Source organism: Diceros bicornis, assembly GCF_020826845.1.
Source record: "Diceros bicornis minor isolate mBicDic1 chromosome 16 unlocalized genomic scaffold, mDicBic1.mat.cur SUPER_16_unloc_1, whole genome shotgun sequence".
Classification (NCBI taxonomy): Eukaryota; Metazoa; Chordata; class Mammalia; order Perissodactyla; family Rhinocerotidae; genus Diceros; species Diceros bicornis.
The window spans coordinates 1,133,256-1,205,344 of NW_026690870.1; the positions used below are offsets into that span (position 1 = coordinate 1,133,256).

The window sequence follows — 72,089 nt, forward strand, 5'->3', positions numbered from 1 at the left end:
ACGCTTCAGTGCTGCTGATGGGGAGACCTTCTGGGGGGAGGTGTCAGACCGTGGACGTGTTAAAGGTCAGGGGTGTGAAATTACTGCACACGGATAAACCCTGGACACAGTTGCCGAGAAGGCTTTTTATGTTGGCAAACGTGCTTTGAGGTCATGAGTCAGGGTTTTATAGGCCATTTCTTAGCTGGGCCCCAGGAGGGCTGACGGCTTTGCAGAAAGGCGGCGTCATGTTTAATGAACGACAGATGCTATCATCACCCTCCGCACTGTCGTTCTGGTGACAGGACTGTGGCAGCCCCTGTGGACGTGGCCCCGGGTGGTACCTCCAGGCAGAGCCTGGGTTCTGGCCTGGAGTGAGGATCCCTGGACAGTGCTCATGAAGTTTGTACCTCCCTCTGATGTTCCTGCTGTCAAGTCACCGCAGCGAGAGCATCCCTGGGGCCCCTGGTGTCCGGTGTGGCCCTGACGCAGGCCGGCCTTGCAGGATTGGCGGTTCTCCAACGGGACCTGGAAGGGCATCTGTCCCAGGCCCTGGTCCTCCCTCCTCCCTCCTGTCTCCACAGGCATCTGCAGGAACATCCTTGTCCAAATCCCATTCTCCTCGTCCATTCTAATCTTTTGTTTTTTCTCAGCCCCATAATCTGGGCCTGACATTTAGGGGCGAAGGCTGTACGTTCTGCTCTCTGCGGCTCACGCTGATCACGGCTCAGATCTGCCCCAGTCCTGCTTCGTTGCAACAGGATTATTTTTAATAAACAGATTTATTTCTCAATCTGGGAGAAATCACTGCATTTGGCCAAAACAGACATGATTTATGTTTTTAAGATCAGCTCTGCTCTGCTCAAAAAATGTTTAAAGGAAAGATGGGCAGAGACATCTGGGCTCTTAGGGTGAGACTCCAGGGAGAAGGCGGGGATGAGAGGCAACCCAGGACCAGAAGGTGGTTTCCGAGCGGGTCACAGGGCGATGAGTCAAGGAGCAGAGATGCGATGAGTCAAAGCCACAGCTTGAAACTCTAGCCAGGCATCAGCTGCTGTGGTGCTGCTGGAGCCCGGCCCAAGGGGAGCAGGGGTCGGGGGTCAGGGGTGCAGAGGGATCAGGGGTGAGGGGGTGAGGGGGCAGGGGGCAGAGGGGCAGGGGGTGGGGCTGCGTCTGTCTGTCAGGTGTGAGTCAGTGTCCTGTACGGAACCCAGTGCCCAGGGCACCAGCAGGCCTGGCTTCTTCCCTGAGTCCTGGCCAGCAGGTGTGGGCAGGTGAATGAAGCTATGGGGACACTCCTGTCCTCTTCCTCTGGGTGGGAGAAGCACAGAGGAGTCTGTTCAGGCCAGGAGAGAGCTGCTTCAGCATTCTGGTTAGTTCCGTTTTTTTCCAGCACCCCGTGAGTCACACAGTCAGCACGGCATGGACCGCCTCTGACATCCTGCTCTGAGCCTCCCAGACCACCCCCCTAACAGCCTGGTGACATCTCCCGGCCCCTCTGAACAGGGCCTGCTCCAGGCCGCTGCCCCGCAGACAGGTCTCACCGTGGCCCTCGTGGGTGCTGTCCAGAGTGGTCTGTATTTTCTCAGTAGAGCCAGGGAAGGGGCCCTGGACAGGCTGTGGGGACTCCAAGTCCTCTGTAGAAAGTGACTTGGCCAAGCCCTCAGGGGACCCGAGAAGGCCCCAGCTTCTGCCTCAGAGATGGGGCGCTGTTCTCCTTGACACCTCCTGGAACAGGCAGTTTCTCCTCTCCTGGTGTCCTCTTCTCTCTCCTTGTCTCAGCTCACGCCTTCCAGCTGCAGGGGTGTGACAGAGACCTGGACACAGGCCAGGGCTGGGCTGGCTTTCCCTCGGGAACACTTCCGGTGAAAGGGAGCTGTGAGTGTGCGTGCGTGTGTGTGTGTGTGTGCATGTGCGCACATGTATGTCACTTATAAGCATGCCTAAGCCAGCAGTGGCACACAACACACACACGTGCTCATTCTGAGGGTGGGCCCAGTCCCCCTCACGATGCCCAGCGTTTCCCACCGCCTTGACTGTGTCCGCCAGCTTCAGACAAGTGCAGTCAACCGTCAAGAAGAAGAGAGCGCTTGGGTCCCATAGCTCTCCTGAGGGGACCAGGATGCAGACAGTTGGAGCAGAGGCTCCGCACGCATGTTCCAGGAGCGCCCGAGTGTGGCCAGCCTGGCTGCTCCCCACTCAGGAGCCACACGGCCGGACCAAGTTCTTGAGCAGCTCCAGTCACAGCGTCGCATCTGTATGGGGGGCAAGCACCCCCACGAAGCTCGTGTCCTGGCCCTGAGTCCCGGCTGTGGCGTGGCCAGCAGAGCCAGCAGCATCCCCCTCATTTCCTCCCACCGCGTCACCCTGTCAGCTCACCAGGACCATCCGACACCCCCATGGGGTCTACAGGTCACTTCTGGGAGGTGGTCAGAAGGGGAGGTGGTGCAGGTGAAGCACGGCAGGAGCGTGTGCTCGATGCACGGTGGCTGCTGTTACAAGATTTACTGTCTTAACAACAGTGTGTCCGGGTTCTGGGGCCCTGCCGCCCCATCCACAGGAAATGAGTGTGCAGGGGAGAGCTCCAGCCCTTAGACCATCACCTGAACACTGAGCCCCCCAGGACCGACCTGCACCCGCTTTCCTGTCCTGGCAATGTCCCTGGCTGGGCTCCCCATCAATTCCCTGCTTACCCCCGCCCTCCCGTGCTGGAGCTCTCCACCTCCTCTCAGCTCCAAACCCAGGACCACAGCCCTTCCCCCTGCACTAGGTGGGGAAATACTGCCGCCGGGATCCTTCTGGCTCGCGTCTGCCCCTCTCTGGAGACGCACTGGGCGTGCCAGGGGCGGAGGCTGGGTGGGAGCTTGCTAATGCTGAGTGAAACGCAGTCGGATCACAACGCTCCTAGCACAACACTCCTGGGTGCCCCAGCTCCTGCTGCCTGCAGAGTGAGGACCACCCTCCTTCCGTGGCACAAGGGGGCCCCCCAACTTCCCTCAGGTGTAACCTCCTCTGTCCTGACCCTCACCCATCTCCCTCTCACCTGGCGTCTGTTAGCATGACTATCTCTGCTGAGCTGTGAGGCAGAGACCAGACTGCTCAGTGGTGTGTCCTTGGATCCTGGGCCCACTCTGACCAGTGGGCATGTGTCAGGCTGACACTGAATGACTGGTGGGCATGGTGTCAGGCTGACACTGAACGACTGGCGGGTTGGTGGGGATGAGGGGGGAGAAAAGGAGGTTGGCTTTATTTTCCCCTAAGGACATAGAAAGAAGGAGGGGAGGTGGCTTCTGGGCAGGAGCAGACAGCTGTGCTGAGACAGGGACTCTGAAAACAGAATAGGCTCCAGCTGTCCTCTCCTCCTCCCTCCTGTGGTAGCCGGCCCCAACCCTCGTCTAGTGCACCCGTGGCTATTCAGGGGTTCCGTTCACTACGCTGCACTCGTGTCCTCTGGAAGATGGTAATCTATTCAAGTCCCCTGCAGTGAAGCTATCTCGACCTTTGAAACAGATGAAAAGTACACTTTTTCCAAATGTGACTCAAACGATGTGAGGTTCGTGCACAAGGCAGTTCTAAAAGTGGACGGGTAATTACTGGTTCTGCTTCCTGTAATGATTTTGTAAGATCACGCCACACTGCCTCCCCCACAGAGAACAACTAGAAAATCTGTACATAATGCAACCAGCAGCCACTTGACGGCACTGGGGAGTGAACAGCAGCACAGATTCCGGGGGAGTAGTTTGAAGTGAATTCCTGTGGCTTCCAGTCTGGGGCCATGTGCAGTCAGAGCAGGGCATGGGAGGCAGTGGCTCTGGGAAAACCACAGTATTCACAGCCCAAGAACAAGAAAAATGAAACTGGGGGGCTGTGGTTGTTACCGAACCAAGTGGGCCTGCCTCCTGGTGAGTTAAATAAGACTATACCAGTGGAAGTTGTCTCACAAAGTAAACTGTATTTGCAGCAAATAGGAGGCCGTGAGGAATCATTTCCAAAGTCATGGCGTCCCAGAACTAAGGGAAGCAGGAACTTTTATTTCAGTTGGGGAATAATATTCAAAAGGGAGAGGTGAGGGTATTCACTTGCACAGGCTCAGTTGGAGAACATGCTTCCACGTAATGAGGCCTAAGCTCCTCCTGGAGAGATCTTTGCATTAAAAATAAAGCAAAGGTCATGGGCACAGCTCTTGTGGTGAGGCTTGGTCAGTTTCAGGATGGCTGGTGGTTACATCTCCCTTGAGTGCCTCATTTGGTCAGTTTCAGGATGGCTGGTGCTTACATCTCCCTTGAGTGCCTCATTTGGTCAGTTTCAGGATGGCTGGTGGTTACATCTCCTTAACCTACAAAAGGAAAAGAAACAGCTTGGAATAACAGTTAATTGCTTCCAAACCCACCTTTGAGTTTCTCCAGGCACCTAGTCCCGGACATGGTCACTGAAGAGGGAGGGGGATTGCAGGAGGGGAAGAAATGTGCAGGGGAAACTTCAGACTCTGCCCTCACCTTTCTGATGGACTGAGCCACGCATGCGCAAGCCACTCGCTAACAACAGAAGATCTGAACTGAGGCTGGAGCTGCAGCCAGGAGCCAGTTTGCGGTTCAAGACCAGCTGAGATCACTACCTGCTGAACCAAGAGACACAGTCATTGGTGGAAAATAACAGAATCCAGAATTTCCACCACACCACATTCATAATGTCCAGGACACAGTGCAAAATCACCCAACATCCAAAAATCAAGTAAATGGGATACATTATTAAGAGAAAAGAGGATCAACTGAGATAGATCCCAAGATGACCCAGGTGTTGGAACTGGCAGATAAGGATTTTTCTTCATGTGCCATAAAGCTCGGTTATTAGGTGCATAAACAGTCTGTATTATGTCTTCTTGATAATGGACCCTTTTGTATTTCACAACGACCTCCTTTATTCCCGGTCATATTCACTGTGCCTGAAATCTGCTTTATCTAGTATTAGTACAGCGTCTCCAGCTTTCTTTCAACTAGTGTTAGCATGGCATGTTTTTCCAATCTCTTTATTTTTAATTTATTTGTGTTTTTATATTTAAAGTGGGTTTGGGGTAGGCAGCATGTAGTTGAGTTTGCTTTCCTATTCAATCTGACAAATTATGCCTTTTAAATGGGGTTTTTAGACCACTGTCATCTAATGTTACTGCTGATAATAGTTAGATTTGAATCTATCCTGCGATTTGTTTCTTAGTTGACCAATCTGTTTTTTGTTTGCTTTTTCCTCTTAGACTGCTTTTTGTTGGATAATTTAAGTATTTTTTATGATTCCATTTAATCATCTTTTTTGGCTTATTCTGGATGAGTCTTTGCTGTGTGTGTGCATGCCTTAGGGTTTACAGTACACATCTTTAACTTTTCACAGTTTATCTTCAAATAATATCAGACCACTTCATGACGCCTGAACAACCTCACAACAGTACTCTCCCACCCCCACTGCAGTCCATGTTGTCACACGTTTTATTCGACATGTTACATACCCCACAAAAAGTGCTCTCTATCCCTTTCTTCACATAAGGTTTCCATATTGTGTCATTTTCCTTCAGCATCTCTCAGCGCTGATCCGCTGGTGACCGTGAATTATCTCAGCTCTTGTGTGTCTGAGAAAGTTGATATTTTATCTTATTTGTACCCTTTGCTGCCAGGCATACAATCATAAATTAGCAGCTTTTTTTCTCAATACTCTGAAGACCTTGCTTCACTCTGCTCTGGCCCCAGTTCCAGTAAGAGATCTGCCTTCATTCTAACCTTTGTTCCTCTGCACTCAGCAGGTCTTTTTATCTCCTGTCTGATTTCATGATTATCTTGTTATCACCCTATTTAAGCAATTTAATTATGATGTGCCTTCTTCATACTTCTTAGACTTGGGGTTCATTAAGTATCTTGGATATGTGGGTTTATAGGTTTTTTTTTGTTTTTTTTTTTTTTTGTGAGGAGATCAGGCCTGTGCTAACATCCGCCAATCCTCTTTTTTTTTTTTTTTTTTTTTGCTGAGGAAGACGGCCCTGGGCTAACATCTGTGCCCATCTTCCTCCACTTTATATGGGACGCCGCCACAGCATGGCTTGCCAAGCAGTGCGTCGGTGCACACCCGGGATCCGAACCAGCGAACCCCGGGCCGCCGCAGCAGAGCGCACGCACTTAACCGCTTGCGCCACTGGGCCGGCCCCTATAGTTTTTTATTTCTTTAATAAAATATGGAAAATTTTCAGTCATTATTTCCTCAAATTGTTTTTTCTGTTTTCTTCTCTTTCTCTTTCTGGGACTCTGATTACATATATTTGAGGCCATTTGAAGTTGTCCTGCAGTTAACTTTCTGTTCATTTTCTTTGGTCTATTTTCTCTCTGTATTTTATTTTGAATGGTTTCTATGGTATGTCTTCAAGTTCATTAATCTTTTGACGGATTTGCTCTTAATCTCATCTAGTAAGTTTACATTACAGATGTTTAATTACAGACATTTCATCTCTAAAAGTTTTTGGGTCTTTTTCATATCTTCCATATTTCTACTTAACATCATCAGCCTTTTCTTTTTTTTACTGAAGTACTGACATACAATATTATGATAGTTTCAGGTGCACCGCATAGTGATTTGACATTTATATACATTATAAAGTGATCACCATGATAAATCTAGTTCCATCTGTCACCATACAAAGTTATGACAATATTGTTGACTTTGTTCCCCATGATGTAATCCCATCCCCATGACTTATTCATTTTATGACTGGAAGTTTGTACCTCTTATCCCCTCACCTATTTCACCCACCCCCGACCCCCTACATTGTCAGTCTTGTCTCTAACTTCTTGAACATGTGGAATATGATGACAGTAATAACATCCCATCTTTGTCTATGAATTATGTCCTCTGTGCTATTTGTGGTCAGTATCAACTGAGTGATTTGTCTCCTCATTACACGATGTGTTTTTCTGCTTTTTTGCATACCAGGTAATTTCTGGTTGGCTGGTAGACATTGTGTATTTTTCCTTGTTGGAACCTGGATAGTTTGTACTCCTAAAAATATTCTTGAGCTGTTTCCTGGGACAGAGTTGTGTTACTTTGAAACAACTGGAAACATTCAGGCTGATTCTAAGCTTTGTCAGGTGGGATCTGAGTCACCTTTAGTCCAGGGCTGACTGTGTTCCACCACTGAGGCCACTCTGAATACTGGACACAATCTCCTGCCAGTTATGGGGCTTTCCTAAGCCATGTGTGGACTGGTTGAACCCAAACCATTCCTGTCTGTGTGAGCTCCAAGAATTATTTCCTCTAATTTTTTGGTGTTTGATTCTGTAGTGTTGGGTAGTTTCCTCACATGGGTGCACTGGTCATTACTCAGTGGAAGATGCAGTGGGCCCACGGAGAATCTGTGAAGTTCTCTCTTGCTGCAGTTCTCACTTCTTGGGTGGTCTTCCGTATGTGCTCTAGTCACCTCAGCCTCCCAGGACACCCAGTGCCATCTCTTCAACTCAGGGAGAGCTCAGGGGTCCACCTGGGTTCTCCTTCCCTGTGCTGGAGCCTGGAATTCTCTCTCCAGGCAGCAGGGCCATCACAGGGCCCACCTTGTCAGTTCCAGGTCTCTCAGGGGTCACTGAACTCTGCTGCCTGAGACCCACTGTGTGAAAACTACTGTTTCATATATGTTCCCCAAAATTTTCAGTTGTTGTGGGAAGAAGGGTAAATTAGTTCCCTGTTATTTCATCTTGGCTGAAAGCATAAGTATTAAACAAAGATTTTAAAGTGATTGTCATAACTATCCTCCATGAAGGTAAACAAACATGCTTGTAGCAAATGAAAGAGTAGGAAATCTCAGCAGAAAAATTTAAAAAAGAAAATTTTAGAATTGAAAAATACAATATTAGAAATAACAAATTCTTTACATGGAATTTAAGTAGAGCAATAGAAATTAACATGGAAAATAGAAAAAAGAGTGGAAAAATAACAGAGCCTCAGTCACTTTTAGGTAAGATCAAACTTTAATATACATGTGGTCGGCATCAAAGAAGGAATGGAGAGAGAGAATGTGCAGACAAAAATACTTGAAGAAATAGTGCCTGGAATTATCCAAGTGATGGAAGATAGACATTTGCAAATATGATGCTCAACTAACACCAAGCAGAATGAAGACAGTCCCACATAGAGACACATCAGATCAAGCAGCTGGATACCAAGGCCGAAAAGCAAATGTTGGAAGCAACAGAGAAAAATGACACTTCACACAGAGGAGAATAATGATTTGATTAATAGCTGACTTCTCATCAGAAACTATGGGGACCAGAAGAGAATGAGAAAAGAGATTTAAAGTGTTGAGAGAGAGAGAAAAAAAGACCTGTCAATGCAGAATCGTATATCCAACAAAAATATCCTTCGAAAATCACTGTTGAAAGACAGCATTTTCAGATTTAGAGAAACTAAGAGAAATTATTACCAGCAAATCTCTACAATAGAAGATGCTAAAGGAAATTCTTTAGGAGAAGGGAAATTATACCAGAAAAGGAATCTGAGATCCTCAGAATGGAATAAGTAGCTTCAGAAATGGTAAATATCTAGGTAAATGTCAAAGGCTACTCATTTTTTCTGCTTTCTCCTTCTAACTTTTGTATAATACACACAACTTACAGTAAAAACTGTAATATTATGGGGAGGGTAGAAGGATGAATAGGTGAGCATAGAGGGATTTTAGGGCAGTGAAACTATTCTGCATGACACAGTAATGGTGGATACATGTCATCAGACATCTGTCCAAACCCACAGAATGCACAACAGCGAGAATGAACCTGGTGTAAACTGTGGACTTTGGGTGATGATGACATGTCAGTGCAGGTTCGTCATCTGTAACAAATACACCATCCGATGGGCAAAGCTGATAGTGGGGGGGCTGTGCATATGGGAGCAGGGCATATATGTACCAAACACTCAATTTTGTTGGGAAACAAAAACTGCTCTAAAAAAATAAAGTCTTTAAAAAATGATAATATTTTCTTCTGAGGTTCATAAGATATGTAGATGCAGTACATACAGTTACTACAGCATAAAGGATGGGCGGGGTGGCCCAATATGGCTGCACTATTTCCATATTTTACCTGAAGTACTAAAATGTTCATTGTAAGTGGAACAGGAAAAGTTAGAGATGGAGATTGTGAACCCTGGAGAAATGACTGAAAAAAAAAATAGCCAAGAGGACAAAAAATAAAACAATGTAATCCACCACATCACCAGAGTAAAGAAGAAAATCATGTGACATGCAGAAAATGCATCTGAAGAAATTCTACATCCATTTATAAAAGTCCAGGAAAGTAGAAGTAGAGGGAACTTCTCTAACTTGATACAAGGCGTCCCTGAGAACCTGCAGTCATCACAGACAGTGAGACTAAAGGCTTCCCCTGTAAGTCAGGATCAAGGCAGAGACATCCGCTCTCATTGTCCCCAGTCAACACCACACTGGATTCTTAGTTGGTGTGAAATAGCAAGAAAATCAAACAAAAGGCATACAGATTGGAAAGAAAGGAGTAAAACTATCTTTTTTCACAGATGACATGACTGTCTACATAAAAAATCCTTAAGAATATAACAAAAAAAAAAGGCTACTGGAATTCATAAATGAATGTAACAAGGTCATAGGATACAAAGTCAACATACAAAAATCATTTGTATTTCTATACAGTGGCAATAAATGATTGGAAATTGACATGTTTTTTCTTTTGCTTGAGGAAGATGGTCCCTGAGCTCACACCTGTGCCAATCTTCTTCTACTTTGTATGGGATGCTGCCACAGCATGGCTTGATGAGCAGTGTGTAGATCCATGCCCAGGATCTGAACCCGAGAACCCAGGGCCGTGGAAGTGAAGTATGAGAACTTAACAACTGCGCCACCAGGCTGGCCCCCAGAAATTGACATTTTTAAAGTGCAACTTACAATAGCAACAAAAATCATAACATATTTAGGAATAAATCCTATAATATGCCTGTAGAATCTTTATGCTGAAAACTACAAAACACTGATGGAAGAAGTAAAAGAAAACTTCAATAAGCAGGGAAATGGTCTTAGTCTATTCGGGCTGCTGTAAAAAAACCCACAGACTGGATAGCTTATAAACAACAGACATTTATTTCCCACAGTTCTCGAGGCTGAGAGTCCAAGATCAAGGCGCCAGCACGGTCACATTCTGGTGACAGCCCGCTTCCTGGTTCATAGCTGGTGCTTTCTTGCTGTGTCCTCACACGGTGGAGGGGACAAGGGCTCTCTCTGGAGCCTCTTTTGTTATAAAGGCACTAATCTTGTTCATGAGGGCTTGACCCACATGACACAAGCACCTCCCAGAGGCCCCACCTTCTAACACTCTCAACCTTGGGGGTTAGGATTTCAACATGTGAATTTTGGGAGGACATAAGCATTCAGACCCCAGCAGAAATATACAGTGTTCGTGGATTGGAAGACTCAGTATTTTAAATATTAATTTTCCTTAAGTTGATCTATACCAATTACAATTCCAGCATATTTTTGGTAGAAACTATGAAGTTGATTCTACAATTTATTTGAGTAGGCAAAGTAATTAGAATAGCCAAAACAATTTTGAAAAAGAAGAACAAAGTTGGAGGCCTTAAACTACCTGCTTTCCAGACATATTATAACATTACGATAAACAATAGTGTGCTGGTGAACGAATAAACACACAGATCAGTGGAACAGAAGAGAGAATCCAGAAACAGAACCACACATGTATGAGCAATTGATATTTGACAAAGTTGCTAAAATAACTTAATGGAGAAAGAATGGTATTTTAAAAAAGAGGCACTGGAAAAATTGAATATTCATATGCAAAAATATACACCATAATATATAACTCAAAACAAAACAAAACCCCAAAATCCTTGGACCCATGTCTCACACCACATACAAAAATTAACTCAAAGTGAATCAAAGCAGTAAGTGTAAAATCTAAAACTATAAATCTTCTAGGAGAAAATATTCATGACCTTGGATTAGCCAAAGATTTCTCAGGTATGAAACCAAAAGCACACCCATAACAAATTTTGTTTAGTTAAACTTTATCAAAACTAAGAACTTCTTCTCTTCAAAAGACACTGTTGAGAGAAGGAAAACAAATCAAAAACTGGGAGAAACCATTTCTGCAACACACATCTGTGAAGGCTTTTTATTCGGTGTATATGAAGAACTCTTCAATCTGAATAACACAACACACAACCTCGTAAAAAATTGGCAAAAGATTTGAAGAGGCACTTCAGCAAAAATGATACACAAATGGAATGAAAGTACAGGAAAAAATGCTCAACATCATCAGTCATCAGAGAAATTCAAATTAAAACCACAAAGAGATACATGTGTGCACCTTTCAGAATGGCTTAAAAAATTAGCAACAATATCAAGTACTGGCAAGGATGCAGAGCAACCAGAATGCTCGTACACTCCTGCTGGGAAAGTAGAATGTTTCAGCCATATTGGAAAACATTTTGAGAGTTGCTTGTAAAGTTAAAGAAATGTTGACCATGTAATCTTTCTGATCCAGTAATCTTATTCTTGGACATATGTCAAAGAGAATCAAAATGTTACGTTCACACAAAAATCTGTATGTTGATGTTTATAGCAGACTTATTCACAATTTCCAAAAACTGGAAACGACCCAAACAGACAAACTGTAGATATAAATGTTCTTGAGCTAGTAAATAGGTGGCACATCCATCCAATGGAATATTATTCAGTAATGAAAAGGAATAAGCATTTTATATGTGAGACGAAAAGGATGAATATCAAATACAATCTGCTAAGTAAAGAAGGTAAAGCTCAAAAAGTTGTTACATAGTGTGTGATCCCATCCCTGTGAGATTCGGGAAGAAGCAGAACTACTGATAGGGAGCAGATCAGTACTAGAGATAGTGACATTTTATAATGATGAAATGGTCAATAGTTCAAGACATAACAATTAAAAACATATATGCATCTATTAATGGAGCATAGAAATACATGAAACTTTTAATAGAAATGAAAACAGACAATTCAACAATAGTTGAAGACTTCAATACCCCACTTTCAATAATGTATAGAACAATTAGACAGAAGATCAACACGGAAATAGACGACTTGAATAACACTACAAACCAACCAGATCTAACAGACTTCTACAGAGCACTCCATCCAACAACAGAATATACATTCTCAAGTACATAGGGAACATTCTCCAGAACAGATCAAATGTTGGGCTATAGAACAAACCCCAATAAATTTAAAAGCAGAAAAATAATACAAAGTATGTTCTCCAACCATAATAAAATAAAATTAGAAATCAATAGTAGGAATAAATTTGGCAAATTCATCAATACGTGGGAATTAAACAACACATTCATGAATAACCAATGAGTCGAAGAAGAAATCTAAAGGGAAATCAGAAAACGCTGGTTCTTTGAAGAGATCAACACAATTGACAAACCTCTGCCCAGTCTGACCAAGAAAAAGAGAGAAGATTCAAATTACTTGAATCAAAAACAAAAGAGAGAAAACAACACTAAGATATCACCTCACGCCCATTAGAATGGCTATAATCACCAAGCCAAGAAACAACAAACACTGGAGAGGATGTGGAGAAACAGGAACCCTCATACACAGCTGGTGGGAATGCAAACTGGTGCAGCCTCTATGGAGAACGGTATGGAGATTCCTCAAAGAATTAAAAATAGAGATGCCCTATGATCCAGCTATCCCACTACTGGGAATCTATCCAACGAACCTGAAATCAACAATCCCAAGGGCCTTATGCACCCCTATGTTCACTGCAGCATTATTCACCATAACCAAGAAGTGGAAGCAACCTAAGTGTCCCTCGACTGATGACTGGATCAAGAAAATGTGGTGTATATATACAATGGAATACTACTCAGCCATAAAAAAAGACAAAATCGTCCCATTTGCAACAACATGGATGGGCCTGGAGGATATTATGTTAAATGAAGTAAGCCAGAAAGAGAAAGACAAACACTGTATGATCTCACTCATATGTGGAATATAAACCAACACATGGACAGAGAAAACTGTATTGTGGTTACCCGGGGCAATGGGGGTGGGGGGTGGGCACAAGGGTTGAAGGGAGACATATATACGGTGATGGACAAACAAACATGTACAACCCAAAATTTCACAATGTTAAAAACTATTACAACATCAATAAAAAAAAGAAAAACTGAAGGAAAAAAAAAAAAGACAGGACAAGATTACCAACCTTACAGAAACAAAAATGATTATAAACAAATACTATGAATAATAGGACACAAATTAGATACCTTAGATGAAATACACAAATTACTAGAAAAACACAAACTACAAAAATGACTCAAGATAATCTGAATAAACCTATAATAAGTGAAGAGATTGAATCAGTAATCCACAAACTATGCACAAAGAAAAGCCCAGGCCTAAATGGTTTCACCGCTGAAATCTACCAAACACTCAAGGAAGAATTAACACCAATTCTTCAAAAAAAAAAAAAGAGGAAGAAACACTTTCCACTACATTTTATGGGGCTAATATTACCCCGATACCAAAGTCAGACAAAGATGTCACAAGAAAGCAAAACTACAGGGGCCAGCCTGGTGGCGTAGAGATTAAGTTTGCACGCTCCACTGTGGCGGCCCAGGGTTCACAGGTTTGGATCCCGGGTATGGACTGATGTACCGCTTGTCAAGCCATGCTATGGTGGTGTCCCATATTAAAAAAAAATAAATAGAGGAAGATGGGCACGGATGTTACCCCAGGGCCAATCGTCCTCCACAAGAAGAGGAAGATTGGCAACGGATGTTAGCTCAGGGCTAATCTGCCTCACCAAAAAAAAAAAAGAAAACAAAACTACAGACTAATATCTCTTACCAACATGGATGTAAAAGTCCTCAACAAAATACTAGCAAACTGAATGTAGCAATATATAAAGAGAATTATACACCATGACCAAGTGGGATTTATCCTAGGGATGCAAAGTTGGTTTAACGTCCAAAAACAATTAATGTAATACATCATACAAATAGAATGAAAAACAAAAAATCACAAGACCATCTCAGCAGATGTAGGAAAAAGCATTTGACAAAATCCAACACGCTTTCACGATTTAAAAAAAAACTCAATAAACTAGGAACAGAAGGAAAGTTCCTCAATATAAAGGGCATCTACAAAAAATCTCCAGTTAACATCATACTTAATGGTGACATACTGGATAGTTTCCCTTCAAGATTAGGAACAAGACAAAGATTTCCACTCTTGCCATTTCTATTCTAAATTGTAGCGGAGGTTCTAACCAGGGCAATTAGGCAAGAAAAAGAAATAAAAGGCATCTATATCGGAAAGGAGGAGGTAAAACTATCTCTATTTGCATGAAGTGATCCTGTATATAGAAAACCCTAAGGAATCTACCAAAAAACTATTAGAAGTAATAAATGAGTTCAGCAAGGTTGCAGGATACAAGATCAATATACAAAACCCAATTGAATTTCTATACATTTGCATTGAAAAACCCAAAAGTAAAATTAAGAAAACAATTCCATTCACAATAGTATCCAAAACCAGGAATAAATTAACCAAAGAAATGCAAAACTCATGCTCTGAAGTTGATTCTAAATTCATACGGAATTCTAAGGCAACAAGCTACAGCTAACAAAACAATTCTGAAAAAGAAGAATAAATAGTGTAAGACTCATACTTCCCAATTGCAAAAGTTACTACAAAGCAACAGTTGTCAAGACAGTGTGGTACTGGTACAAGGACAAACATACAGATCAATGGAACAGAACTGAAAGACCAGAAATAAACCTATACACCTATGGTCAACTGATTTTTCACAAGGGTGCCAATGGTGCTGTGACAATTGAATAGCTATATGCAAAAGAATGAAGTTAGACCCTAACCTTATCCCATAAGCAAAAGTTTACTCAAAATGGATCATACACTTAAATTGAAGAGCTAAAACTATAAAACACTTAGAAGAACACACAGGCATAAATCTTCATGACCTTGTATTTGGCAATGGACTCTTAGATCTGACAACAAAAGCAGAAGCAACTAAATAAATGAATAAATAAGTTAAACTTCATCATCAAAATTAAGGAACATGAGAAATGTAAAGTTCCTGCTTTAAAATTTCATCAGGGGCAAGCAACTAATTCAAATGGAATGCAGTCATCTAAAGGACATCTTTTTAATGAGAAATGCTATTACTAAAGGAGACTTGGGCTGTTTTAAATGATATTTAGCGCAAAGCAACAAGGGAGGTATTTCAGCAGGTGACTGCTTCCACTCCCATCTATAAATTCTTCCCCAGTGACTCAGTGCCCTTGCCTGATCAGTATTTTATGTTGATGACAAATCTCGCACACAACTCACTTATCATTGCTTGAAAAACTTACAAGAAGTGCTACTGTTTAACAAAACTGAAAAAATACATTTTGTCCTTTATGGAAAATAAGGAAGAAAGTATCAGGAAAGGAAAGAATAATTTAGCCCAAATACTTGGTAAGAAACAGGAATACAAAAACAAATAACCAGAAATTGCTAGTATATGTATCAGCCATCTCAGAAAGAAGAAACAGGCCACTTTATTTCCTTTAAGGCCTGACATTTTTCTCTCTGCCCTTTTCCTACACCCTCCATTGTGTGGTCTCTAAGCAGCCCTACTGCGAGCAGCTGTAGACGCTAATTCGTGGTTCACTGAGGTGTCAATTGAGTCTTAAACCAAGGAAACAACAGCTGCAAAACAATACTTGGCTCTGGTGCAAATATTTTCAAAGGTAGACTAAAGTTTCAACTGTTATTTTAGATAAACAAAACCCCAAACCATAACCTTCCATCAAGTCACAAAACAAAAGAACACGCGGCCGGAGTTTAATTCATTGCGTAGCGACATTTCTCATCTTGTTGCCACTATTTAGACAGGCTTTCAGGACTTTACCTTGACAAACGACTTCCTTCACTAGATGAAAAACTAGCTTCCGAAGCGATTTTGTTAGTTGTCTTTGTCTTGAATGTACCGCTGCCAATATTCAAACCTGTGAGAAGCACAAACATGGAGAGGGAGTGTCAGCCACCACGCAGCAACGAGTGAAGAAGAGGGCTCACAATAACTTTGGTGAAACAAATGTCAACAGGGGAAGATGCTGCTCAAGCCACAGAAGGCAGGGAGCTTCTGAGGCAAGGAACATGTTGATAGAACTCTGAAAGGAAGTGGAGCGTTTTCCGGTGATACTTAGAAGCCACAAAAAATAAAAAATAAAATCATTCGAAGAGCTCTATTCCAAATGACCACGATGCACATGTGAGCACACGGGTCTCTACTACAGCACCATGCACTGGATAATTCACCTTGTTATAACACATGGGCAGCAAGGGATCATCAAAATAATGGGTGCTGGGAACCAGGTCTCAGAAATAACTGACACCGCTGGATGACAGTTACCCACCCCACCCACCCTTAAGCCCTCTGCCAAATCCTCTGTTTTTCCATCTCCCAGGAGAGACTGAATCTCCATTGAAAACCATCAAGGCCACTCTTTAACCAGCCTGAAAAAGTTGATGGGGAAGATGCACAATCCACCTCTTTCCTGGAGCCAGGGGAACCAGACTGTTCCCATGATGCTATCAGCGTGCAGGGCAATCCTTGACCTCTGCCCCCTGGGTGACTTCAGCCTTGGATGTTTCTGTTTCAAGTCTGATTCTTAACTGGCAGTCACCTGAGATCACGGATAGAGAGTGCATGGGTGTCTCTGCAAAAGGCATTTGCTGAGTTTCTATCCTGTAACCTGCTTGCCTGCATGTAACCTCTGCAGCCAAGCCATTCTCTTAACAATGTGTCCGTGCTCAGCCTGAAGAGGGTTTCCATGTGCTTACCAGCATAAGGCCTTTTCAGACATGGAAAAGAAGGCGCAAGGTTGCAGTGGCTTTCCTTAGTGACAGGTCCAGAGGCAGAGACCTAACACATCTGATGCAGAAAGTAACTGAAACATGCACTGCTTCTTCAATAGTCAGATTTGGGGTGGCTCCTGAGTTCAGGGTGCCCATCCTCACCACTACCTGTAACAGCAGTAGCGGGGTACGCTAACCACGGGGTACGTGGCTTCCATTTCCCTCCACCCTGCCAGCCTGCCTCCTGCTTCTCTTTGGAGCTCAGAGAAGTCCCCAGGATCAGAGTGAGAGCGAGAGAGTGAGAGTGAGAGTGAAAAGTATTGTGTGAGCACACGTAAACTAAACGCCAGAGGCCGTATCTGACCTCAGAGACGGCTGACACCACCAGAAGGACTTCTATGATCCCAACGCAGGAAAATGTGGAATCTTGCAAAGCACATAGTGTAAATTTGAGTGTGGAGTGAGGGAACTGAATCTAGGGGTGCTTGATTATACAACCTATAAAGTATCGCTTATGAATAAATTAATAAACAAATACATTAATCATTAGTATATTAATAGTACCAACATTTTTTTGTGTGTGTGAGGAAGATGAGCCCTGAGCTAACATCCATGCTAATCCTCCTCTTTTTGCTGAGGAAAACCGGCTCTGAGCTAACATCTATTGCCAATCCTCCTTCTTTTTTTCCCCAAAGCCCCAGTAGATAGTTGTATGTCATAGTTGCGCATCCTTCTAGTTGCTGTATGTGGGACGCGGCCTCAGCATGGCTGCAGAAGCGGTGCGTCGGTGTGTGCCCGGGATGCGAACCGGGCCGCCAGTAGCGGAGCACGTGCACTTAACCGCTAAGCCATGAGGCCGGCCCCCAACATTTTTGATATACATCCAAGGGACTACAACTTATGTCAAATTTACTCATCCTTTGAACTTGTCCGATTAACTATCCATATAAAATAAACTTACCAAACATAGATGTGTGGAGTCACTTTCCAACCACGTGTGTCTGCTAACTGGCTGTAAGGCTCCGAGGGAGGTGCTACTCTCTTGTCGCCTCCTTTTGTGAAATGAGGGGGTTGGATAAATACTTTCTAAATCTCTCTGGATTCTAATTCTGTGACTCAAATGTGAAGAAAGTGGTGAAAAGCAAACGGTTAAGGGCTCACGAGTGCTACATCTTTCCAAAGTGATGAAGCCCTCCATCGGGGCAGAGGCCCTGCTTCATACCTCAGCCAACTACAATGTCTCACATTCGCGGAGTTCACATAACACCCAGCACCACCGCGGCCAGCAGTCGCCGAGGGCTGCTCTCTAACAGGCCCTGTGCTGGGCATTTCGCCTGCAGTGGCTCACTGAATCCTCAAAACAACCAAAATAACAGAATTTTGCAGCAACCAATTCTAACACTAATATTATCTAGGAAATAGCTCTCTGAAGACAGACAGCTAAGTCTAATGCACCATATGTCCCTCGAAAAAATGCCTGTCTGATATAGACATCTTTGAGACAATTGGGAAATCTGGATATGGCCTGGGAATTATGTGATGTTAAGAGATCACTGTTCATTCTGATGGGTGAAATTATGGAATGGTGGTTTATGTAAGGATAAGGAAGTGACTAAGGTGTACTTCCTTCTGTATGAATCCATTTACTTGCACAAAGGGAGCTGAAGTGACATACTAAAAAAAAGGTGTAATAAAATAAAAACCAATGAAAATAATAAAAATGCAATAAAGTATACGAAAACAAAGAAAATTACAATTAAAACAAAAATCCTAGATTGAAGGAACTACACTTAAGCTTAAAATTTAGCTTTACTGGGATTTACAGTCTTTTCATTTAAAAAACCCAAAGTTTTCCAACATTCTGGTGAGGGAAAATAGCCCAGGATGATGTTCCCCATTGATGATTAAGAAACTGGAAGATGTGGGAAAAGAAAGAATTTGGGGCGTCTCCTGTGGTACTTAGCGACAAGTTACTATCATGACATGCCAGGTATAATCCAAGGGCCTGTAAGGACCATCGCCATGCCAGGGCTGGCACATATCCAGGAGGGAAGACTCTTCCAAATTCTTGTTTGTTAAGGACTGAAAAAGTACTGGCTGATTCTGATCCAGTGATAGCTTATTACAAAGCAAACTCCAGAAACTTTCAAAGAATGACCACCCTTCCCTGAGCACAGCACTAGCTGCTGCCTTGGGTCACCTAGACACTGGCTGTGAGTGCTGAATCTGCTCACTTACCAGACAGTTGTGATGCAGAAGCATCTGCCTTTTGGAACCTGTCTTCAGTTTGATTTGTATTATCCTGAAGGGTAGACCACTTCAGCAACTGGTAGGCTTTTGTTTCTACAGATTTAAAAAAAGGCACAGATAACTGGATATCCACATGCAAAAGAATGAAGTTGGACCCTTACCTTATACCATACACAAAATCAACTCAAAAAGGGTTAAAGACTTAAACATAAGACTGAAAACTATTAAATTCCCAGAAGAAAACATAGGAGAAAAGCTTCAGGACATTGGTTTTGGCAACGATTTCTTGGATATGACACCAAAAGCACAGTCAACAAAATTAAAAATAGACACACAGGACTATCTCAAACTTAACTTTTGCATGTCAAAGGAAACAATCAACAGAGTGAAAAGGCAACCTACACAATGGGAGAAAATAACTGAAATCATATATTTGAAAACGGGTTAATATCCAGAATATATAAGGAACTTCTACCACTCGACAACAATAACAAAAATCAAATAACCCGATTAAAAATGGGCAAAGTGCTTGAATAGACATTTCTCCATATACAAATGGTCAATAAGCACATGAAAAGATGCTCAAAATCACTAATCACCAGGGAAACGTAAATCAAAACCACAATGAGATATCACCTCACACCCATCAGGATGGCCACTATCAAAAGAACAGAAAATCAGCGTTGTGGAGGATGTGGACAAATCGGAACTCTTGTGCACTGCTGGTGGGTGTAGCTATTAGGGAAAACAGTATGGAGCTTCCTCAACAAATTAAAAATAGAATTACTATATGATCCAGCAATCCACTCTGGGTATATATCCAAAAGAACTAAAAACAGGATCTCAAAGAGTTATTGGCACACCCTTGTTCATCACAGCATTTTCCACAATGGCCAAGAGGTGGAAGCAACCCAAATGTCCATCAATAGTTGAATGGATAAAGAAAATGTGGCATGTACATACAATGGAATATTATGCAGCCTTTAAAAAGAAGGAAATCCTGTCACATACTACAGTGTAGATGAACCCTGAGGACCTTATACTAAGCGAAATAAGCCAGTCACAAGAGGCCAAGTACTGTATGATTCCACTCATATGAAGTAACAAAAGTGGTCAAAATCATAGAAACAGAAAGTGGAAAGGTGGTTATTAAGGGCTGGGAAGAAGGGGGAGGGAGTATTAGTGTTTAGTGGGTATAGTGTTTCAGTATTGCAAGATGAAAAAGTTCTAGAGATCTGTTGCACAACAATGTGAATATACTTAACACTACTGAGCTGCACACTTAAGAACAGTTAAGATGGTAAATTTAAAGTTATGTATTTTTTACCACAATTAAAATAAAAAGTAGAATTTGTCCATGACAATTCAGGTTTCTGCCTGTTGTCCCAGCATAATAATTAATAGAGTTGTCTTTTGTTAATCAAAAGTTTCCTAATTTAGACAATAAATTATATGGTGACGCTACTTAAGAGACATATGAGCCAAATGCAGTGCAATGGCACAGTTTGGCTACTCATCAAAAAACATCAACTGAAAAGATATCTGCTTGGCTCCTGACTGAACACTGATTGGATATATGATATTGCTAAATTGTTATTAACTGCTTTAGGTGTGAAAAAAATACACAGAAATACTGAATTTTCTACTACCTAGAAACAAGTTTCTTGAATTCCTCCTACGATGTTAACACTTTTCAAATGCATGCAAATTAGTTTTTTGAACTGTCCCTTTTTAGAAACTCTGAAAACAAACAAACGAAAAACAATTTAGTTGAACCCAGGTTTCAAGACTCGAAGTCAAGTTGTATGAATGTATTTGAGGTGGCCAAATTCTAGTCATTATTTTGAGTGGGTCTGTGGATAGGTTCAACTCACAGTAAAATGGTTTCTCTCCAGTCCAGGCCTTGCAGAAGCGGCTACAGGAATGAATCAGAAGACACATAACTGACTGCCTTGGTTGGGCAGCTGGTCCTCTGCAGCACGCGCTGCCCTGGCCCTCAGGCTTGCACATTCGAGTGTGGGGTCTCTGGGCTGAGTGAGGGGCGGGAAGGTCAGGAAGGGGAGGCGGCAGCAGGATGAGCTGGGGGACCCACCGCTGAGAAAATCTAACCAGGCTCATCGTAGGGACAGAGAAGAGCATCTGCAGGGAGCAAAGCCAGGTGCCCCAGAGGGGTCAGCAGCAGCCTGGGCACCCACAGGACACCCTTACCCTGCAGGACTGTTAACAGTGTCTGCTGTAAGTTAAAGTGGGGAAGACTGTTGGGAAAAACAATAAATAATGATCACGTAAAGAACCTGAGAGACACAACTTTCCCATTACCTCAAGGCTCAAGGATGCCTGGATGAAAGAGAGGCTGGAGAAATAGAGTTTTAGCACAGACATAACAAAACAGCATCCACGTCCACATCTCCAACATGGCCACAAACAAAAGGACTCCTGCTGTCAGCACCGGAGGCTGGCAATCACTGCTTTCCTGCTTTTGCTGGTTCAATTTAAGAACTTAACCATGAGCCCCTTATTACTGGATTAAAACTACCGTCACACTGACGAATACAAATGTAACATCTTGCCCTACTGAGAATCAATCAAGATAAAAATAAGTACTTAAAATGAGCATCATATTTTGAAATATTAAATGCTATATAGTTAAAATATGTACAGATCAGGGACTCAACTCTGAAAATAATAAATCCTAAGGCAACACTTTTTAACATTGCTGGATTGTGATATTAGTTGGGCAAACCTGAACTAGTATTTTGACAAATTTAATAAAGAAAACACCAGATGTCATGCATGCAGAAGGGGAAAGTACTGTTTTGCATAACTTGTGTATATGTGTTGGGTACTGGCCTAGGACAGAAAGTGTTTCTTGCTGTAGATTAGTCCCACTGTCCTAGGACAGCATCATAACACTCTCCTGTCAGTCCTACTACCTATATTACTTCAGATTTGTGGTAAGGTACTTTTGGGAGAGGAGAAGTATCAATAAAATCAAAGAATTCTAAAAAGGTAAGGAATCACTGTAAAAGAGGTAAAAATGTTCTGTTTTGTTTTTATTCTATAAAGATCAACCAAAAAGTTTTTCAGCTTTTAGGATACAAGTCCAGATCATAATGACCATATGCTATTTCTGCACTCAATTATACTGACTTGGTCAAGGAAAAGAGAGCAAAGATAAAAGTTAAAAAAAAAAAAGAATAGGAAAAGAAAAAAAGAGTAGCTTCTTGGTAAACAAAGGCTCCTGGCAGCTGGAAGCTGGAGTTAGGCTTTCCTCTCATCTATTGTTGTGAGGTAAATCATCTGACTCCAGTGAGCTGGCTCTCCTGCTCCTCAGAAAACACGTGCCTTTTATTTTTAGGAGAAGATTTTCGTGAAAAATATAAAGCTAGTAGTTGTGAGTTAATTTCACATTTGGGAGGATTAAGTATTCTGTCCAAATATAGGACAGTACGGATATTATCACTGGTCTGAGTCTAGCAAAGGAGGAATGTGAAGTGAATTCACATTAGCAGCAAGGGACCATTTTATTTTACCACTCTGGAAAAGAAAGGCCATTTCCATGTTCCACACACTTTCCATTCTGGTTTCCTTCTCTTCCTTCCTCTTATTCTTTTTTTTTAATTGAAGTATAATCAACATACAGCATTATATTAGTTTCAGGTATGCAACATAATGATCCAATATTTGTACATATTGTGAAATGATCACCACAGTTAGTTAACATCAGTCACCATACATAGTTACAAAGTTTCTTTTCTTGTGGGTGAGGAATTGTAGGATCTACCCTTCCCTTGCTTCTTGAAGGACTTGGACTCTGTAACTGGCCTTTCCCTTCAAGGCTGCCCTGAGTCTGCTTTCAACCGTACACAGTTTTGGAGGGATGTAGCTTGTCTCTCCAGTCTCGTTCTCCCAGAGCCCACCCCGCTTCCCAGCCATAGCTCCTTACTGGTATTTGATCTTTAAACCTTCTGTAGCCCTTCTCTAAGCGGAAAGTCAGTGAAGCTCACCCGGACAATTTTTATCTGGGACATAGCCGCCCTGACCTAAGTAATAGAGGGTTGGCAAAATCAAGCTGAGGACTGCTGGGCACATGGCCTGCTCCCATCCCCGATGCATGCTTCCTCGTGTGGTTTAAGGGCAAAGTGAAGTTTAAAAGGTGAAAGGATTAAGTGTATTCACTTGGAGGAAGAAACACTAACTGAGGCAGGACCAAGACACCAAACCAGCCAGAGGGGTTGGAGCAGGCGGCAGGTGCTGCTGTCTAACAGGAGGTCTGTGTCGGGCAGCAGATGCTCAGAGCTGTGGTCATTCTCCCATGGCATGTATCACACCCTCAGTCACCCCTGTTTTAGTCAGAAGAGCTGCACAAAACATTTGAAGGACTGGGAAACAACCCAAAAAGGAAAAACAAAATTAAGGTTTGGTTAAAAAATAACAATGAGAGGATAAAGGCTACATAGCCTGCGTAGAAACAAGGGAAGAGGGTTTAAGAACAGAAATTGCATAGATTGGACAGGGCAGGATTATAAATGCAGATGCTCTGGGGCCAAGCAGGTAGCACAGAGAAGTGAGTCTGGCCAGCTGGAGAGCACATGCCTGGCCAGGGGGGACAGCTGTTCTCCGGCTACAGCCAACTGCTGCCAGGTGGGAAAGTGGGCCTAGTCTTGCCAGACTCCTGCCTTTCTTAAAAAAAAAAAATGCAACACTGCACAGGCCAAACAGAACACATTGGAAACCTCGAAACTAGATGGTGGTGAGCAATTTTTTCTGTGTTCCCTAAAAGTGGCACAAGAACACTCGGAGAAAAACTTCAGCCAAGGGATATAAGCTAGATGTTAGCAAAAGCTTCCGTAGTTGACAGAGCTGAGAGACCCGGGAACACACTATCAAGGCAGGCTGCAAGAGCTGTGTGGAGGTTTTTAAGTAGCTGCTTGTATCAAATAGACCAGGCTTCAGACTCTTTGGAGGCAAGAGTCTACGTCTTGCTAGGGGCACTCGAACAATTCAGACCTCCTCCTGGAAAAGCCTAGAGGTCTTGGCCAGGACGCCAACTTCATAAGTCAAGTAGGCAAAGCTACGGGCATGAAGTTTCTGGTAACTCAGGCCCAGGCTCTCCTAGAAGGAAGAAGGATAGTGAAGAATCAAGCAGTTCAAAGCTGCACTGTATTGCCCTGCAGATTTATAGTTACGAAATGAATGAACGAACAAAAGAGCAAAAGTAACAAGTCTAGAGTTCAAATCAGCCTGCTATAGACAAGTGGGGGCCGAGTTCCTCCAGTTCCAAGGAGAAAAGACTTGAGTCTTCTCAACTGCAAGTAAACCCTAAGTCTGCAAATTCGAGGACTAGGTAGCCCCTTAAGGCTTTACTTTCCAGCCTGTGACTGAGAACTCCAGAGAAACGTTTCCGCTCATTAGTCATGTCAAACTCTCAGAAAATTATTGAGAAGTGCGTATAATTAGATAAAACAAATATTTCTAAAGAATACAATTATTGTCAATTAGAATGTTCTGGTACACACAGAAACAAATATATCTGCATGCTCAAGCTTTCAGTTCTGGATCTCTCAGTCAAGCATCTATTATACACTCAAATCTGTGTCAAGATTTAATTTAAAAAGTAGAAAATATTGCAATTTAAAACATAAAATAAAGGAGTCCAGGGGGTTAAAATCCATCCTTGGCTATTAATTCCAGACTGATGACACAAAGAGATAAATATGTTTTTCCCTACTTTGTTACATAAGCCAGCCAAACCCAATCATCTATCTTCCTACAAAGTGGTGAAGAATCACTGAGATTGTTTTTTTTTTTTTTTGGATATGCATTTCGTGTCTAGAAAATGGAAACAGCCAGAGAAGGAAAGCGAAAACATGCTGAATAAAGGGAGATAGGAGAGAGATGATGTTGAGGAGGGAAGAAAGAAAAAGCCTCAACTTCTTATCTTTTATTCTCTTTTATATGCAAATGTACACCTGCTAAAATACTTCTAAATCTAGAAAGAAAAAGAAAATATTTGATGAAAAAGTGCTTTTAACAACTCATTACAAGAACCAGAGAGAGGCAGGGTTCACCAGCCTCTAGGGGTGTCTCCAGGCAGAGAATCTGCCTTTGGCTTGCGCAGAAATCCCTAATGAAAGAAAGAAAAGTTGGGCCCGGAAAAGGAGTAACAAAGGGAGATGCAAACAATACCATCACTACAAATAGAAAAACAACCTTGAACCAACAAAGAACTGGGCATCTTTGAGTAAGGAAGGGGAATTACTATTCCTATAGGAAGTATGTAGAAATTTAAAAATTAAATTTGAAAAGTATTTTCTGTCCACTGAGTTTCCCAGTGCTGTTACTTTTCACATATTTCTACACCCATGCAAATTTTTTTCCACACTGTTACTAGATGTGTTGCTGATGCAGCAAACATAGTCATTTTTGTAAAATAAAATAAAAATTGTGACATATATTTCTAAAATTAATTCTAAAGATAAATATTATCACTGAAAATCCAGAAGTCATTTGTCTAGTAATCTGCTCAAATGAAAACAAGAAAATATTAGGATATGGGTGCCTTCACAATTCTGAAAATACAGAAAACTCATCTATATTTAGGATTTTTTTCAAAGGCCATAAGTCAATGTGAACCTGAAATACATAGGTTGGATCCATGACGAGAATCACTTTTCATGTCCAGACTTTCTGCAATAAACTCCACTCCCCCAGTGTTGTGGGCCTGTAAATCTATTGCCAAGGTTTCTCTGTGCTCTCAGAGACTGCTGATGTACAGAGAAGAGAAACTCCTACTTCACATGAGTTGCCTGAAGCTGCTTCAGAAAATAAATATTTAGGGGCCAGCCCTATGGCATAGTGGTTAAGTTCGGCATGCTCCGCTTCGGCAGCCTGGGTTCGCAGGCTCGGATCCTGGGTACCAACCTATACAACTTGTCAGCCATGCTGTGGCGGCGACCCACATACAAAATAGAGGAAGACTGGCACAGATGTTAGCCTAGGGCTAGCCTTCCTCAAGCAAAAACAAGAGGAAGATTGGCAACAGATGTTAGCTCAGGGTGAATCTTCCTCAGTTAAAAAAAAAAAATTTACATCACATTCTTAATTTCTACGGAGTAATTCAACAATTACACTTGAAAATAAATGTCAGGCTTGTAACTGAACTTTAACGAATGTTCCAAAACTGAACTGAACAGTTCCGCTGGTATTACTTCATATGTAAATTTATAACCATAGTGCCTGCCACTTAACATTGTTCAGCCATGGGAGGGGAATTTTTAACTCTCCAAGTCATGCAATCTTGAACTTTTCAAAGATTGAGTAATCTTGATCAGGAAGCTATATTTTATTGGCATAATTAAATATTTTTAAAAACAATATTTTTAGCAATTTGCATTCAATGATTTATATAATGAGAAGAATCAGAAATAAAGACAATAATATTATCATTAGCATTATAGTAGGGTCAGGAATAATCAATGTATAAGATGAACTAGATGTTAGAAATGTAAAATATGAAGAAATCTCTCTTCACCCCCTACAGTGGGTTGAATGATGTCTCCCCTAAAATTCATGTCCACCCAGAACCTCAGAATGTGACCTTATTTGGAAATAGGTTCTTTGCAGATGTAATTAGTTAAGGATCTCAAGATGAAATCATCCTAGATTTGTGGTGGGCCCTAAATCCAATGACAGGCATCCTGACAGGAAGAGTGGACACAGAGACAGAAAAGAAGGTGATGTGCTGATGGAGGCAGAGACTGAAGTCAAGCTGTCACAAACTGAGAGCCACCAGAAGCTGCAACAGGCAAGGAAGCCTTCTCCCCTAGAGCCTTCAGGAGCACGGCACTGCTGGCCTTTGGTTTAGACTTCTGGCATCCAGAACTGGGAGAGAATACATTTCTGTTGTTTTAAGTTTGTGGTACTTTGTTACAATAGCCCTAGGAAAATAATACACTTCATGATCCTCGATTTTATTAAAATATCTGAAGCCCAACCTCTTCTCTCCCCACTTGAGTCTCTTGCATAAAATGAAGGTGTTTCACAACATGACCTACAAAGGCTCTTTCAGCTTTGAGACCCCCTGCTCCATGGTTCTCAAACCTGGGGAGTCACCTGGGGGTGTTATAAAAGACTGATGCCTGAGCCCCACCCCTAGAGGTTCTGATGTAACTGGTCAAGGGTGTGGCTGGGGCATAGGTATCCACCCAGGATTCTACTGTCAACGACCAAGGAGAATTTCTCTAGGCATTTATGAATTAATTTCCTTGAATGCAGGAGCAACCAATCGAAAACACTCTTCAGAAAGGTGCCTTTCATTCTTTACTGACCATGTTAAACAAACACCACCGCCCTGTAATGTCATGAGTGAAGACGCTTTGCTGTAGCAGCAAAGGGGAAGCCCCAGCAGCCTGACATCTACCACAGAGACAGGGCCACAGGGACTGCAATGGACAATCCAGCAGCATGAGATGGTTCCCCTGGTTTTGCACGAGTTGGGGCTCCCAGGCTTGGCAGGTAACACGTCTTTCCTGATCCTCGTGCATTTCTGGGACAGGACAGGTGAGACACATTCTTAGTAAAGTCTCCTTAGTGGAGTGTTACGCCACTGTACTCTGGCGTCCAACGTTGTCACCACAGTCTTCTCTCCCAGGGTAAATCCAGTCACCAATGACAACCTGGCTATTGTATGTTCCCAGCCTTTTCCAATTTGATGTAAAACTCAAGCAATAACGTTTTGAGAAGCACTGCCCAGAACCCCAAGTGGCTGACCTCCCTCACAGCTTCTAAATGGACATACCTTAGTATGACATTGAATATTTCAGCTTGCCAAAGAATATCAGTGAGAAACGGCACTGTCAGGCAACCACTTTCAACACAGCTTGACCGAGAGAATAGGAGTCAAAAGAATGAGAGGCTGAATGGACATTCTTAGAGGCTTAATCCTCTTCAGATAAAAGCTGAGAGCCCTTTTCACACGGAGCTTAAGGAGATGAGTTTTGCCAGGATGGGCACGTGGGGTGGGGAAAGTATTGGTAGAGTGACTGAGTGAAAGAGACAGCGTTCTGGCCTGAATCAACAAGCATTTAAGGAAACTCCTTAATCTTTGGATTCCAACTCGTTTTTATTCATTCGTTTGACAAACTGAGTGCCCACTGTGTTGTGTGCCAGATACCGTGTCAGGTGACGGGTTTCTATGACATTTAGCATAACCTGTGTCACTTGCTAAAACTAAAACTCACTTCACTCTCAGAGGTAAATTCAGTATGAATACAAATAAAATTGCCAACGTGGGAAATTTCACTTGGGGGTATAAGTAGTTCAGATGAGATTTTCCCTCATAATCTAGATAAGCATGGCTTTAATCCTGGTCTAAGTGTTCCAGGGAAGCACTGACCTGAGTATTCTAGTCCTGCACGTGTACTCAGGCTCGCCCCGCTGTATAAAGGGCACACACACCTCCTGGCAAAATCCATACTCGGAAATCCTTGCAAGTGCCCACCTCTCTAGGCCTAACACGAGAGAAAGGAAAGGTATAGCTTCGCTCATCATCACTCACAAAGCATCCTTGTGGAGCTCATCTTTTGTGATGATATACACTGATGTTTAATTAATCCAGACACCTTGATGCAGTCGCCTCTCTTGTAAAACGAAAGCAGCAGGCTGGTGGAACAGAAGGAGTTCAGGGATTAAATCTTGAAGTTTGAGTTCGATTCAAGATCCAACACACTAGCTATATGGCCTTGAGCAGGACTCAACCTTCCTAAGTTTCTGTTGGACTGACTGTAGAATGGGTCCCTAATGTTTACCCCACAGGACTGTTGTGAGGATCAGAGATGATGAAGACTTAGGAGGGGCAAGGACCCAGTCTTATTCCCAGGACTTAGCCAAAGTAAAGGTGTAATATACATGCAAATGATATACTATCTATTATAGGGAGAAAACCACACATTCATAGATATCAAAATTATTCTTTGATTTCTACCTTAATTCTTCACTGTGAACAACCAGACTAATGAAAGGGGTAGATTGTGTTAACAACAACAGATCATACAGGCTGTGGGAATATTTATTCTGGTTGTGTGTGTGGGTCTGTGTACGGGAGGGTTTCTATGTAAATCTTAGCACAGATTGCAGGAGCTCAACTTATGAAACCAACACTCTGCAAATGATTAACAAAGCAGATGCCTTCAGAGTGACAGCAAACTCTTTAAGGATGAGCCCCTCTGCCAAGGAGACCTATGTTTGGAAGTGATAAGCAAATAAGAAAGGGAAATAAAGAAATGAGAATATTGGCACATTTGACTTCTTTCATATGGAATGAGAATCACAGTCTCTTAGCATTAGAAGGAACGTCAGTTCCAGAAACAAGAATTCCTTCCACAGTGTCCCTCTAGAGAGTAGGTTCCTGCCATGGTTCAAGCACCCAGCACAGAATCTTATACCTGGAAGACACTCAGCTTGGTTTTGCCTCAAAGAAGAGCTAGAAAGTTCTTCCATTACTGAGCTGTGAATTCCTTCCCTGCACCACTCACACACAGAGCCCCCTGAGAGACTCTAAAATTACGCTTGATCAACGTTCTGTCTTGTACGTGGAGGCCTCGCAAATATTTAAAGATAGCTTTTGTACCCTTCTCAGGTTAAACTTCCCCAGGGCCCTCATCATTCAGAGCTTCCCCTCCATTCTGCCCAAACTCCTGGTGCCTGCCTGGGTTCACTTCGGTGTCTTTCTCTACTACATCTCCTCTGAGACGGCTGTAAAGCAAATAGTCACGCAGAAGGACCCACACTAAAGAAGAGCACTTCTGGACTGTCCAAACTCACTACTGGAACATGCTGGTCGTCAATTCGTCAATTCAGGAAGCAGCTTTAACAAGTAACTTTCAATCATAACATCAACTGGGTTTAGTTACACTAAAGTAGCCAAAGCTTCATTATAAAGCAATCTCATCCACAAGGGAGATTCCCACAAAAAGGACTCATGGGAAAACGTTGACGATAATTTTAGGGTATTAAGAATACTGGTGCCCTCATTAGACTCAAGGTTTTAAAAAACATTCTGTGTATATCTGTGTATATTTCCCAAAACATGTTCCACAGAATATTAATTCTGTTGGCTGTTCATAGGAAGGATTCCATTTTCAAATAGAAGATAATTATTTGAAACTTTAAGTTCACACCTTTAAATGGGTCATTTACTGAAAGTCTAAAAGTTTTCAACGTGCTCCCTGCACTGTGCATGTTGCAGAGGGAGAGCGCGATTATGCGGGATTTGGTCAGAGAATGTGTATTCCCTGAAGCATTTTCGGGGTGGAGCCTGCACAGAACACGCTTGGGGAAACGCTGCATCCGCCCATCCACACGGTGAGGCGGCACAGCAGGGGAGGACTGTCGCCTGGGAACCGTGTGCCCTGCAACGCCCTCACCTGTGAGCCTGTAAGAGTTATGGCACACAGGCACTCACAGGCAGAGATGCTGGGCCTTGACCAGTGAGAGCCCCAGGAGCCACTGCACCACGTTGTTGTGATTCTTCTCTAAGGGTTTCTCCACGGGACTAATTAGAAGTTCCAAAAATATCATGCAACTCTCCTCAAGATTCCTTTTTGATGGGGTAAATATCCTTCTGGATTCAAATCATCAATTGAGTTCTTAAGTGGAAATTTCTTGCAGAAACTAATTTAGCGGTACCACTGGGAAGCACTGCCTAGGAGGAATTATGGCAGCACAGGGCTTGGGCGAGTCTTGGTCCCAAGTGGCTACCGCAATTCAGGAGGTGGTGTTCAGATGCCTTTCCAAGACTCGTCTCAGGATTATGCTTTCTGTGGCACTGTACCCCCAGCCCCCTGCTTCTTTTCCTCTTTGAGTTTGCTTTGTGAGATTCCTTTTAACTAGATGGCATTGGTTTGAAAAACTGGGGACTGTGGGGCCAGTGCAGAAGATCAATACTACTACTAACATTCACATGAATATTATTATTATAAATCGCAGCTTACATGTATTGAGTGTGTAGTACACGCCTGGCACTTGCACACACACGATCTCATGTAAACTTTAAGACCATCTTGCCAGGTGGTATGTCTGCTTTCCCAGTACAGAGGCTCAGGGAGGTGGAGAAATAGAGCAGGGAGTAAAATGCTGACACTGACGGCTGATGCCAAAGCCCAGGCTCAATTGCAACATCCCCTCAACCCTGAGAACAGCCTCTGGAATATTCCTTTTCTTTGGAATATTCTAGAAGGAATGCAGCCCATAAAACAGGAAAGTCTCAATAAAACTATTATAAAGGGGGAGGCAGAGTCTATCTTTTTTTTTTTTCTTTGTGAGGAAGCTCAGCCCTGAGCTAACATCCCATGCCAATCCTCCTCTTTTTTTTGCTGAGGAAGATTGGCCCTGAGCTAACATCCATGCCCATCTTCCTCTACTTTATATGGGATGCTGCCACAGCATGGCTTGACAAGCAGTGCGTCGGTACACTCCCGGTATCTGAGCCTGAGAACCCTGGGCTGCCACAGTGGAGCGCGCGTACTTAACCACTTGCGCCACTGGGCTGGCCCCAGACTCTATCTTAAATCAAACTATATACCTGCTTTACTCTACCAAGGCCAAATCTCCAATAATTATGCCAAAGACACAAAGATTTAATAAAGAGATAATGGTCAAGAACTTAGAGATTAAACTATTACAATGTTATATGTCAATTATATCTCAATTTAAAAAACTGGGGAAAAAAGAACTTAGAGAGCAAAGTAGTTTCAATCACAGACATGACAACAGCATTAAAGAGTCAAGGCACATGAGGCCCTCAAACATTAATTTCATGGGAAGTCCAGCGGGTGGGGAGCAAAGAAGAAAGAGAGTATGGTGGCGAGGACAGAATGGAAATGCTCAAAGTAAATGGCTTTGAAAGTTTATTTTTATATCTCCCAAGTTATTTTATATGTCTAAAACTTTGGCATGCAACAGGCACAAAGGATTTTTTTATTTCTTTTTTTTTTTTTTTTTGGTGAGGAAGATTGGCCCTGAGCTAACATCTGTTGCCAATCTTCCTCTTTTTGTTTGAGGAAGATTGTCTCTGAGCTAACATCTTTCTCAATCTTCCTCTATTTTGTATGTAGGATGCCTCCATAGCATGGCTTGATGAGCAGGGTGTAGGTCCGCGCCCAGGATCTGAACCCATGAACCCCGGGCCGCCAAAGCAGAGCGTGCAAACTTAACCACTACGCCACCGGGCTGGCCCCACAAAGCATTTTTTTAAAACTGCCAACTATTAATTGACTGATGGTAGGTTGTTGGAATTAAAATTTCTTTAAAAATCTTAATGGTAAATAGCCCTTATTATTTCTAGGCACATCACACCTCTTTCTACAAGAAAAAAAGAAAGATTTGAAACTCCAGTACTTAACTATCTCTTCTCTTATAAAGAAAGTCTATGAGAAAATAACGTTTGCACTAATTTTGAGGACAGTCATCTGCTCACAGCAGGGAATGACTGGAAAGAATACTGAAAAGAGAAGCAAGAATGGGCAACGAGATCACTTCCTGGTTTCTCTCCAATAAGTCTTTATAATTTTAACTGAAATAAATTCAGAGGTCATTAGATACTTCTGCATTCAAAGATAAATGCAAGAGAAAAGTCTCCAAATGACTTCTTGATTATCTGCAATTTGGGATCATCTACACTTCTACTAACAAAAAAATAAAGAGGGAACGCTACCAGAGTTTTCTCAAAATGAAGAATAAAAATGCAATAAACATATCACTGGGAAAATGTTTAAAAGAAAAGAAAACCTCTGTATTTCGGAATGAAATATTATCTGATGCAGAATATATACAATAATTGCTCTATTATAAACTCTTTTTTCAAAACCAGAGTTCATCACAGAAACATGAGTTTAAAAAATTAATCATGAGGCTATGAATTGTATTGTCATAAAAGAAAGCTATTCTTTTCCGCTTATAAACAACAAAACGACCACATATGCAGATGCATGCCTCAGTACCGCAGTGCAGTGGTGTGGTTACTTGTATAAATATTTAAAGTCAGACCTTTGAATTTATAATGAAGTAGTGTACCACTTTACAAAATAAGATCCTAGTAAATTTAGACGTATGACAAATAGAACTCTGTTCAGAATACTCATTGCTGCTGTTGATAGTCTAAAACTAAAAATGTATTGATATTCAGATTCCAGCTAAACAAGCGTAATACATGTGCAGAAATCTTAATAGGTCTTGATGAAACGTTACTGCTAAAATTTTTAAATTATCACATGGGCTTTGTAACTGAGGCACAAGCAAGCTTCTTGTCTGGCATTTTTTTTTTTTCCTGCTCTTATTTTAATGAGACACATTCAATTATCACAGGAAAGAAAAGAGTAAAATCAGAAACAGCTGTAGTTGGCCACACAATGACTGGTGTTCCCCACGGAGACTGACGTTGTCACACAGACGCAGGTGCTGAAAGGCTATGTGATGGGGTGCTCACACGTGTAACTGTGTAACATGATCATGAAGAATTCAATAGGCATGCTTATTTTCCACCTCAGTTTCTGCTAATGTAAGCGCACACATCATGCTCTTACAATTAATCGTCCCCTCCAGCACGTAGTAGTTGAATATACTTGCTCTTAGCAGAGTCCACACACCACTAACCTAGAATGTTCTGATTATAAAACAAGGTTGAATCCTGTGTTTGAAACTCTTAGGCAACCATAACTTTACCTGTGATTGGAATCTTTGCTGCCATGCTCTCTTCCTTGCTCTCGTCTCCGCAGCCACTTGAAACGTCTAAAAATCAAACACAAGATAATAAAAGTGTATTTCAAGGTTATATTTACGGAATAGGCCTTTGCTTTTTTTTTTTTCTTAACTGCCATTCCTTTTATTTTCACTGCTTCCCCACCTCCTTTCTTTGCTTAGTTTATTTCTTGTCTGAAATAGTACTGTTCCTAAAAAGAAACCTATTCTAAAACTAAGGTATCTCTATGTTGCTTTCATGCAAAATGATTTAGCCTGACATCTATCAAATTTGACTGGGGCTTAAAACAAGCGAGCCTCAAATCCTGTGCATGTGTATCAGCTTCTGAATATATCCTGAGCAACTCATAGCTCTCTTGGGAATACATTATAGCGGTTTATTGGCATGTCTTAACAATAACGTTAAAATAATCACAATTTTCGGGCCGGCCCCGTGGCTTAGCGGTTAAGTGCGCGCGCTCCGCTGCTGGCGGCCCGGGTTCGGATTCTGGGCGCGCACCGACGTACCGCTTCTCCGGCCATGCTGAGGCCGCGTCCCACATACAGCAACTAGAAGGATGTGCAGCTATGACAGACAACTATCTACTGGGGCTTTGGGGGGAAAAATAAATAAATAAAATCTTTAAAAAAAAATAATAATCACAATTTCTGGATACTAAAAATTGGTTATTAAGTTTTGGGGGGCATAAACTCTGATTCTTAATCATCTGTTTAAACTTATAAAAGGTTCTATTATAATTAAAAAGAATGTTTACCAATTATGAGTAAATTCTATTAAGTGATATCAAAAACTTCATAGTACTCTATGTGAAGTACTTGATGGACTCATTTTCATAGAATCATCTTCATCTTTGTGGGATGATAATAATTATCTACTGCCAAGTGCTTAGTCCTGTTAAGATTTCAATTTATAAAAACTTATTTTATTGGAAATTCAGCAGGACAGCAGATCTACAATTAGGTTTCCTATTCCTGTTAGACTGAATGAAAACATATATTTATTGGAAGGTGGTATAAAACAAATAACATATTATACATATTAAAATTAGAAGTGTTCTTGAGTCTGCTTTTTTATAGGTACACCTTGAGAAAGGGTGTTTGCGTTGACTCTGAATGCGTTTTTGCTGTGGACAGACCCTTTAACAACAGTTCCCTTGTTCCCTTGTAAGAACACTGTTGAGCCATAGAGTGGGTTTCGCTTCCTTTATTCCACTACTGTCATTCAGAATAGATGGCAAGCTGCAAGATGATTCATTACTGTGAACGGCCGAACTATCGTCACACTCTTCTGTAGGGGCTTTTTTCAATAACGCTGCTGCCTACAGTGTTTAAAAGAAATAAAAATAAACTCTAGCCACATTCCCGTTGGTCTCAAAGACCCAGCCTTCAGACATAATTTTAGGTTAAGCTTTACTTTGGATTTAATTTGCTTCCTGACATTTAATTGAAATTAAAATGTCTTCAAGATAAAATAACATCTGATTATTTTGCAGCATAATTTAATTCTTTACAACAACTTACACTTGTAATAATACATTTTTTTGTGGCCTGAATCTTATGTCATGCTGAAGTGTTCTGCTTGTGAAGTACGTATGTGAAATGTGACCACTCTTGTGAACCTGGGCTGGTTTATCCAAGATCGACTCTCTCATTGCATGAATGCTGTTGGTTTGGATTGAGAAAGAGATGTGGAAAAATGTGACCTTGCAGTATCCCCATCCTTCCAGAAATGACCCCTGAACTTCCCTCAAATGAGAAGACTGTAGAAAAACTTGGTGGCTGAGAAGGAGACACTAAGCAAAAAGAGAATTGCCCTTATTTTAAAGCATAATTGTCAATCAAGGATAAACACACTCTGCACTTTGCTGCTAAGTCTGCTGGGGAGCTCAGGAAACTTACTAGCCACACTGCCTATCTGTTTTCAAAGGGCACCAAATTGTCTTACCCATATCGCCTCATGTGTCCTGGGCAGGGAGGTGGGCACAGATTTTATCACAGCCAACTTGAGAGGCAGAGAAAAAGTAAAAATTAACAGGACAGGTAAATACCCATGTCTCTTAATTTCTAGGTCAACACTCTTCCCCCAAGAAATAAAACTATACTGGTAACAAGAGTTAAACAACCAATGATGACATTGTCCCGCTGCCAGAGTGTGTTTCTCTCTCATTTCCTACTTGGAAGTGGTGATTTGCCCAGGCTGCTGGGAGAGGAAATCTCGGTGGTGGTGCTGACCTTTCCCTGGTCTCTGGCAACAGTAGTAAATACAAGGAAATGTCCAACTCAACCTGTAGAATGGACACGAGACTCTACAAGTTAATATGAAGAGCAAAACTGGACAAAGCCTCATAGGTCATCTTTAGTTTGAGAGCGAAGGGGTAACAACAGAATTCTCTAGTGAACAAGGGGGAAGATAATCATCTCTTCTCATGAAGATGCCCTGACAGGAAGAATCACAGAGGCAGAATATGGAAGATCTTGCCTTGTAAGTTTGGCTTTGAACATACAAGGCCACTGCCATCGGCCTTGATATCCCTGCAAGGCTCCTGCCCTCTGCCCTCCCCTGGACCAGCTGGCCACCTGGATCCACGGCCTATCCTAGGGGCCGGAGCAGCTGATTTTAGGGGATTTAAGGAATTCTAGTCTCCTCGGCCGAAGGACTTGGTGTCAAGTTAGCCTTGTAGCCAGCACCTGTCTGTGGTCCAGTTCTAGTAACCAGGAGCTCTTCCTCTATTTACATAAAGTAGTCCCTGAATTTTACTCGAGTTGTGACAATTCTCTGTTGGGATGACCTGCATTGTATCCCTGTTTCTGCATACTGGGGTTCAGGTGTAGAGTCCTGCCCTCGAAGCTCAGGCCAGCGCTGGTTCCCATCACTGGCTGCCATAATGCCTCAATCCCAGCTGCCTACATGGACCACTGTACTGCACCTGCTTCCAGAATCTGTCCAGGAAGACAGGTGTGAAGAATAGTGTCACCTCCTTGACCTGCCATCTCTCAACTGTCAGTGCGCAAGCTGGACCACTGTGGCCTGTCTCATTTCCAGACCTCCACCTCTCCTGCTCTAGTCTGTCTGCTTCCACAGAGAGATAAGCTCCTATTCTGTGTGCCCAATCATCCTGGATCTATGAAAAGCATTTTAGAATATGAACAAAAAGAACTGACCCAAATTCTGAAGTGAAAGTTATAATTTTCTTTTCCTAAAATAATTCAAACATTCTGAGAGAGCCTCAAATATGTATTTCTTCGTCGTATTACCTTATGCAATAGCTGTAACTAATAATTTCTTGGCATGACTTCGTAAGAGCCACTGTTTTAACACATAGTTTAAGAATAAAATTGTTAAAGGACTTTCTACACTTTTTACTGTAGAATTTGCAGATAATGGAAACTGTTTTGGATTGTCAATGACTCAGATTACTTGTAACTGGGCCCTCAATGATGACACACAATTTATCTCACTGTTTTGTGCACCTCTTTCATATTAAGACCCTCTTTTGCTTTAGCTGGGTTCCAACTGGGTTTCAAAAGAACACAGAATAAAATGCTATAATAATCCTGCAAATGTCTTTCTAATAAGTCCTTGTATACTTGATAAGAATACCACCACTGCTACTAGTTCTACACTCTGCCCTCTTTTTTTTTTTTTTACCATGGTGAGGTAAATAAAGTAGTGGGCATACTGCAGGTTTTCACTTATTTCATATATTTTATCCCATTTATCTTCACTACTCAATACTCTTATCTCTAGGATTTCTCTTACTTTTTTGATAGAGATGTTTATAAAAGGACTCATCTTTTAAGATAATCCTAGAGATAATTTCTCAAAGATGAGTCTTTTATTTTATAAGGATTTTGATGGATGGTCAAATTACATGAGAATGGTTGGCTTCACTTTACTGGACCACAGAGCCAAGAAAGAGAGCAGCAGATCTGCCCAATGGGTCATTCATAAGGGAACCCACAATATAAATCCCTAATAAGCAGGTAATAATGATAAGCAGGGACAGAAACAAAAGTCAATCTCAGACAAGGAATGGTTAGAGGTTTCTAGTCAAAAACAACTTCTGCAGAGTCAGGAAAAACATCTGTAATACATTCTCAGGATGTACTGTTTGCAGATGCTTTAGCCAGGCATATTTCTAAGGAAGTCCCCAATTTGAAGGAGCTTGCAGTCTGAAACTGACAACACTAACCCATACCTACAAAGAAACAAAAGCCCAGAGAAGAGGGAACAAGCTGCTTTACACAGCTCATGCTGGGACTGAATGGGCTCTGCAAATTGGAGCTCTCTATCTGAAAAATGCCACCAGACAACACTTTTACCATGGGCCTCCTGATGGTGCTTATGAATAGACTATGCTTGGGTCTCAACTTATCTGTTAGCTAATAAAGGCTCTCTTTGATTTCATACATTTGGAGCCCAGGAGGGAGACTGGGGACTGTCTCACTGTTCTCAGCAGTCTGGAGCCTAAGTCAATAGAACAAACTAGTTCCTCACTTTTCTGCCTTCCCAGGAGCCAGGAGAAAAGGCTTAGAAATTCAATGCCAAGGCACACACTATTTGTAGAATGACTGATGGTCATATTTGACATCTTAGAAAGGCAAATCGTCCTATGATTTACACTTAGCAGGACACTTAGAATTACTGGCTCAATTCTACCAGAATTTTTCTCAAAGGTCAGTTACGGTTCCTGCTAGGTCTAGAACCCCAAGAGTCATCTAGGCTGCCTCTTAATTTATATCCAGAAACTTAACTGTGATATTCAAATGCATAAATAGACAGATGAAGATAATAACGGAAAAGACTTTGTGTCCAAAATATCATTAAGAAAAATGAAAGGCAAAAATCAAACTGCTCAAAATATTGCAACAAATTGTACGAATTTATATAAAAACAATTCTTACAAGTCAACAAGAAAAACATTACTAACCTAATAGAAAAATGAGCAAAGGACACGAACTGGCAAATTATAAAAGAAGAACCACAAAGGGCTCACAAATAGGTAGGGGAAAAGTTTGACCTCAATGGTAAATATAAAGGTCAAATGAACAAAAAAATTGGATGTCATTTGCACTTCTCAATTTGGTGCTCAAAAAAAAAAAGGTTGATAGCACCCAGTTTCATAAAGAGCTCAGATTATATATATATATATTTTCCTCCATTCCTTGTGACTTTGATGACCCCTCCAGAGTGAGATCTGGCAGTGCAGAGCAAAAGGCTGAAAGACACACATTCCCTTCGACCTAACAACTCTACATCTAGGAATTCATTCTAAGGAAATAGCATGGATATTTGTACAAACTGAATTGCTCAGATGTTCTTTGAAATTTTTTTACTACAGGAAAAATTAAAAACAACTTAAATGTTGAACAAGAGGCTGGTTAAAGGGACAGTGGAATAGCCACACAGGGGTCTCTGCACAGCTGTTGGAAATGATGTAGAAGAACATGTGATGGTATGAAAGGAAGTTCACTTGTGACAAGTGGGAAAAAAAGAAGCTATGGACACAAACAGTACAACCCATGTTTGCCAATATATTAAATATTAAAAACCATGCACCACAACGTCAACGGGCAATTTTATTTTCTCCTTTTTGTTTACCTTAATATTCCAAGTTTGGTTTTCTTTTTTTCCTGCTAGTTTTTTAAGAAAAACACATGCTAGCTCCAAAGGAATCTGATTTCTGCGATGGATGGTACAAATACAAACAGAAAGCGAATGTGAAAGCATTTAATAAAATTACATTTCCTTCTGTATGTAAATCAGTGCTGTTAATGCAGAGACAGAAAAGCAGGAGAATTAAAAACCACGGATGTAGACAGCAGATGACAATTTCCCCTAATACACAGATTTAACTGACTTTTTCCTCAAGAACCTTCCTCTTGCACACCAGAAGTAATTTTTCAATGTTTAAAGAGAAATGCAAGCATCATCACCTAAGGTATGTCTAAGTTATAGGAAGGGGATTTTATCTGTGCAGCAATTAAAAGAAAGGGGAAAGTATTCATATGAGCCAGCAAATGAGTATTCAAGAGAGAAGACCAAGAGAACAGTCGATCCTTAGGGAGAGATGAAGGGATTTCTGTGACTAGTCATGTGTCTTTCTGGTATGTGTGGTGGGGGCACTCTATGAGTGCCACCAGTAAGCCACTCTGCTTTCCCTGGAGAAGTTCTCCTCGGTGGAAACAGACATTACTTAGGAGAGAAGGAGTATTAAGGCACTTTGTGTTTTAATGAAGCACCCAACTCATTTTTTTTTCCACATAAAGTAATTATAAATTTTTCTGATTTAAAAGCCTGCAGCTCAATTATGTAATTGCCTAATAGGGTATGGGGGTGCTGTGGATCTTATCTGGTCTCAAGGGGACATAATCTGAGTTTCAGCGGCTTTAATGATGTATTTACTCAAGAGACAGGACTGACTCTAGCTGACAGCAAGGGGACCCACAGGTAAACATCATTTACACGTGACTGTTTAATTAGCCATTTACCCAAGAGATCAAAGTAAATATTTCTGAGCTGCATTAGACTCTTAGCCAAGTAATTTTTAGTAGAACTTTCTTAAATTTTGAAAATCTCTTATTTTTAAGATTTTTATCTACAGAGAAATATGTAACTCATGCTATTTACTAAAGGTGTATATTGTTTCAATACAGGGAAACAACCAAAGATACTTGATTTTGCTAATAGTAAAAGCATGACATGTAAATCAAAGCAGTCCTAGAACTCACAAAAGCATTTTGTTCTAAAGTTCGCAAGGCTTGCCCTGCCCACGTCATTTTGGTAACATTGTTCTTTACGGCTGTGCATTTCTTCAGTCACAACCTAACCGTTTCAGAAACTGCCTGCTTACTTCGATTTTTAAGGACAGATTTTGTGATTAATTTATTGGTAATTTTTATGATTGTCACTAAGATGAGATCAGGATGATTTAAAAGGGAACAAAAAACCTACGAGGGGAGGCAGAATAGCACTTGATTCATAAGTTATTAATTGGGCAGCCCCTTCTCATTAATAATGGAGTTATTGGGCCGGCCCCGTGGCTTGGCGGTTGGGTGCGCGCGCTCCGCTGCTGGCGGCCCGGGTTCAGATCCCGGGCGCGCACCGACGCACTGCTTCTCCGGCCATGCTGAGGCCGCGTCCCACATACAGCAACTAGAAGGATGTGCAACTATGACACAACTATCTACTGGGGCTTTGGGGGAAAAAATAAATAAATAAAATTAAAAAAAAAAAACAAAAAACCAAGCAACACTGAGAGATCCTTTAAAAAAAAAATAATGGAGTTATTATTTGAAAAATTATGAGTGGATTGGTTGTCTGGAACTGGGAATATGTTTTCTAATATAAACAACACCTTTTTAAAAGAAGATGACTAGATAGGAAAGGGCAGTGGACCACTGTTTATTTCAGCCTTGACACGGCTGAGATGTGACCTACTCGAGTGAACAAGAATGGAATACAATGTTGTTACAAAATGGTACTAGAGAAAATGGACAACAAAACCGGAAAACAAATCCTTCTTAGGATCTACATTTATTGGGCCAGCCCAGTGGCAGAGTGGTTAAGTTCCCCTGCTCCGCTTCAGCGGCCCAGGGTTCACAAGTTGGGATCCCAGGCGTGGACATATGCATGGCAGGTGCATCAAGCCATCCTGTGGCAGGCATCCTACATATAAAGTAGAGGAAGATGGGCACGGATGTTAGCCCAGGGCCAATCTTCCTCAGTAAAAAGAGGAGGATTGGCAACAGATGTTAGCTCAGGGCTAATCTTCCTGACTTAAAAAAAGAAAGAAAGAAAAAAAAAAAAAGATCTACATTTATCAATAGGTGTGGAACAGATCTAAAAAACACAGGTTCTGTTTTTCCTCAAGAACATGGTTCTTTCTCAAAGAACATTCACACAAGTGGTATCATACCTCAAACAAAACAAAACTATAGGTTATTTATTGAGTCACAGGAAGTGCAGTGAAATGAAAATATGTGTGGGAAGGATAGCACAAGATTACCTCTGAAAAGGGGCAGGGGCTTGAGGAGAAGCGCACAGGGGCTGTATCTCCGTAATAATTTATTTCAGGAGAAAGAAATTGGGGAGGAAGGAGGTTAGAGGAGGGAGAGGAGGAGAAGGAGAAAAGGAGGGGAGAAGAAGAGGAGAGAAAGAGCAGAAGAAGGGAGGGAAGGTGCGTGAAAGGGGGAGAGAGAGAAGCCAAGAGGGAGGGGGAAAAGGAGGAGGGGTGGGAAGATGAGGAGAAGGCAGAGGAGGAGCAGGTCTGAGATAAATAGGGTGCAATGGTAACGACACATGTGAGTCTGGGCTGGGAGGCGTGGGATTCCTGGGTTCATTTTATCACTCTCTGTTTGTATGTTTGAAATGCTTAAAAAAGCACTTCTACTCTCTTTTAATCAAAGGGGCAAAGAAAGGGGGGCTTGAGAAGGACTGAAGGTGCTCTGAGAGGCTTGAGGGGTGATGGCCGAGGCTCTGGACCGCACAGCCACACAGGTGTGTGACTTCAGTGCAGAGATGGCAAGCCGCGCCTCCGGGAGGGGCACATGCAGAATCCTCGAACTTTGTGCATGATAAAAATAAAAAGCATCAAAGCCAGAAAACCCTATATTACATATAAGGAGGAGAAAACATACATGAAACTAGACACGTGCACAAGACATTAAATTCAGGAAAGGAAAGGCCATCTCTCTGAGTGTATGGCTTCTCCAGGGAATGACGAGGACCACGACGGGAACGCTCTAAATCTGGCTCCTGGGTGGGAGCCCCTCCTGCCTTCCTTGGGAGTCTGCTCCATGGGTTCCCTGGTCTCTTCAGCAGCTCACACTCCCCTCTGTGCCAGCTCCTGAGTCAGGCCCCTTGCTGTCTTGTCTGACCCACAGCAGGGCTCGCTCCTCCCCGTCTCAGTCCCACTCCAAGCAGACAGAACTCCCCAAGGCGCAGCAGAGACCTCATTACAGCCCCGCTCGCAAAGCTCTACCGGCTTTTCAGAATCTACTCAACTAAACACAAACTCCTTAGCCTAGGCTGGACCCGGCACAGCAAGGCTCCACTCCCTCGGACCTTCTCGCCCCCAGCCCACACACCAGCCACGGAAGACGGCTCTGTTTCCCGGGTCTCGATGGAGTGGAGAAAGAAAACCAGGATGCCACAAGAGGCTTCTAAGTTCCTTGGAAAATGCTGGGGTAGATATGCTTAATTAGGTTAGCTCCAAAACCTGAATCAACTTTACGTAAGGAGTTGAGATTCCTACATAAAACACTATGCAAAAGGCCTGAGAGCAGAAAGTTAAAACCAACCATAAACCCTCACTATTATTTAATCTTTTTTCAACTATGTTAACCATTGTTAAGAACATGACTATTTCCTTAAATGAATAATTTGTACATCTTGAAACTTATTAAAAAAAATAAAAATTACTAACCCCTGTCCTCTGGTCCACGTTTGTGACTAGGAAAACTTCAGACTTCTTAGCTACCTCTTCTGTGATAGAATTATCACGTTCTTTCAAGGTGGCCATGTGCTGACCCAACTGTGCCCTCAACAAGCCTGAGGCTGACGCTTGTTCAGATCTGTAACACAGAAATAGGAGACACATTAGAAATTTGTAGTACTGGGTTACTTATGAGATTCCCATATTTTCAAAGTCCCCTTAATCAAGTTGGTAAAAGACAGTTCATCCAGAAAAGTCTAGAACCTAATATATTCTGGACTAAGGGAATTTACAGAGTCTTGGTATTTCTTTTTTAATTTTATTTTGGTTACGATTTCATTGCTAGATGAGCATTCTCAACTTTGGCTGCATACTGGAACTACCTGGGGAGGTTTGCAAAATCCAGGTGCCTAATGCCACCCCTACAGAGTCTAGTAAAATTGGCCTGAGGTGTGGTCCAGCCATTTGGATTGTTTAAGGCTCACAGAGCGATTCTAATGCGCGGCCATGGTTTCAAATCACTGCACAGATAGTCAGCCTCCTCTTAAGTGTAGTTAAGAGAAACAGATCACATTTCCATCTCAACAACAGTTGATTCCTGTTATATACTTACTATGAAATTTTTTAAAAATTAAGATATTATTAGGAAAGAGTTAAAAGGAAGCCTATATTGCTGCCTAGACTATGGTATTTAGATACTAAAAGGAACCAGGTTCCCTTAGGGAAATGCCCTGTTCTAGTTCTGGGGCACGAAATGTACAAGATGAGCCTGGAAAACCTTGTCATACCAGAAAGCATGGAAGCTATCAAAGACTACTGAGTCATGTCAAAAGGCCTCAGAGGCCATCTTGAAAGGGTTCCTGCTGGCCAAAGATGGGACAATTTGAGCACCAAAAAGAACAATGAGTGCAATGGACTTAAACACAGCAAATATATAAAAATTTACAAGTTCATTTAAAAAATAAATAATAAACAGTTTTAAAAATAATAAAAAATCTTTGGATTCAGCCTCAAAAAGGCAGGAAATCCCGTCACATTCTACAACATGGATGAATCTTAAGGACACAATGCTAAGTAAAATAAGCCAGTCACAAAAAGACAAAGACTGCATGATTCCACTTACATAAGACACCTAGAGCAGTCAAATTCATAGAAACAGAAAGCAGAATGGTGATTGCTAGCTGCTGGGAGAGGGAGAAATGGAGAGCTATTTAATGGATACAGAGTTTCAGTTTTGTAAGATGAAAAAGTTCTAGAGATCTGTTGCAGAACAATGTGAATGTACTTAACACTACTGAGCTATACACTCAAAAATGGTTAAGATGGTAAATTTTATGTTATGTGTGTTTCACCAAAATTAAAAATATAAACAAATAAACAAACCTTTGGAGGCTGCTAGGGCAACAACTTGATATTCTGAAAATTGGTAAGCAAAGGGATAGAATCAAGCATTTATCCTGCCTTTGTGGTCAAAAAATGCATTTCACAATTAACAAGTAGTTGATGGGAAAAGTTCTTCCAACTAATAAGTGCAGAAGAACTTAACAAATTAGAAAAGTCACCATTTTGTAAGTCCAAATTAATGAATGCATCTAGGAAATGATCATAATTTTGTGGAAACTGCATAACAGTAAACTTTATACTGAAGCATCAGTCTATCAATGTTCAAACCCACAGACCAGTCTTCCTAACAACATGACAACCAGACATCACATGCGGCCTGAGGGGGGTGTAATAAGAAGTACAAGCACCAGGGCAGCCCGGTGGCGCAGCAGTTAAGTGCGCGCACTCTGCTTCGGTGGCCTGGGGTTCGCAGGTTCGGATCCCGGGCGTGCACCAACGCACCGTTTGTCAAGCCATGCTGTGGCGGCATCCCGTATAAAGTAGAGGAAGATGGGCATGGATGTTAGCTCAAGGCCAATCTTCCTCAGCAAAAAAAAAAAAAAAAAAAAGGAGGAGGATTGGCATTGGATGTTAGCTCAGGGCTGATCTTCCTCACAAAAAAAAAAAAAGAAGTACAAGCACCACCTATGACGTTGTCTTGCCAAAATAACTGGGCTGGAGTATAATCATGTATCTGGATTGAACCAGCAGTTTACAGGTGATAGCATTTCGATCCTGATACAAACAAAGCAAATGTAAAATGACTTTTTTGAGATAATCAAGACAAACTCACAAGAAATAGGTATCAGATAAAGTAAAGAATCTTGTTAAATGGTAATGTATTATATCCTTATATGTTAGAGATATAAGTATTTGTGAGTATTTATAAGTAAAATATGTTGTCTCTCTTAAACTACTCAAAGAAAAAAGTGTGGATGAGGGAAAGATAAAACAAGACTAGCAAAATGTTGACAACTGGTGGATCTGGGTGAGGGGTACATGGGACTTCATTATGTTATTATAGTGGCTTTTGTGAATGTTTTAAAAATTTCAAAGTAAAAAGTTAAAAGACAGTGTACTAATGTCTGCAACTTACTTGGAAATGCATAAAAATAAGAGATTGTGACTGATGGATGGATGGAAATATGAAGAGACAGACATATGGGAGTGCAATCAAATGTCAATGGTAGAATCTGGGTGGTGGGTATATGGATGCTCATTACACAGTTCCTTTTACTTTTCTGTATGTTTGGAAATTTTCATAAGAAAATATTTGGAAAAAAAGTAAGTCTAGGTACAATTCAGAACCTTCTTTAATAAATCTTAATTGTTATAATCTTTGTCTGACCTAACTCTAGTTTTTCCCAAGAGTTGAATAAAGTGGGATGGGTCATCGGAATCCTTGAACTTATTTAAAAACTTCCCAGAATGATTCTAAGGTTTCTGGCTGGTTTGGTAGAAAGCCCCTTCAGCAACTTGCCTTTCTTGGTTCTGTCTGGACCTCACCAATGTCATAATGCACCCAATTCCTTTGTTCTGTTTCTATGTAAATGAAGCAACCTTTTTCTACATTTGGTTTCACAAGAGATTTCCCTACCGGGAAAATGCAATCACAGGCTACCAGCAAATTCTAGTCCATTCAGCCTTTACATTTCTCATAATGAGTAAATCAATTGTGCTTCTGGTCTGAAAAGATGTTTACTTAGGTTGAGTTAAACTTGGAAACAAGTTGAAGTAGGGTGAATTAAGTTAGTTAAAGTAGTTGGGATGGACTGAATTATCAGAGACCGTCTCGCTGGTGACTGATACACGTGACCTCTGCAGAGGCAAAGCCAAGGCAAGAGGCTACTAATGTCCCCACCAACTGTAACCATCCTTTGGGCTCTGGTATGAAAGAACTAGCTAAGGTTTCCTATAATTATTATACATACCTCACAAAAGGACAAAACCCATTAATTGACTTGCATGGGGTCAAACAGCAAATGAGCTATGGAAGGAGGTACAGCATCTAGAGTCTGTGACTTCTGAACAGTTAAGCCAACACTTACAGCACAAAACCAGGCTTTCATGCAGATTGATTTCAGGACAAATTGGGTGAGGAGTACAACAGCCATGGCTCTCCTTGCATGGAGTCTTGCCCATGTTTCTACATAAACACACCAAATCAGAAAATTTGCAAAGTGGTACAAAGGATTTTTTTGTGTGTGTGTGAGGAAGACCAGCCCTGAGCTAACATCCAATGCCAATCCTCCTCTTTTTTGCTGAGGAAGACTGGCCCTGGGCTAACATCCGTGCCCATCTTCCTCTACTTTATATGGGACGCCGCCACAGCATGGCCTGACAAGCGGTGCGCTGGTGTGCACCTGGGATCCGGGCCAGCGAACCCTGGGCTGCCACAGAGGAGCGCGAGCACTTAACCGCTTGTGCCACTGGGCCGGCCCAAGGTACAAAGGATTTAAAGGAGTTTTTTTTTTCTCTTTCGTCTACTTTACATTGGAAAATTTATAACATCAATGCCACAGAGAAAAAACAAAGTTCAATGTCAGCTAAATTATATACTCCTTTAATTAAAAAGATAATAAAAGAATAGACTTTAAACAAACTATAATTAACTTCATACACTTGGAATGGCTTCCAATCAGAAAACTGCAATTTAAGTAAATGTACCAACATTTCCTAATTACAACTGATTTACAATAGATTGGTAACTTGACCAAAGTTTTAAATGCAGACAAAATAGTAAGTACCCTGAATTTTATTCTGAACATAATAGGCAGAATAAAATAAAGAGGTTTTTACATACTGTAATCCAAATAATATAAAGCTGACTCAATTTTTCAGCACGAGTTTGAGAGCACAATTGGGCAACTGTATCTGAAAGTAGCCACTAACAAGAGACAATTAATTAGTTGCACCTGGAAAAAAAATAAAATAATGAGTACTCTCAATATGGATTTCATATACGATAAAATTACTTAAGTAATCATTTTTATGTTAAAATATGTTTTCCAGAAGGCAATAATGAACAAATTTTTTATCAATTACCCCAAATGACATGAATTATATTTTAATAATTCAACGATTGTCTAAAATAACAACTTGGTCTTCCATCTAATAACAGTAAACTTTTCATATGAAGGTCTTTGAACACTTAATCCCTGATATAACAAAAATCAATAATGATGATAGGAACGGTTTTGTTCTTTTTCCTTTTAAGATGCTTCACTTTGTGAGCAGGAATTCAGAAGTCTTCTCACTATCTTTTAGAGTACGCTGTGGGGCAGGTATCCCATTTTGCAGATGAGATTATAGTAAAGAGATAGACCTCGACAGCCATGGTTGGGTCAGGGGCACAAGCAGGGCTGCCACCACACCAAACACAGTTCTCTTCAACAGGCTTTAAGGAGTTCATAACCCATTAGAGCCTTCCTACTCTGCCTGGCTTAGAATTCTAATGACATCAGTGTCATTAACAATTAAGGAACAAAAGTAGATCATTCTCTCCAAATCTGTGTTTCTGAAATAGTTTATCAAGTTGACCAGTTGACTGCTTTGGTCCAGGGGAGATCTCAAAGCAGATGGGAATATATCACTTAGGGGAGTGCCCAAAATAATTCCTGGGTGCTGAGGGGCACAGAGGGTGGCTAGAGCAAGAAGAGCAGCAAGGAGCCCGACGCCATGATTAAAACTTGTTAGAGGGGCTGGCCTGGTGACCTAGTGGTTGAGTTTGGCGTGCTCCACTTTGGCAGCCCTGCTTCACAGGTTCGGATCCCAGGTGTGAATCCACACCACTCACTCATCAGCCATGCTGTGGCAGTGACCCACATACAAAATAGAGGAGGATTAGCACAGATGTTAGCTCAGGGCTAAACTTCCTCAAGCAAAAAAAGAGGAAGACTGGCAACAGATGTTAGCTCAGGGCTAATCTTCTTCAGCAAAAATAAATAAATAAATAAAACTCGTTAGAAAGAATCTGTATTTAAAGACCTGACTGCTTATCTCTCAAAGGTCATATAAACACTTGGCACTTTTTCCAAGGCTAGACAGTGAACCAGTGACAATCAATGTGCATTAAACAGCACCCCCAGTCACAACACACAATGGGGCATAAAAGGGCAATCCTAATCGTAACAGAACATAACACTGACATTAGTAACCATTCCTGACTTCTTTATTTGGCTTAAAAAAATGATTGTGGTAAAGAAGCAGTCTTGCAGCCTCCAGATATTAATTTTAAAATTTGTGTTGGTCATAAAGAAGGATCATTTCTTAGGCAAAGCTGATTTATACATAACTGTAGACCAACAGTCATGCAAAATGCAACCTTTCATAATGGAAATCAATGCTCTCTTATGCATGTTGAGAAACTATTCAAATGTCTAGTCTAGTAGATGTAGATATTTTATCTCATCACCCACAATCACAGTTTGGCAGCGTAGGTTAAGAGAGTCACACAATGAATCATTTAGTCTAACAAGTCAGTTTGCACAGAGACTTATAAATGCATATATGCTTTCTACGCCACATACCACAACTGTGGTTTATGCAAAATAGTATATCAACAGATACAAAAAGCAGTGAGAAAGAAACAGGGGCCTGGTTACAGAGCCTCACAACACATAATCACCAAATGACCTATAGAGTGCAGAAAGACTCCGCCCCAGACAGCTTCTTCCACCACCTTGTAAAGGAGTATTTAAGACTGCTGTTTTTTATTTTGCATGATAAAACAACAGGAAAGAGGGGGAGCCGGCCCCGTGGGTTAGCGGTTAAGTGCGCGTGCTCTGCTACTGGCGGCCCAGGTTCGGATCCCGGCGCCCACTGATGTACCGCTTGAACGGCCATGCTGAGGCCGCGTCCCACATACAGCAACTAGAAGGATGTGCAACTATGACATACAACTATCTACTGGGGCTTTGGGGGAAAAAAGGAGGAGGATTGGCAATAGATGTTAGCTCAGAGCTGGTCTTCCTCAGCAAAAAGAGGAGGATTGGCATGAATGTTAGCTCAGGGCTGATCTTCCTCACAAAAAAAAAAAAAACAAAAAACAGGAAAGAGGATTTTCTTGCATTGCCCTTTACTGCTTCAGGTTGAAAAGTTACTGACCCGGAAGGTCATTTCCAGCATTTTCCACAGTTTGGAGATCACTAGTACAGATGCAGAAGGTAATGTATACACATTCAGGACTTGTGAACCTCATCTTGTGCTCTGTTAAATGGAACATATGATTGGCCAAGTCTTCTTGTGACAAGGCCCTTTTAGAAACCATCATCTTGACTTCTCACGCCTTCATGGGATTTATGCTGAATTCTACTCTGAAGAAAATCATTAACATAAAACAGCCTATGTGGCACACTGAAGGTAGAGAAAATGATGTTAGATATAAGATAACCAGACCCAAAGCCCCTCTCACTCTCAGCGAAACAAGGTCCTTTCCGGTGGGCTTTCACAGACATTCATCTGCTGACCATGCTCGAGAAATAATTTGTTCTCTGCTAGTAAATAGTGGGGATATATTTTAATAAAAGGAAATATAGTCAGTCCCCAAAATAAAAATCAGAGTTAGGTCACTGGCAACAATTATGCAACATGAATTAGGCACCGACCAGGTGCCAACACTGGACAAACCATTACACAAATTACACATATGTAATTCTATGAACTCAATAAGTAGCTCAGATGCCACAAAGCTTCTGAGGCCATGAAAAGAAACCCACACTACCTAAAAGGTGGGTAGAGGGTAGAGAACAGATTTCTGATTGACTCAGGAAGGATGTACAAGAATCATGGTTCACATGTGCCAACTACCCTGCAAATAATTAACCCCCTATCTCTCTCATCCTAGCTTTATGGCCTTTAAGGGATATCCTTGAAGTGGTGGCTCTCAAACCTGAGGGAGGGTAGTTCCCTTAAGGGCTCATTAAAACCCAGGTGGCTGGGTCTTACCCCCAGATTCCTGATTCAGTGAGGCCTGGGTGGGGAAAATGTGTTCCCAGGTCTTGTTGATGCTGCTGGTCCAGAGACCATACTTGCAGATTGGGGGCCTGTATCTTCTAGATTGGGGGCCTGTATCACCAGCATGACCTTGGAAATTGAGGAATCCATCTGGGGTTTGGACTTGCCAATGACATCTCTCTAGGGTGGTGGCTAGACTAGATTATATCCTGGGTTGTTCACGAAGGTATGCTAATATACCAGATGAAGGCTACCTGTGCTCCCTCCCCCCAAGTAAGCACTTAAAACGTTGTTATGAGTAGGGATTGAGTGGATATATCCAATTAACAATTAGAAACAAATACATTTACAAAGAAGTTAATGGTCAAGTCCATAAAACAGTTAAACTGACAACTACAAGTGTCTATCCCAGTGGTGACCGTGTGGACTAGTGTTTTGTTTTCATTTGGAAGCATCTGGGAACAAGAATGGCCATCCTTCCACAGCAGCAATTTCATCCCAATAATACCTGACTTGCTTTTCATGGCTGCCACCTCCAGGTAAGAGTCTCGGAGGCTGGTGAAGGACAGCTGTTCCACAGACTTCAAGGTCTTCTTTCAGAATGTCACTGTGATTATAGAGCCTATAAAATAAAACAGGTGCTGCATGAGATGTTTATTTAAGCACAGATGGCCCAGCTTCTAGAATCTATGGAGGTTCTTCGTGGTTTATTGACATATCTGTAATATAATCTAGACACAAAAATGCAGCAACTAGACTATCTCTCGACAAAGATGTAAAACGGGGCATTTTGAAAACCTTGTTTGTGTGTATGTGGCAGTTTTAAATCCATCAGTGGAAGTAACTTTTAACCCTTTGAAGACTTTAATGACCTTCAAATCGACAGCTATGCAATCTCATTCCACATTCCACCTGACTGATAGGAATGCTAGATAATCTTAACAGCAGAAAAGGCTAATTTTCTATTGTCAATCATAACAAAGTTAGATCTCCACAACTCATGTGAAATTTACTTAAATCGTCACTGCTAAGAAATTGAAAACTGCTGGCTGGATACTGGTTATGTCCTCTATTTCTGAACGCAGAAAAATGACTATTATTTCTCCATTCAGATCCCACTGCAATACAATTTTCTTTATTTTTAGTAAGAAGAGGAAGGGAGGGAAAGAGGGATTTAGCCTTCATTATCTATTTCCAGTCTACTGGGGGACTGGTCTAGTCTAACAATTTGGCCACTGTTTTAGGTTAGGTCTGTCACGGTATCATAGTAGCTTCCAAAGAGACTGGTTAGAAACTTCCTTTAAAAAAATGTCTATTTGGGGGAAAGCATGATTCTAAAAAGCTATAGGAGAAGATATCAAAGACAAAACAGTATTTCTACTTTAAAGAAGCTGATGACATACGTAGTTGGGAATATTCAACATGTACTCCAAAAAGAAAATGAAGCAACTTGTAAAGCAATGTGTTAATTAGCAACATCTTACTAACTTGTAGTTAGTACAACAGTGGGTTAAGTTACTGGATCCATTTGATGGCCATGTGCCTAATATCAAAAGGATGAAAGAGATGTGCTCTGTTTGTCTATTAGAGGGTGAGTGACAAGTGTAGGCTCAGGCACCCTGACTCTGAAGCAGGCTTTTATCCTGGGCAGGAAATACAAATGTCGTGTCATGTCCGTCCCCCACCCCCACCCCCCCCACCCCCCATTCAAGCCCTATTCTGGACCCTAGGCCACCCTATGGGCGCTCCAGTTCCTTGCCGTGTCTCAAGCTCTTGTCTAAACTCTAAGCCTAAGATTCTTAGTCCTTCTGGGCCACATCCTGTGTTGGATCCTTCACCTCTGAGCTCTGCTGCCAAAAACCTTCCATTTTTTGATCGGGTTGTTTTGTTTTTTGTTGTTGAGTTGTATGAGTTCTTTATATATTTTGGAAATTAACCCCCTGTTGGATATATGATTTGCAAATATTTTCTCCTAGTTGGTGGGTTGTTTTTTCATTTTGTTCATGAATGGCCAGCAGGCATATGACAAGGTGTTCAACATCACTAATTATCAGGGAAATGCAAATCAAAACTACAATGCGATTTCACCTTACATCCATCAGAATGGCTATAATTAACAAGACAAGAAATAACAAATATTGGAGAGGATGTGGAGAAAAGGGAACCCTCATACATAACTGGTGCAAATGCAAACTGGTGCAGCCACTATGGAAAACAGTATGGAGATTTCTTATAAAATTAAAAATAGAAATACCATATGATCCAGATATCCCACTACTGAGTGTTCATCCAAAAACATGAAAGCAACAATTCAAAGAGATTTACGCATCCCTATGTTCATCACAGCAATATTCACAACAGCCAAGACATGGAAGTAACCCAAGTGCCCATCAACGGATGAATGGATAAAGAAGACATGGTATATAGATACAGTGGAATACTACTCAGCCATAAAAAAAGACAAAATCATGCCATTTGTGACAAAATAGATGGACCTTGAGGGTATTATACCAGGCAAAATAAGCCAGACAGAGAAAGATAAACACTGTATGATTTCACTCATATGTGGAAGATAAACACGTGGATACGGAGAACAGATTACTGGTTACCAGAGGGGAAGGGAGTAGGCAGAGAGTGAAAGGAGTAAAGGGGCACATATGTATGGTCACAGATAAAAACTAGACTATTGGTGGTGAACACAAAGCAATCTATACAGAAACTGATATATGATGTTGTATACCTGAAATTTATACAATGTTATATGCCAATATGACCTCAATAAAATAATTTAAAAAATAAATTAAAAAACAAGCAAACAAAAAACCTTCCAGACTCCTGGCCTATATGACTTATAGTACCTATAATACTTCTTTTTCCTTTGGCAAAATCTGGGTCCTAATTCTTCCTGGAAGGCTTTATCTCGTCACCACTCAATTCACAAAATAACACCTGCCCTTAAGAAAAGGAAGACAGGCCCATCGGAGGTAAGCCAATTTCAGAGCAGTAAAGGAGAGCACACAATCACTGGGAAGGCAATCAGGAGTTGTGAGGCAGTAGAGAGACAGAGAGCTCCTCGGCATCACAAGGGCTTGACTATGGAGGAGGAACTTCAGTTGGGCAAGATTTAGACAGAAGGGGAGATGACCTTTAAGCTAAGGGGCGGCACAGGCAAAGGTGAGAGGAAATGCCAGGGTAGGAGGGGTGTCGGGACCAGCAAGGACACAAGTCTGGCCAGGTGGGGGTTGCTGTTTGTGGTGATAAGATAGTAATGGGAAATAAAATTCAATATGAAACTCGGGTGAGAAAATAGTAATAAATCTTGCGGATTTCTGAGCTATGGCTGGTTTCTTGAAAGCAGTGTTTTTGAGAGGGTTAGCCTGGCAGCCGTGCACAGATGCAGTTGGTGAGGGGACAGACACGAGACCCAGACCACAGCCAGGAGACTGAACTTGTGCTCTAGATGGCAGGGGAAGAGTGTGTAAGTGGGAGAGCAGTGGTGGGGGTGGCAGAGAGGGAGAACAGTCATTCACGGCTCAGCTGGGGGGAAGTCAAGCGCCTACAGCTGGTGGGGTGGGCTCGCGAAAAACTGGGGTGTGTGCCTCACTCAAAGGGCCAGTCACTCTCAGCTCCCACAGTGGAATGTGTCTCAGTGACGTCGATCTTCTTAGTTTTCAAGAGAAGCTGGAAATTCACAATTGCTAGTTTTATTTTTATGTGACATCTCCCAAATTTAAAAATCTGGCAGCTAATTCAAAAGAAGGTTAAATACTATGCTGGACAAACAGAGCTGGTCTGCAGGCTTGGGGTCTCCAGCTTAGACTGCCTCTAGTCTCACCTCCCGCCCCAGGTGGTAGACCCTGAGCAAGGACCAGGGCTTGATGTTTCTGCACCTCCTCTGAAATGCTGGTACAACGGCGGAAGTTAGCAGACGCTCACCAATGCTGGGGTACCACAGTGGGGTATAGGCAGGGTGTTCGGGTGGGAGCAGCCTCCCTCCAGGGAGGAGTATTTTATTTCTGCCATTCTTAGGAATGGTGATAAGAGAAAACAGTTTTAGTGGTTTTATTACTGTTTATAAATGCTTTACAGACAATGCACCCTTTGTTGCCTGTATCCCCACCCCCCACCATGGTATGCCAGTGCTAAATAATACCTGATTGTCCAGTCAGGACAGATGCCAGATAACCTTTGTTCTTTTCCAACCTGATCAACCCAAATATCAGGCTTACTTAGACTAGCTCTTCTCATACTTGTCTAGGAGCTTCTCTGACTACCTCATTCATAGGGATCTTTCTTATCCCTGAATTCCTTTAGCACAATACAGACCACATCCTACATTGTACTGTTCTCTAGTTATGTCATGTCTGTCTAGTCTTCTCAACAAGACCAAAAGCTTGTTGAGAACAACAATTGGACTTCTGAATTTTTATCTTACTTGAAGTTTCATGTCGCACTCAGCACAATACTGAAGACATACTTAACACCACGAGTTGAATGACAGGCCAAGATTTAAACCTAGATTAGAGAAATCCATGACACCTATTTTTACAGTATGTTTTTATATGGTTGCTGTTAGACCAGTCCAGGGCTTCCATGGCGTCCATGGCTTGGCAACGAGCGATCAAAAAGACGGCCACAAGTACTGTCTGCACAGAGCTTATGGTCTACTCTAGATTAACTCAGAACCTTCTCTGGCTAAAAGACAAGTTGGTCTGTGCTGAGGGTTTCTAGTAGTTATTTCTCCACGTGATACCCGACTTGACTTTACAAAATATTCATCAGTCCTTTGCTGAAAAAAATCTCTATTAAAGAATTCAAACACTATGGAGCTAAAGATTAAAGACTATGTGTTATAAAAAACACTATCCTAGAATTCAAGACCTCAATTTCTTTCATGTCTTCTATTTGCATTCCCATCAAAATAATTCCAGCTGGAGGGGCATCAGTCTGACCAGCCCATGCCCAGTCCTTCCTGGGGAATATGTAGACGGGCCTGGCACTAACACACTGTGCCTTACCATCAGTTTGTCTCTGTGAACTCCAGCAAGTGGACAAACGTGATGGATGACAAGTAATCTCTAGAAGCACAAAAGGCACTTTAAAGAGGTATATTTTATTTTACCCAACAGTGCAGGCAGATAATAAATAAATTTTTTTGGCCAAATTTAAAGTAATTGCTTTCTAGCTTCATTTTCTTCTTTCAGTCACACAGAATTTAAGAGATAATTTAAAAGAAAACAACTCCACTCCAGGCTAATGGGAACACTCAAAGGAAGGTACAATATTTTTTGGAAGCAAGGAAGAGAGAAAAAGTGCCATGCTTTTCCTTTCAGTACTGCAAACTGAGAATTACTTTTTGGCAAAAATGACCCTGTATGAGGGCTGTAGAAAATAAACTTTTCCTTAACCCCACCAGGTAACTTCCACACATTCCCGTGGGTGTTCTATCAGAGTGGACATGTTTCAGTTGCAGCACTAAAGGCATGACTTTCAGGTTTTATTTTCTCTAGGGAACAACAGTCTCAAAATGGTGTGGTAATCACTGCCCATAACTAGTAATGAGTTTACTTCATAATTTACATAATATAATGTTACTTTTAAAAAGTTTTATAAAATACATTTACTGTATTTTTAATGAGACTGAAGAATAATAAAGCACCATAGTTGGTCACATCCAGAACAACGTTTTGGGGAAGGAAATTGTATTGCTAAATGAGCAACGACAAAAAGGCATCATCTGCAGAGGTGGTCTGTAGTTCTGAGTGTGGGGTTTAGGAACAGCCCATATACAGAACGGTGGGCAAAGGGCAACACGACCGGCCTTTGCTTCCCGTTCCAGTGCCTGCAGAACACTGGCCTGCACACTCAACTTCTTCCTTCTCATGGGTTTGACCCTACACTCCTTCCAAAACATAAGAAGGTTTTGATCTTTAAACTAAGAACACATGGCCTGGATAGAAAAGATTACTTTTAAAACCATCACTTTGGGGCTGGCCCAGTGGCATAGTAGTTAAGTTCGAGCGCTCTGCTTCGGCAGCCCAGGGTTCTCAGGTTCTGATCCCGGGTACGGACCTATACACCGCTCATCAAGCCATGCTGTGGTGGCATCCCACATACAACATAGAGGAAGACTGGCACAGATGTTAGCTCAGGAACAATCTTCCTCACCAAAAAATAAATAAATAAATAAATAAAGTCTTAGTTGCATATTTTATCTCTATCTATTAAAAAAATAAATAAATAAAACCATCACTTGATCATGTTCTGGTTCTGTTTTTCACATTTAATTCCCAAGGAAATTTGTTGATTACAATCAACAACATTTAAAATCCTCCTAAGACCCATGAGACTTGTTAAGTTTAAACAGAAGTAACAGAATGCATTCATGCACCCAACACTTAAAGACCACAACTGCTACAAAATATAACTAACGAACCAAAGCGGGCTGTTGTCAGTCAAACCCTGATAGGCTAATTCAATTTGTGTAGCTTACTGGTCATCCTGAAGCAATTTAGCACCTTCACCAATAAGAGAAAACCTCCAGTGATCTCCCACCCACAGGTACACAAATACAACAGAGATCCAGAGAGGTCTGTAGAAGCCCTACCTCCATAAAGATGCAAATTAAGATTTAAACGGTGTAACAATTGGCGAGAGCTAATCCTTTCACAGAGGTGTAAATGGCCATTGAGAACTGAATTCCGGCTGCTAGCTTTTGTTAAGTAGCATTACAGACAAGTTTCACCCAAGAGCAATGCCACCAATTCTGAAGACTATTGATAAAATAGTTTCATAAAGCCAGTGCAATTTGTTTGCTCTGATACCAAGTTTCCTGACCATAAATCCAAACATGTAAATATAAACCACATCAAGAATTAGTGCCCTGGGAAAATAAACTGGGAGGAACTATCTCAAGCCTGACACCCGATGGCTGGAACAGCTGTATGTGCGGCCACAGTGAAGTCTGTATATGGGGTTTTGTTTGCCACACAAAACAGTTGTAGAAAGGACAAACACACACATAGTTAAAGAGTATTTTTCTTTTAACGGGCTGTCTTACACAACCTATGTTTTGGTGGCTCCCTTGGTCCCCATTGTGCAGCCCCCTGGGTGGTCCCTTCCAGGGGGCCACTTGAAGGGAACACAATGCCAAAAATGAGGGAAGGAGGTGTGGGAGATCAAAATTTGGCCACCCTGAAATATATCTCTTTACCTTGGTTGTTTTCTCTGAAGGACATTTGACCTCCCCCACTAACTGCCTAAAGAATTTGACATGGTGGCTCCTTCCTGGAACAGATCTTCCATCTGATGGCTGTAATATAATGTAAAATAGATGTTACAATAGGAAAGGCACCAACAAGCCCATCTTATCGGAAATTCTGTCTCTCTGGCCACATTCTCTGGATGGCCCTGCGAGGAGTTGCCAGACAGACATTTACATTTATAAGGGAAATCTCCATTTGTAAAGGTATCTCCCTCTCTGTCTTGGGAAGAGGGGGGATGACCTCATTTCTAGAAACTTATCAATGTGGAAGGTGAGGTCTTAAATCTGCATAATAACCTTACTCTTGTTTACTGTGCTTTAGTGGTAATCTCCTGTAACTGACTCCCCCACCCCCAAAATCCTCCTTTGTCATTGGCTGAAAATGATATTTAAGACGAGAATTTCTGCTATTGTGTTGAGAAACGCAGTGTCCCTGCTTTCTCCCATGTATACATGTTATTAAACTTGGTATTATTTTCTCCTGCTAACCTGTCTTGTTAATTATGTGGCCAGCCATAAGAACCTTAAGGAAAAGGGCAGAGGGAGATTCCCCCTCTTCCCCGGACACCTTTCAGAAATGTAATACAATCAGGCCTTGTATTTTGACTAAATTTAAAGAATACTATGAACATAATAAATTTTTTTATTAGACATTATCATAATTGGTTCTATAATTAAACTCTAGAGGGCGGTTTTTGTAAAAGGGCATCTGATATTTTCAGGGTAGAATCATCTTTGCTGGAGCTTAAGGACTAACAGAGGATCATAAAACAAAACACCAGACTTTTGCTGTCACACGTCTCTCCGTCTGTCTCCACATGTGTGTATGTGCATGTGCGGGTGTACGTGCGTCTGTAAGAGAAGAGATGAGGAAGACCAGACTGGGCTGGCAAAGATTATGCTACGTGAGGGGATCCAGGGAGAAGGCAAATCAGAAGGCATGATGGGATGGTGGATGGGCTTACTGAGGGCTCAGGCAACGTTCAGACTCTGAAATAAGTTAGTATGTCACTTCTCTGGGATAAGTGAGTCTCCTTAGAAGCCAATTAACTCTGATGAATGGGAATGGGGTCTAGGGCAGTCACATGCTACACTATGGGAGAGCTCAGACCTGTAGGGCAGGTCCCTCCCTGGGTTCTGACTCAGTGTTCGGGGCCCACCTCCATGATGACAATGAGATGGGAGTGGCAGCACCCTGGGAGGGCACCAGCAGGAAGGAGACTGAACACTTGGCTATTAACGTTTGCCTCCTGCTATGTGAGTATGGTAGAAATCAAAGACAGAATTACTGACAAAATTGTGCTGGTTTTCTGCTGGGTCCTTCAGAGGGCCAATACTGTATTAAAATGAAGAAGCTGAATCAATTTATTATTCAAATGCTCATTCACCTAAGAAGCTGCTAAAAGGAAGCCAAAAGAAACAAGAAAGTGAATGATAACAAACCATCATTATGAATGAATAAAGGGGATTAACCGGGAGGAAAGGCAGGCGGGATGCAAGCTAGGAAATAATGCCCTCCTGGGTAGACCCTGGGAGCCAGGTGAAAAGGCTTCTCTTGTCAGTGTGGAAGTTCAGGGGATGTAAGACAAGCACATCCCCAATTCCAGGTAAGTACACCTTTCAAAACAGCAGAAACCAGTTTCAGCTGTGCCCATGATTACAGATGTAATAATGCTCCAAAACAACCATGTCCAGCATACATCCATGTAATATATAACATCTGATCAGCAAGGACCATCAATCCCAGACCCAACACTGGAAATTCTTTTAGGGATTCAATTATCCCAGAAAGTAGTGCTTTTCAATGTTTAAGGTGGCAGAACACCTGGAATTCTTAGAACTTTCTGTAAAATATCATGAAGTACTGATATACGTCATTTCATCACACAAATTAGGAACATTTTTACTAGCGGACAATGAATATATGTATACAATATAAAAATCAAACCACTAACACACATACCCATGATGAAAAACCAATCTATCAAACCTAACAGGATCAGCTGATTTCACATTTTTCATTATTATTCATTTGGTACTCTCATTCATTTTCTCTTCCAGTAGGCAAGCTATAGCAGGTAACCAAAGTTTTATTAAAATAATTTTGAGGAAGTTCTCAAAATTACAAAGATTTATTTTCCTAAAAATTGGAAAAGACCACTTGACTCAATCACAGGAGAATTCTACTGGAATATATCTGAGAATCACTGCACTAAAGAAAACGAATCTAGCATTGTTTTAAGCAGCAGATTCAAACACACTTCCAGTCCACAAAAATGACAAGCAAATTAAAATGAATTTACACTGACAAAGGAAAATAGAAAAAAGTTAGACAACTAGTTGAAGGCCATTAAACACAAGGTGTTCAGAAGTGCTCCTCACATCTCTCTTGTAGGTTAAAGTAATACTGTAAGTCTCCTAACTGGGACTCAAAATAGTGAGATTCAGTACAAAAGCACAAGAAAACATATCAAGGTCTCACTTACTGCTTTTTGAGTTTTTCTTATCTGCTTGGCCCATCTGCACAGATTCCCTCACAAAAGCCCTCACTGAATGGAAGCTTTCCCACTCAGTTATCAAGCTCAAATGTTCCTTATCAAATCCCACCTTAAAATAAGTTTTGTTTTTCTAGAAGCCTATCACCAATAGCTCAACAACTGCTCTTCAAAAGGTGAGAAATATAAGTTTAAGAGAATAAAAGGGAAGATGAGCCATAAGGAACTGATCAAGTCTAAGATCAAGGTGCTGGCTGGCTTGGTTCCTGGTGAGGGCCCACTTCCTAGCTTGCAGACGGCTGCCTTCTTGTTGTGTCCTCACAGGGCAGAGAGAGGAGGAGAGCTCTCTCAGGTCTCTTCTCATAAGGGCACTAATCCCATCACGAGGGCCTGACCCTCATAACCTCATCTAACCTTAATTACCCACTAAGGGCCCATCTCCAAATACCATCACATTGGGGGTTCAGGCTTCAACATATGAATTCTGCAGGGACACAACTCAGTCCATAAGAACACCGCTGCCACCATCTTGTTCCTGGCCTAAGGATGAGGTCAGCACTGAGGATGACAGAGCAGGGAAACGGAAAGGACCTGGGTCTTTGATGACAAAAGTGAAGGGCAGTATCAACCAATCCCAGGGCCTGCTTTACTCCTGGACTTCCAGAAATAAACAAAAATGTGTTTATTGTTTAAGGCAGTTCGAGACAGTATTCCCGTTATTTGCAGCCTGGTATTTCAAGATAATTAATAGGTAAATGTTCAACAAGGCCAGAAAGCTAAGTTTGAAAAAAGAACTCTGATGGATGGCTTTTCCATAATTCAAATTTACATTTCATTGAAAAGAATTTAAGGGAGGTATCTTAAAATGACGATCCTACCCCTGTCACTCTGCTCCCCTACCATGTCTCCTTTTTATAAATACCAGTAACAGCAGAATCTTTGCTCTTGGTGTGGCTGGGCCAGCACAAAGCAGGATCGAGGGGCTGTTCATGTGCTGGGTGTGGAGGGATAAGAAAAAGACCCCTGTAGCCCCTGAATGTGTTCCCCTGGCCTGCAGTGTGCTATACTCTGCCACATGAGCCACTCCTTCAGCTGGAGTTACCAACAGTTCCCTAGACATGGGCCATGCTGGTCTGTCTCCAGGCCTGTGCTCCAGCCATTCCTCTCTTAAAATCTGGAATGGCTAATCTCCTTTAATCAGCCAAACCAATCACCATGGCTATTCTGGTTTTCTATTGCTTGTAATAGCTAACCTGAATTTAGTGGTGTAAAACAACAATCGACAACTTTTTGTTATGCTCGTGGCTTCTGCGGGTCAGGAATTTGGACAGGGCACAGGGCAGGTGGCTTGTCTCTGCTCTGCAGTGTCAGGGACCTCAGTCTGAATATCATGGGGTGATCTGGAACGCAGGTGACTGGAATTATCTGGAGGCTTCTACACTCACATCTGGGGCCTGGGCTGGACTAAATTCAGGCTCAGCTGGGCCTGCTGACTGCAACACTGACACATGACCTCTCCCTGAGGCTTGTTTGCTGTTAGCCCCACTTTCTTGGAAACCTGGCCATATTCCAGTCTCTCCTACCTTATTTGAATCTTAAACAACCAAGACTTGACCCCTAGAGTCTCCTCTCCGACTTTTGAAACCATAGGTAAACTTGTTCCACTCAGAATAAACTACTTTTAGATCTCAAATTTGTATTGAAAGAGGTCTAATTTTTCTGCAGCCCTCGTGGAATTTGGCCTGCTGGTTCCCTCCCTAGCAGAGATGCAGGCCTGCTATATTCTCTCATCAGCCTCCCTAGTCTCTCTTTCCCCCTGCCCTCCCTTTCTCCCTCTCCCCAATCGCCTCATCCCTCCCCTCCCTCTACACCTCTTATTTGGCTCCCGGAGTGCTGGGATAGGGCCTCTTAACACTCCATTGAGAGATCTCCCCCAAAATGTTGTAACTCACTTAAATATCAAATGATAAGAGGGATTCTAGGAAAACAGTGGCAGCACAGCCTTTATTTTTAAAAATCTCCCTGAATTCCCTTATATAAATATAAAAAAAAGATAGAACAACTAGGAGAGCAAACCAAAAATTCATGCATAATATCTATGACAAAATTATGTGACAAAATATGAGTGAGTGGAACAAACTACTGATAGCAACTAAACCCCCATTATATCTGCAATTGTACAGAAGGAAGTGGAGGGACAGCAAAAGTATGAATGACGTTCCTGAGAATGCAAGAACCTCCACATCGTCAAGCGGTACTCACTGGCAGGCTGAGGTGAGAAGGGCAGCCCATCTGGAAGGGGGCTGCAGGTCCATTTCAAGGGTTAGAACAGAGGGACTGCGGTAGGTGCAGGAGCAATCCGGGCCCTACCACTCCAGAACCTTACCAGTCTAAGTGCCCTTTCAGCAGAGCTCTGCACTGAGGAGAAGCTGCTGGGAGGGAACTCTAAATTGAACTTAACTGGGACAATAACGGCAGAGGAAGAATCTTCCCATTTCAAGTGGAGGAGGGGAAAAGAGCCAAGGGATCTAAGAAAGTAAGAGGCCACATACAAACATTCTGGGAGAACAACAGAAGAGGGAGCTCTGGAGCCATAAAACTAGGAAAGCCAGCCTGGCCCACCTGCCCCTCCTGAGTGCAGGAGAACTCCTCTCACCAGACATAGGCCCAGAAAAGATTCCAGGTCTCTTTATCAGTAAAGCGCAGGTAACGACACCTCCACTGCATAGGGCTGCGGTAGCAGATGAGATAATGTATGTAAAGCAGCTGGCACAGCATCGGGTACACAGTAAGCACTCAAAGATGATCGAAATTATTACCATTATTATAAACATTAGCATATCAAGTTTATATAACAACCTTAAGCCTAACTCTAACAAAAGATTAAAGATTTCAGTTAGGCCACAGTGAAGTGTGGTAAAACACCACTGTCCCACTCCAGAGGACATTTCCCAAGTTGTCCACCCCGGACTCAGCACCCTCCTCCGCAGAACAGTACTACCCAGTACATAATTGCTCAATTCTGCCTCTCGCCTTCCCTTTCCCCAGCTGCAGGCTGACCCTTTTCCAGCTGCTCACACATCCTTGCTTCAGAGAGCCTCTTACAGCTCCCTGGTCTACGATTTTCCTTTATGATCAATTTTCCGCCCTGATTATCTTGTTTCTGGAAGGTATCTCAGGTTTTAGGAAAACTTCTGATCACACCCAATTGGATGATGATTTCCTGGTTGAACTCGCAGACTTCTGGAGCCTCGCTGGTGACCTCATGTACTGATGCTAAGCACAAGCTCTACTTACGGTGCATCATACCCAACACTTCTCAGTGAAAAGGGCTAAATAAAACAAACTGTCCATTTTGTCAGGATTCTGATTCATTGATGCTAGAAATTAAATTTATCAAATTGCTAAGAGTCAGAGTAGGAGAGACAGAAGCCAAGTTCATTTCTGACTTCAAAAAAAAAAGAGGTTGGCCATTCCCTTTATATGTCATGTATGTCCCTGCATCTTGACTTCCAGAACCACACTATCAGATTACCATTAACTATCAAATGCCAACATGTGCCAGCCACTGTACCAGGTGCTTTAGCTGAAAAAATCAATCTGATGAAGATAGTAAACTAGAACTTTGAAGTCAAATTTAATTAGTCAAAAGATGATACTGGTCAAAAGGAGATCCAAGACTATAATCACAAAAGGTCATGGCTCTGCCAGTCTTCCTGTGGTCTAGAGCAGGGAAAGAGAAAGAGAACATTCCAAACAAATCAGTAAGTTCCTGATTTGTTTCTTGTGATCATCTCTAGTTAAAGAAAGGGAATTAGGGACAGGGCTAGCCTGACAGGAGAAATAAAAGGGAACAGGTTCATATTCTGGATAATTTTTCATAAATGTGTACAAAACATAATATTCTGAAATCACATATTCTCCATGTCAGCAGACGGTTATGAGTTTGGAAGGCTTTCTAGTAACCACACATAATAAAATAAGAAAGTACTGTGTATAATCTAAAAGGACAAATTGTTAAAAGACTTGGGAGGGCTCATCACAAGGAAAGAAAGATGAAATGGAAGGGGAGAAAACTGTTCCACCAATAGATTTAAAAGGTAAAACACAAACTAAATTAGAAATGACTTTGTCAAAGCTATGCATTTCATAACTAAAACTGAAAGTGGCCAAACAATATCTGGTTTCCCCGGCCTTCAGAAAGGAAGCAGCAGCCAAGTGGAAGCGACTATGAGGGAGAAGGGAAGAAGACACACCAGGTAGGCTTCAGGGTGCTGATACTATTTCTTGACTGGGTGGGGGTTACCAGCTGTGTTCACTCTGTGATAATTAATGGAGCAGTACACTCATGATTTGTTCACTAGTATGTAGGCTATACTTCAATAATAAAATTCATTTTAAAAAGAGCACATGACAAGGACTTCTGCTTCTTGTAAAGGCATCCTAGGTAATGCAGGCCAATCCTTGCACTAAGAACAAAAAAAAGTATAAAAAATATCTCTTTGATAGCTTAGAGAGATAAGGCAGTGATGAATTACAGGATCAAAACCTAGAAAAAAAGGAAATTCAGAGAGATAAGCCTAACATCTGGGGCAATTTTTCTTTGAAGGGCATGTGCCAATTCCAGAAAAGGCAGCTGAGAGTCTGAGAAGCTGAGTGGAGCTCCAGGCAATCCCACAGAGTGGGAGAATAAAAACTGAAGTCCAGGTCTACCAACGAAGGGGAACCCTAATAAATCACCCACACTTTGAACTGGAACTTCAAAGGGCTGCTTCCTGTGGATAATGGTGAAACTGAGTCTGGCCCTCAAAGGGACCAAGGCCTGGCTTCACACTGTCTCAATTCTTCAACCTGGATGAAAGGGACCCAGGATCACTTCTGCCCCAGGCGCCTGCCAGAAGCAAATGCAAATCCTCTTTAGAGGAGGAAAACTTCCTTGTCCTCAAATCACTCCCAAAATGCTCCTACACAATATCCATTCAAAAATTGCCAGAGATTTGAGAAAAACAAGACAAGAGTGATTAAAAAGCGAGAGAAAGAAAAGAAAACAGAAGCAGACCCATGGGGAAGAAATGGAGATCCAGTCTCTAAGGTACTTATACTGTCTGGAAAGAAAGTAAAAATATTAATTAACAATAGATTTTGAAAGGTCAGAAACTTATAGATGAAACAAAAATTAGTAAATATATAGGTGATTAGAATCATGTAATTATTAAGCTCGAGCTAACGGAAACATACAGAACCCTACCCAATGAAGAGTGAATATACATGTTTTCAAGCATTATGGGCATTTATAAACATTGGCCATTACTATGGCCAATCAACAAAGACCAAAGCACAGATGTTGTTCAGAACACATTTTCTGCCAACAATGTGATAAAACTGGAAATCTATAATGAAAAGAGAATCCTCTTTTCCCCTAATATGTTTAGAAACAACCAAAAATCATTTTACATAATACCTATGTCAAAGAAAAAGATATAATAATTATAAACATTTAGATAATTAAATTAAAATACTTAAAACTGAATGGGAGTGATAGCATTATTTGTCAAAACCAGTGGGGTGCAAGTCAAGCAGTACTTACATGGAAATTTAAAGCCTCAAAAGTATATGTTCTAAAATGGGAAAGATTGAAAATTAGGCATTCAACTCAGTTAGAAAAAACCACCTGGTAAAACCAAGCAAAGTAAAAAGGGAATAATAAAGATAATAACAGAAACAAACGAGATTTTTAAAAAGCAACAGATGGGATGAAATCTGATTATTTGGAGAAATTAATAAAATAGACAAATCTCATGCAGGATTGATTGATGAAAAAAGTTGGGCAGACAAAATTATGAATGAAAAAGAAACATAATTATTGACACGGTAAAAATTCTAAAATATAGGGTCCAGCCCCGTGCCCTAGTGGTTAAGTTTGGCATGCTCTGCTTTGGCGGCCCAGGTTCAGTTCCCGGGCGTGGACCTACACCACTTGTCGGCAGCCATGCTGTGGTGGTAACCCACACCCAAGATACAGGAAGACTGGCAACAGATGTTAGCTCAGGGATGATCTTCCTCAGAAAAAAAAAAAAAAGAAAAAAAGAAAAAAAATTGTAAAATATAAAAGCTGCCCACAAATTTGAAAACTTAGAAAAGTATTAAGAAACTAGAAAATTTTTCTAGTACACTCTACATTTTCAAAATTGACTCAAGATGAATGAAAACATCAATATACGTATAAGCATTTAAGAAACAGAAAAAGTAGACAAAAATTGAGAGAATTTTCATCAGTGCACCTGTCTTGCAAGAAATGTTAAAAGTTCTTCTGGTTTTAACCTTTGCAAGTGTTCTCAGTATCCCAGACTCCTGCCTTTGCTCTAGGTCACCCACCTCTTCTGACTGAGGCCAGAAGCCTATGGTGAGAAGGGTGGGAAAGGCTGAGGAACCAGGTTCAGGTCGGTCAATGGAGACTTCTTTTAACATCTCCCGTACAGACACTGAGTGACAATTAATGCCTACTTTGCTGACCATCTGGTCTGAGGACTGCTGCCCTCTTGGAAGCCTGGTTCTGGACTTTTAAAAATTTAAACCAAAATAAAGATAAGGAAAGTCTTAGATTTTTCAGATCAAAGTAGGTGAGCTAACAGGAGAGGCACAGGCAAGACTGGGGAATGAAGTGCCAGGCAGAACAGGAAGGGGATACACTGACAGCCCCACCTGCTGGCACCAGGTTATCTTTTCAAAAGTGTAATGCACAACCTTACTTTGGGAACAAAAGCGATCATTTGTGGGGCAGCAAGAAAAAGCTCAGGGGGCCACTTGTTGAGGGGCAGAGGTCAGGTCCAGGAAAAACAAGAGACAGTGGTGAAGAAAAAAAGCAAGTGAAGCAGACACCTGAAGGCATCATCACATCTGAAGGAACACTGAATCCATAAACATGCTTCCAGCTCCGCTTAGAGTGACTTGCGGGTAAATTCTACAAGAAACACAGTTTTATGCAAGAATTTCAGATGCAAGAACTTCCTTCCCATATTTAACTTTGAAGAGGGGCTAAATTAAAATCACTAGAGGAGATTCACTTCATGTGATCACATTTTTATGACCCTGAGAAACCAAGGCTTTCATTTATTTAGTGTAAAAGGCAGCATTACGTTTTGCTGTCAGCCATACTCTAGGGGGGAAGGAACAAAGCAACTCTGCGAGTGCTTTGCTCAGCTTGAAGAAAGGCACACAGCACTTCCTCAGCTTATTTGAGGCTGGAAGGCACAAAAATCAATACGGACAGAGCAAAAGGTCAAATTGCCACCGCTTAGTTTTCTTTTCTTTTCCTAATTAAATAATCTCATTTGCTTCTGGAGCTTCCTTATTCAACCTAATGAAATATTATCTCTGATATTCCAGTTTTTTAGGCAGTAGAGAGTTACTGGGAACCAGCCCAGGGTATCAGTTAAGAATACAGACTCTGGACCCAGACGGCCGAGCTCAAAGTACACTGAGCCACTTTGTGACTTTGAACATAACTTCTCTGTGTCTCAGTTTTCTCCTTTGTAAAAGGGTAATGATGATAGGAATAAATGGATTATTATAAACAAAGCTCTTCACAACAGTGCCTGGCACAGAGTGGGTGCTATTGAAGGGTATATCACCATTATGATTGTGATTTGCATGGTAGAGCACAGAAATTAAGAGCATGAATTCTGGCATCCGGCGGTCAGTTCGAATGCTAGCTGCACCTCTAAGGTTATTTAATCCTTCTAAACCTCACTTGAAATACTCCACTTGGCATCTGCAGCACAACTTCTTCTTGGTTCTCTTGATTCTTCCCTGCAGCTTCGCCTCAAACTCCTTTGCTGTTTCCTTCTCATTTTCCTGACCTTGAATGTGGAGCCAGGCCTTGGGCTGCTTTCCTATTCACACTCATTGCCTAATGTTCTTCTCAGGGTCCACGGCTTTAAAGTGCATTTATACTCTGATGATTCAGTAAAGTTGCAGGATACAAAATCAACATACAAAAATCAGTTGCATTTCTATATAACAATCCAAAGAAAACAATCCCATTTACAATAGTATCAAAAAGAATAAAATACTTAGGAATAAATTTAACCAAGGAGGCAAAAGACTTGTACATTAAAAACTACAAAACATAGCTGAAAGAAATTAAAGGAGAGACAGACAAATGGAAAGATATCTCATATTCATGGATTGGAAGATTTAATATTGTTAAAATGTTCACACTATCCAAAGTGAGCTACACATTCAATGCAATCCCTATCAAAATCCCAATGGCATTTTTCACAGAAATAGAAAAACCAATCCTAAAATTCATATGGAACCACAAAGGACTCTGAATAGCCAAAATAACATGGAGAAAATGAACAAAGCTGGAGGAGTCACATCTACTGATTGCAAAACATATTACAAAGCTACAATAACCAAAACAGTATGGTACTGGCATAAACACAGACACACAGACAAATGGAACAGAATAGAAACCCAGAAATAAATCCACATATATATAGTCAACTGATCTTTGACAAGGGCATCAAGGAGGCACAATGGGGAAAAGATAGTCTCTTCAACAAATGGTGCTGTTATTCACGTGCAAAAGAATAAAACTGGACCCTTATCTTACACTATACACAAAAATCAACTCAAAATAGACTTAAAAATCAACTTAAACGTAAGACCTGAAACTGTAAAACTCCTAGAAGAAAACATAGGGGAAAAGCTGCCTGACATTGGTCTTAGCAATGATTTCTTAAATATGACATCAAAAGCACAGGCAACAAAAGCAAAAATAGATAAGTGGGCCTACATCAAACTAGAAAATTTCTACACAGCAAAGGAAACATTCAACAGAGTGAAAAGGCAACCTACAGAATGGGAAAAATATCTGCAAACCATATATCTGATAAGAGGTTAACATCCAAAATACAAAAGGAACTCTAACAACTCAACTGCAAAAAACCAAATAACCTGATTAAAAAATGGAGAAAGGATTTGAATAGATATTTCTCAAAAGACGATATATAAATGGCCAACAGGTATATGAAAAGATGCTTAACATTACTTATCATCGGGGAAATGCAAATCAAAACCACAATGAGATATCACTTCATACTTGTTAGGATGGCCATTATTAAAAAAAAAAGGAAAGAAAAGAAAAGAACAAGTATTGTTGAGGATGTGGAAAAACTGGAACCCTGTGCACTATTAGTGGGAGTGTAAAATGTTGCAGCCGCTATGGAAAACAGCATGGAAGTTCCTCAAAAAATTAAAAATAGAACTACCATATGATCCAGCAATCTCACTCTGGCTATTTATCCAAAAGAACTGAAATCAGGATCTCAGAGACATAGCCGCACTCCCATGTTCACTGCAGCATTATTCACTGCAGCATTATAGCCAAGAGGGGGAAACAAACTAAATGTCATCGACAGATGAATGGATAAAGAAAATGTAGTATATAAATGCAATGGAATATTATTTAGCCATAAAAAGAAGGAAATCCTGTCAGATGCTACAACATGGATGAACCTTGAGGACATCATGCTACACGAAAGAAGTCAGTCACAGAAGGACAAACACTGGTTGGTTCCACTTATATGAGATATCTGAAGTAGTCAAATTCATAGAAGTAGAAAGTAGAATGGCGGTTGCCAGGGGCTGGGGGAAGAGGGAAATGAGGATTTACTGTTCAATGAGTATGACGTTTCAGTCGTTCAAGATGAAAAAGTTCTAGGGATATGGTATACAACAGTGTGCTTACAGTTAACAATATTGTACTGTACATGTAAAAATGTTAACTTTTCAATAAATGGTGCTGGAACGGGATATCCACATGAACAAAAATGAATCTAGACACAGATCTTATACCCTTCACAAAAATTAACTCAAAATGGATCACAGACCTAAACGTAAAATATAAAACTATAAAACTCCTAGAAGATAACATAGGAGAAAGTCTAGATGACTTTGGGTATGGTGATAACTTTTTATTTGTTTATTTATTTTTTATTTTTTTCTGAGGAAGATCAACCCTGAGCTAACATCCACGCTAATCCTCCTCTTTTTGCTGAGGACGACCGGCTCTGCGCTAACGTCTATTGCCAATCCTCCTCCTTTTTTTTTTTTTTTTCCCCAAAGCCCCAGTAGATAGTTGTATGTTATAGTTGCACATCCTTCTAGTTGCTGTATGTGGGACGCAGCCTCCGCATGGCCAGAGAAGCAGTGCGTCAGTGCACACCCGGGATCTGAACCCGGGCCGCCAGTAGCGGAGTGCGCGCACTTAACCGCTAAGCCACGGGCCCGGCCCTGGTGATGACTTTTTAGACACAACACTAAAGACATGATCCACGAACAAAATAACTAATAAGCTAGACTTCGTTAAAATTAAAAAACTTATGCTCTGCAAAAGATAACATCAAGAGAATGAGAAGACAAGCCACAGACTGGGAGAAAATATTTGCAAAAGACACATCTGATAAAGGACTTATATCCAAAATATACAAAGAGCTCTTTAAAACTCAACAATAAGAAAACGAATAACCCAATTAAAAAACGGGAAAAGATCTGAACAGACACCTCACCAAAGAAGATATACAGATGGTAAATAAGCATATGAAAAGATACTCAACATCATATGTCATTAGGGAACAGCAAATTAAAACAAGAAGATATCATTACATACCTATTAGAATGGCTAAAATCCAAAAAAACTGACAATAACAAATGCTAACAAGGATTATAGAAACAAGAACTCTCATTCATTGCTGATGGGAATGCAAAATGGTACAGCCACTTTGGGAGACAGTTTGGGAGCCTCTTATAAAACTAAACATAGTCTTACCAAACAATCCAGCAATTGCACTCTTCGGTATTTACCCAAATGAACTGAAAACTTACATCCACACAAAAACCTGCACATGGATGTCTACAGCAGCTTTATTCATAATTGCCAACAATGTGGAAGTCACAAAGATGTCCTCCAGTAGGTGAATGGATAAACTGCAGTACATCAAGACAACATAATATTATTCAGCACTAAAAAGAAATGATCTATCAAGCCGCAAAAAGACATGGAGGAACCTCAAAGGCATATTACTAAGTGAAAGAACCCAATCTGAAAAGGCTACATACTATACGATTTCAAGAATATGACATTCTGGAAAAGCCAAAACTATAAACTGTAAAAGGATCAGTAGTTAGCAGGGGGTGGGGGTGGGGGTATGAATAGGTAGAGCACACAGGATTTTTAGGGCAGTGAAAATACTCTTTATGATACTATAATGATGGATACATGTCATTATACATTGTTCAAACTCATAGAATGTACAATACCAAGGGTGAATTGTAATATAAATTGTGGACTTTGGGTGATTATGATGTGTCAATGCAGGTTCATCAGTTGTAACAAATGTACCACTCTGGTGTAGGATATTGATGATGGGGGAGGCTATGTATGTGTAGGGGCAGGCGGTATATAGGAAATCTCTGTACCTAATTCTTAATTTTATTGTGAACCTAAAACTGTTCCAAAAAATAAAGTCTTAAAAAATGTTAAGAGGATAGATCTCATGTTATGTATTATTTTATTTTATTTTATTTATTTATTTTTCCCCCCCTAAGCCCCAGTAGATAGTTGTATGTCATAGTTGCACATCCTTCTAGTT

At 41.4% G+C, this 72,089-nt stretch overlaps 1 long non-coding RNA gene across 2 annotated transcripts; it reads right to left on the reverse strand.

Moving 5' to 3' along the window:
• Positions 1-19,143: 19,143 nt before the first annotated feature.
• Positions 19,144-51,269, reverse strand: LOC131401787 (uncharacterized). 2 transcript variants are annotated; one of them, XR_009217964.1, is made up of 5 exons: positions 51,182-51,269; positions 43,327-43,474; positions 35,844-35,900; positions 33,863-33,928; positions 19,144-19,234 (listed from the first exon to the last, which is right to left on the reverse strand). It is a non-coding gene; the product is annotated as an uncharacterized LOC131401787 (long non-coding RNA). The 2 variants fall into 2 exon arrangements; XR_009217965.1 differs by lacking the exons at positions 19,144-19,234; positions 33,863-33,928 and adding an exon at positions 35,058-35,217.
• Positions 51,270-72,089: the final 20,820 nt, after the last annotated feature.